We start from the raw sequence: 60948 nt of genomic DNA, 5'->3' as shown, positions 1-60948 counted from the left end.
CCCATTTCTGTATCTGGCAGTTTCCAGTGACCTCAAAATTGCTGTTTACTATAAATCATTAGTTCTAGACCTCAAATTTAATGTAAAACAAACATAAAACAAACGCTGACAAATTAACTGTGGTACTAACTGCAAAACCCTAATCAGCTTTGGAAAATTAATTTGTAATTAGTTAAAAGATATCAGGCAAGTCTTAGGAATTAGAACTTAACCCCTCTTAACAACCCTAGTTACAGAATCATAGAATTTTTGAGTTGGAAGAGACCCCAGTAGCTATGCAGTTCCACTTCACATGAGCAAGAATAACCAGGGTATTGTACCTAAAAAGTAGTCTAGCCACTTAAATGTATACTTTTCCCCTAGAATCTATTACAATTTTCTGTACTAGAGTACTAGACTTAATATTGAATAGATATCCACATTTCCTCCTGTAACTAGGCACTGAGAACAGAGGTTCCTATAAAAAAAATTCAGACCATTTTTAGAGTATTTTCTTCAGTTTCAGGCACCATAACAAGGTTAGTGAAAGGCCTCAGAATCATGCCAGGAGAATCAGTTGAAAGAATCAGATATAATTTGCATTTAAACATGTTTCCAGAAAAAAGTCAAAAAGCACTTAAGAACTAACTATATGCCAGGTACTATGCTAAGCACTGGCAATAGTAAGGGGGCAAGACAGAAGATATATCCATATCCTTTAAAATCCCATGTTGTAGAATTCTAAAGCTGTAGCTTTTGTCAATTCTACAAAGACAGATGGTCCTCCACTCAGCAGGTGTCACTAAATGTAGATATGAGGGTGCACCTTGTGCATACGAAGCAATAGTCTGGGGTCAATGAGCTTTACAGATGAAAGTAGTCTGCCAGATAATTCATTTGGCCTTTAAAAGAATGGTATGCAATTCTTACAAAGCAAGAGTAAATGGTTTATAAAATGTAATTTTATTTTATGTTACTTTGCTGTTACATAGGGCATAACATTTTCACAAGGCTTTTTTGGGACTACAATCAATGATTAGCAACACACAATAGTGGTCCAAACTTTCTAAGTAACGATCACTGGACAAACGTGACACCCTCTCACATGTGCACAAATCTGCATGGAAAAGTACTAAAAATGTTAGGCCTGGACTTGTGTATTTTCAATGGTTTCCCCCATTCTAGTGTATTAATAAATGACATGCACTTTAATTTGCCAAAAAGCAACATTTGTATTCTGGTAGTTACATGCTACTTCTATTACATAGTAAAGTGGACACCAGAACTACAAAGGCAGGAGTGTGAGTGAATTTTTATTGAGACAGGGAAATTGTCAAATGAAACAGCAGCAACTGAAGAGTAAGAAAACTTCGTGCTGTCACAGGACTTATTTTACAGTAGGCATATTTCAGTTTGTGATCCCTAACTCTAAAATGCCAAACTTGTTTCCATTTGACCCAATACTTTCAGATTCCTCCTTAAAAGGAACATATAAGAGCATGTGTAAGTTGTTTGGTGAAAAGAAAACCCTGAAAAATAAGGTGGAAATATGGGGTAAGTGGGGTGGGTGTGGGGGGAGAGCTATGTAAAACACTTGAGTTGTATTTAACTACATTTTCATATCTTCACTGTAATACAAAACACAGTCACTTGCAGAACTGGTTCAGATTTTTAAATACCAGATACACTTTAGTCCTCTACATAAGTGTTTGGAAGTTACTTATGTTTATATGAAATGAAGCTATTAATACTTTTCTACAGCAGTAACCGCACACCAGGAAGGCCAGGACAAACACAAATCAAGGAATGGAGTTTTCCCAAAGCTGCAGTGTGAAAAGACTATAAACGACTGATTTCCATACACATGGATGGGTTCTCTTTGCTATAGGAAATCCAAGTGGAGCTATAAGGAATGGAGACGTGTAAAAAGGTTTCTTGACAGAAAGGAAGATGACACCCTGTATGAATTTTAATTTTCTGCACCTTCCGCAGCATCACATTCTTCTCCTGCACTGTCTGATGTCCATAACTAGAAAGAAAAGAACCACACTGGGTTATTTCCAGATACATTCAATTATCATGACAAATCTCTTAACAAAATAAATATTATAGATTTGGTAATAATTTAAGAACATGTTTAGTGAGGTAACTTATTTCTTATAAATGTCTTTGTACAGTATTATATATGAATATCTCAAAAGTATCAATCTTTTGGCTTAAAAGTTATGCTCAACAATAAAGCATGCAATCACAGAATATGGTATCCTTTGAAACTTAATATTCTTATCCAGGTAACCAACTTGATCCTTTTGTTTTAAAAATAATTATGTGAAGAAAATTTAATTAGGCTATACAGAACATTTTGAAAACTAGCCACTAGTGTTGCAGCTGTGTTCAAACAGTTGAAGGGCTCTTGTGTTATACAGAAGAGGATGTAGCCTTGTTCTCTGTAGTGCCAGAGAGCTAAAATCAGCAATAGATGTTGGGGGCACAGCACAAAAAAATTATTTCTCCTTTATACAAAAATTAATTTATCTTATAAAGTAGTGAGCTCTCTGCCTCTTGGCCTGACCAAGTGAAAACTTAATGACCGTTTATATCAAGGATGATTATACAGAACAGATCCCTTACATGGGAGTGCCAGGAAGATGGATGAGATCATCTGTAAGATGTTTCTAATTAACATTCAATATATTTTTAAAAAATGTAACTTAAGAGTTAATTAATTGCTGAGAAGTAGTGAAAACTTACAGAACTTTACTATAAAATTTACCTAAATATCTCTTGTAAGCTTTGGACGTGTCTTGGGGACATGTTTAACTAGACCACTATGGTAAGTTGGCAGGAATAGAAGAGTTCTTGCTAGTTCATTATAAAATAATTTTCTGTAAAGCAAACTTTCCAACTCTAAGGGCTTCTACCCTTCTACCTTCAAAACATACACAGGAAGGTCCATCTTGCAAACATTTATAAGGCTATATACTATTGTGGTTCTTCTCTCTGAATAGATTCTTCTGTTTCCTGCAACAGTTTCCCTTCTTGTTCTTGTTCCTTTAACCATAGAAATTTTCCAAGGCTCAGTCGTAGGCTGTTTTCTCTTCACACCTTGTAACATAATTTACCATTTAACTATTTCTTTTTTTATGTAACATCATTGTTCCACGTGGTTGTCTGCTCAGAGTAATTAATTAGCCCACTGAAGGAACAACCAAGTCTTATACTCACCTCTGTATTCCCCACAACACCTAGCATTAGGGCAAACACTTAAAGAGTTAATCAGTTTAATAAATAACTTATCAAACAAGACTATTACCATTCAATTCAATTAACATTTATAAAGATTTATGTGTAAAGCACTATATATGTGTATGTGCGCGTGTGCATGTACACACATGCTACAGCCACAAAGTTATTCTTTTTTTCCTGTAGGAAAAAGATTGAAAACGTTTGGTCCAAGGAGGACTTAATGTTGATAAATCCCATCTCTTGGCAGAGAAGTGACGGACTAGAGGTACAGAATGAGACAAGAATTTTCAGAAACAGCCAATGTGTGGGTATATTCTGCTTGATAATACTTATTTGTTACAAGGGAGGGCTTTTTGGGGGGAAGGGGTGCTAGGGAGATGGGGGAATAGTGAAATAAAATATATAGTGAAACAAACAAAAAGAATATCAATGAAAACCATTTTTAAAGAATCAGAAGAAAACAGAAATTAAAAAAGGGACAATCAGGGCAATTTAGTACTACCATATTAAATGTATACTTTAGACTTAAGAATCACAGTTTTTTATACAATTCTCTTTGCTTTTTGTTTATGAAAATGTTTGTTGGTGTTTCAACTTGACACATAAAAAAAGACTAACATTCAAAGCCAGGGCACATTAAGGACATAGCAGTTATGTTTGGTAGGAATAATAATCTTCCCTAACTTCATTTTTATCTTACAACAGCATCCGCTGGCATTCCCTTCCTAAATAATTATAGATATTTTATATCTGGATAATAATGACTACATATCCAATTTCCTTGCTTATCTCCTCCCCACTTTAACAAACTGAGCAGGCTTATTGATGAAGTATGACAAGTGACATTTTACTCAAGTACTCCATTCTTATTAGGCTTTGGGTCACACAAGACAAATTGATTCTATACTTTATTTCTAAGTTATTTTCTAGGTTTTAAATACCACATATCAAGTTAATTTTAAAAGTTAGAAGACGCCAATAAAAGAGTCTTCTACTACTGACGTTAACTAGCTAAATAAAGCTCGAAATGTTATGTCAAATGTTGTAACTGTACAGTCAATTTCATTAAGGCTACAAAATCTACCTGTATTTTATTAGATTGTCCTCTCAAAATCACATCAATATCCTATAATTTATTATTTCTACTTTGACCCAGAACATTGATGTATAAAATTGTACCCTTAATTGTAAAATCCCTTAAAGTCCTCAATTTACACTTTACCTCTCCCAACCCCCCTAATAACTGAATAGTTTTCTGTCTTGCTAACAAATTCCCATTCTCTTTATTTGTTTCAAAGCCAGACTAGAAGAATACAGACAAAATTATATGGGGGATAAAGATCAGACTTATGATTTCACTGGTATAAAGAACTCTCATGAAGGAACTCCCTCTACTGAAACAAGCTAGCATCTTCTCTGCCACTTAAATATATTCTTGAAAGAGTTGTATAGGGTGCTGAAAAGTTAACCAGCTTTCCCCGGGGTCACACAGCCAATATGTACTAGAGGCAGAACTGATGAAACAAGGTCCCAGCTCTCTATGTACCATACACCACACTGTCCTGCAAGTGCTCAATACCATGAAAGTATATAGCCTCTGATAGCAATGTTACAGACACAATACTAAAATAAGTCATAAGTTACTATTTATCATGTTTAGAGGTAGCCCAGAGATTCCATTGAGGAAAGAATTTTAATAATCTTACTCTAGAATAAATTCTTGTAGGATGGGAGATGAAAATCTATAAATTACTTACTTTATCCTAGTACAGGTAAAAGACAACTTTATTGCTATTTACACTGAAGTAAAATATGCAATACTCAGTATTCACTTTTCTCATGCAATACTCAATATTCAATTCACTTTTGCCTCCCAGTTAGTTGCTTATATTCTATTTCTACCATTTTCCCCCAAAGCTAATCCACCTACCTAAATCAGCATAATGCCTCCAAAAACTATGAAAAGGACCAGGTTTTCCTTAATATTTTTATTTTGAATATAGAAAGGTAAGCAATATAAAAAGACAACTTACTGTTAGGTTGTCTCTAAGCAACTGCATGATAAGGGTGCTGTCTTTGTAGGAGTCTTCGTTCAGTGTATCAAGTTCTGCAATAGCCTCATCAAAAGCCTGATGAGAAACATATAGTCAGTGAATATTTGTACTTATGAAGATCCTTTAAGTTGTAAATTTCACAGATGTCTTTATTTTAAAATACTGCCTATGTACATGAAAGTTAAGATTATTCTCTGAGACAAGAGAATGGCCAGTATTGAACTCACTGAGTTTGAGTTATAGTTCTAATATAACTATACTGTTTCTTCTACAGTTAAGGAAAAAGCACTTCTTATTACTTCTAGAGGTTATACTACATTATATCCTTATGAGCCCATTTTGAACCAATGTGAACTCAATGTGAATCAGTCACTAATAGTCTACTTCCTCTTACTCAGGAGACATCTTACTAATAAAACACAGGTATTAGAGAAGGTATGAGAAATTACTTCAAGATTTTAAAATCCAAATATAGAAAAACTATTTCCTTCAGAGCTTCTGAAGGCTTGATTAGGAATTAACTGTTTAATTATTCCTATATTGTCAACCAACCTGCCCAAGCCTTCAGAAATATCCTGATGCTTAGGAATCAAAAGAATAGTTAATAAACAGTTACCAAAAAAATTTAATGGTTTTGTGTCTGTGGGATTTTAGGGGGAGGTGTGTGTATGTTTAGGGGAGATAAAGGAAAGAGAAAATGGAAGGAACTGAAAACCATTAAAGCATTTCTACGAAACATTTGAAATTAACTTTTATGAACATTTCCAAAGGTCTACAATTTCTGGACAAACACCTTACCGTTTTAGCCAATGTGCAGGCAAGCTCCGGGTTATTAAGGATCTCATAGTAAAATACAGAAAAGTTAAGAGCTAGCCCCAGGCGAATTGGATGTGTAGGTTGCATCTCTTTCTTGCTGATGTCAAATGCTTCTTGATAAGCTCCTTGGGAATTATCTATTGTTTCTGTAAAGGGGGAGAAAAAAATAAAAGACTGAAAATTCTTACCCAGGCTATATAGTATCTTCTGACACATGAGCTTAAGTTTTGGTGGAAGGGACCTTTCTCTTAGTAGATGTACTATTCTAGTTTTCATTTAAAACTATAATCTCTATTCAATAATATAGGAGAAATAAAGACTAATCCAACTAACATTTATTATATGTGAAGATCGACTTGGTCCTGTGATTGGTTTAGTTTAATGAAAGGTAGGGAAAAAAATCAGATTTAAATTACAGTGACGCTCTTGGGTCCTATAGCTCCTCAGTTTTAGAAAGGGCCATTTAAAGGTTCATCACAAGGTTGGCTACAGGGGATGAATTCTTCCACACACAGCAATTCTCTGAAACAAACCCCATATGGTGCAAGGAATACCCACAACCTATGATCCTTGAACTTGCAGTATTCAGGAGGAGGAAAGAAAGAGAAGAAAAAGAAAGGTCCTTATTTTTTCTTCACAGACTCCGTAATCTATCACCACATATTTTGTGCCTTGTTTGGGGCATTACAGAGTCTAGATTTTTGCCTAAATATTCCTTACAAGTCCTAGTTCTAGCTAACTGCAAGTTGTTTTAAGAGTATCAGGGACATCATGCTTACGTTTTCGGTCATCACCACACGCTACTTCAGCAAGGTACCGGAAGTAGTCTCCCTTCATTTTCAGATAGAAGACCTTGCTCTCTGGATTAGTCGCATTGGCTATTAAAAACTTATCCAACAATTCCTGAAAGAAAAATGTCATACCAATACAGCTAGACATCACTACAAATTATTTAACTGAACGCAACCATTTACAATGATACATATTTCTGTGTGCTGTATATTTTACTGATTAACCATCACTATATAGCAAATCTTTAGAAGGCAGGGATCAGTTTGCTTTTGCTTTTACTTCATTCTCCTGGCAATCTTTGTACTAATTTGCCTGTGGCAAACATCTTCTGGTTCCAAAGCCAACATTATAATATATTATACTATTTGGAAGTTAGAATTATTGCCTCCTGATGGATCCAGAACAGAGGAAAGTACAGAAAGCTAACATCTCCTAAGTCTTAGCAAACAGGAGATTGCAAGAGATGCCCATATTTGGGGTTTCTTGGGGTGGGGTGGAAGGGGAAGGGTTGGTTAAAAATAATACGTACAAATCCAACTCCAAAGTCTCCAGATAAAGCCTTTTAAAAAAAATTTAACCATCCCTAAAGTCAAAAGCATTTGAAGTAGACTAATGCTCTAGGCAAAAGAGATAGTAAAATGTTATCAGGGCTGGGGTCAGCATAGGATAACCAGAACAAAACTAATGCAAGGTTGCTATTCAAGTGAGTTGCTTTGTACTCTTATCATGAATTCTGATGAGAAAAATAAACTTACAGACGTCTTTGGAGGGACACAGATACTACTCTTGGCTTAAAACTAGGAATTAAAGTTCTACTTTTCATCTTGATCCAGGCTGACAAGCTTTCTAGGCAGATGACTAAAACAATTTAGAGTTACCTCCTAGGTGTTCCATGTGATGATTGAGAAGGTATTCAAATACTCAAGGTATTGTGATGCCTATTCCGATATGTTTAAGATTATGGCAGTTTCATATTTAACTATCACTACTCCCCTGACTTGTTGTAGAATCTAAAAGAGTAGATCTACATTTGAAGTCTTCAATATCTTTTATGTGTCTTCAATATTTAGACCAAAGAGAGGTGCTAACATACAATCAAGCAGAAACAAAGCCTTCTTAACAAGTTCCAGAAATATGCTATTGTAACTTATCCACCACTTCGCAAATTCTAGAAATAGTAAAGAACAGGACAATTTCCATATGATAAGCTTTATAAAAATATTTCTTGGTAAAATTTCAAGGCCCAAGTGATTATCAACTTTTAAGAGAAAGACAAAATAAAATAGCTCCTTGGGACTGTGATAGAATTTGACAGTACATATTTATGGAGTACAACTCAAGTTAAAAACACAGTAAGAACTCGTTATTCCACTTCCATTAATTTGGAATTTGTTTACAAGAGGGCTTATACACATAAAGAAGATATATGTATGAGAGTCAGTGAAAAGGTAGTACTTTAATTACTTAAAAATAGCTCAAACATTCAAAAATCAGAGAAATCATATGCTAATTATAAGTAATCCTCAGTTCAACTTCTACTCCACAAACTCAACACCATAAATTTGTGATAGCTAAAAGTTGTTATACAAATGATGTCAGTTGAGTCTCATTTAAAAAAAAGTGGCAACTTAAGAAAGCAGATAGAATGCTTTCTTTTGAGTAAAAAAGATCTGGGTTCAAATCCTACTTTATACTTACTAGCTAGGTGTCTGGGTAAATCATTTCACTTTTCTGTGCCTCAGGCAGCTCAGATTTATCTACTAAGTTGACTGCTTGTAAAACTTTGGTCTCAGGATCTCTTTACACTCTTGAGGACCCCTCAAAGAGCTTTTGTTTATGTGGATTACATCTACTGATATTTACTATATTAGAAATTAAAAAACTTCTCACTATTATTATGAAAAGTTTTGATCTCATGAATCCCCTGACAGAGGTCCTATGCAGACTTTGAGAACAGACCCACTAAATCAAATACAAGAGTAATTTAAATTGGTAGAGGGAAATTCCATCTCTGAACATCCAATGTCCTAAGCCAGTCAACACAATGAATTTCTTTTATAAGATGAAGAAACTGAGACCGAGGGCTTAAATGATTTTGCCAAAAGGTCTGGCAGGAAGCTCACTGAAAAACCAGGATTAGGCTCTAATTGCCTGAGTCCTAATCTTTCTAAAACAAGATAGAATACTTCAAAATAACAAACCTGTAATTATTTAAGAAACTGGTGTTACCTGTATTCATAATCTGAATTAGTGACACTTCATTATTTCAGTACTAATTGAGAACTATGAAACATTTACTTCTGTGATACCATCAGTACCTTTGGCACCTGTCAAATCAGGAGTTACCTTGGTTCACTAGAGATGCTTTCACCAACATACCAATTAGTGATAAAGCTTTGAGTATTCTCACAATAATGTAACTTTAGTCAATCTGTAACAAATCACTAAAGCAGAAACTTGTGCTGCTGTTTTAAAAATCAGGAATTACAATAAGCACTAAGCATGCACGTATTATTACAAGACCATTTAGCATATACTCTGCATATTCTGGTATTTTCTAGGAAAAAAAGGTTTAAACATACCTAAATTAGCTAGCACACATGAACTAGTAGACCAACATAGCATAACCACCTGAAATTCCTGCTGATCAGGCCAAACTCTGGTCAATGTTTCAATCCAAATGGTAACATAAAAATATATTCTTTTCATTTAAATGCAGAAGATTAAAGGTGACAGCAACCATCAAAGATGTAAATCTAAAGTTGGATTTTGCGATACATGCCTTAATCCATATTACATCTTGAGAATAGTTCAATTAAATACCAATTCTCACAAGGCTCAACAAAATCAATGAATCATTTTGTGTAAATAATAAAAACAAAATCAGAATGAAATTATATATTTACAGTATTTTGTATAAAGCTGATTAAACTTGTTTTTGTATTGCTGCCTTAAAAATATTAGTAGCTAGCAGGCAATATGTTTAAATACTGTTTAAAATGTATATGGCCTGAACATAGACACATTTCTTATCATGTGATTTGGAAACATAACCTTAAAATTATGTCAGATATGACATAAAATAAGCACTTCGGATTCACTGTTAAATCAAATTGCTAAATTATCAAAGAAATTCAATGTTAAAAGTTAAAACTTTTTAAAGTGTTTTTTAACTTTTTTATCATATAGTTTAGTTTATACCATTGTCCTTTGCTTCCTCAAAAAGGATAACATTCAAATTAATTGGAAGAAAATTATCAGAAATATACATGTTTAATGCTTATTTTTAGAACTAATATTTAAATAAAAGAAGTTAATAAAGCATTAGCAGATGTATATACTGAAATGGGAATGTCCCTCTAAAGGTTTCTGCCAGCTGAAACTTAAATAAAAAAATTAAGCTGAAATACCAAATCACCAGTTAACTGGGTGGGCAGGGTTAGATGACATCAGGGATCATGAAAAGCCAAACCCAGCCACTGGGGGGAAATGTCAGCAACTTCATAGTTCTCATTTGGTGGTTACCACACTATAATTACAGCATTAGAACTGTTGCCTTATGATGTATGAGTCTGTTTCATTATAAAACTAACAATGTCTGCTGGACAAAGGTGTTAGGAAATAATTTTTACCATTGTATATCATCAATATAGTCTTAGTTATTTGGAAAATAATTAATCTTTCCCACAATCCAAATTGTTTTCACAAATTCAACTTTTAATTTTTCTTTCCTATAGTCTTACTTTCACTCATCAATGATGACAATTAGACCAGAGTTAGATTAAAATACTTTCAGTTTTATATTTTAGAACTTTTCTTTCATATCCTCATTAGCCAACATGAATGACAACCAGAAAAGATTTTATCAATATCAAGTAGTCTTCCTTGGAAAAATGCTCACCACTACACACACACACACACACACATTTTTAAACAGCTTTTGATTAAGAATGTTTTACAGCTTTGTACTTTTAAGGTACTATTGTGAGGAGTGAGGGAGGTGGTGATTGTGAGGATTAAAAGATGAGAAATAGTATCTTAGACTGGCACAAAAAAAAGGAGATAAAATATTTATTAACTGTTGTTTTCCCTTCCCCTCCCCCACCAATCATTTTATACTTCTGTGGGATCTGTGCTACTCCTTATTCCTCTGCCTTCTGTAGGTTCTAATGATATGTGAAATAGCTACTTCATTAGTAACTACTAGGCCACAAAGTGCCAAATAAAGATTTTCTTTCTAAAAATATTAACTTTCACTACTAGTTTGCATATAGCTGTTACGTACGATTTACAGTGTTGGGCTTTTATAAAGTGACTTGTGCATTACTTCCATCCTGGAGTTTCAGCCAGGTATCATGGTTCTTTGTCAGATGCCACTAGCTCTCTGTGAAGGAAACAACAGGTACAGAATAATTCTTCTGTCTCTCTATATGCTATTAGTAGCAGAGATTCACATACTAGCCCAATTAAAAAAAAAACAACACAAAAACAATTATGGGTTCTACTTAATGGCTCGCCAAAGTGATCAAAGTGTGGTAGTAGATCATAGTAGTTACATAGGATACAGCTACTTCAGATCTATAACCTCAGAATTAAGCTTTTAAAAATTATGAAAAACATTATGTCATATATAAAATGGGCAAGTGATTCCTTGATTAAGGAAAACCTTCCAGATGCTTCGAAGTCACTATTAAACTCTACTAGAAACATTTTACCTTTTTAGAGTTCATTTAGGAAGGAAATAAGTTACACTGATGGTACAAGAACTAGTTGAATTAAAAAAAAATCACAAAATTTCTCAATATTATGAAGCAGTAATACATGTAATGAAAAATTTTCAAATTTAGAAATATGCACAATGCTAAGACTACATATATGTACAATTTAATATACATTTCACTCTAAATCAAAAATTTCCTTTCAAAACAAAGGCAGCAGCATAATTTTGACAGTTCCTCCAGGACACCTACAATAAACATGGTCTTTGCTTACCAGAGAGCAAACCCCTCCAATATTAATTCTATCTACAGAACTAATTTTTTTTTAAACTGACACAAATTCCTTACACTAATGTAAGTGTCAAAAGGACATTATAGTTTCTGAGAAACATTCTGTCAAGTCTTCAATGGAGGCTCAACCATCCATTATTTTGTTTACCAGCTCTACCTCTAAGTGGCTCCCTGTTCTGAGGGCAAATTCTATCCTCCATTTCATAAAGGTTACATTTAGATTTTGCCCATGTGGATGAGGGAATGGGTAATGGAAGAGACTGGGGAATGGAGTTCGGTATAGTGAAAAGAACATTTAGTTTAAAATAGTTAGGAAAGACCAAATTTGAAAACTGCCTCTGACCACTGTATCCATCGATTTACACAAAGGTAGTGGTGTTTAATAAATATTTGTTGGTGAAGTTAAAGAGAGTCAGGTAAATAATATACAAAACAACTACAACAATGTAAAAGAAAGAACAGCTATCACAAAATAATGGAAACTAAATGCAGAAAAATTATGAAGACCATGCTGAGCCCCAAATGTAAATGCACTTTCCCTTGCTCTTTTGCCTACATGGCAGTGATATTTTATGTGTTGATAGATTTTGCTAAAAAACTTTTGCCCTTCCTCTTTTAAAAATTATTCTTTGTTATAAGGGATATAACTTCTTTAGGGAGGGGAGAAAGAGCCAATAAAAATGAAGTTCTCTTGCAAACACTCATGTGGACGCCATATTAAGAGATATGATTTTAGAAAATCACTTTTGAATATCAACGACTTTAGTCCCTGCATGTACAATAAGGTTAACGAAGCAAAGGTTATCTTAGTTATCACAAAAAATTCAACATCTTGTATATTTCTCTTTAAAAAGAAAACTTTATTTTTATTTTAAATGCTCAATTTCTGTGTCAATGGTACTCAATTGAAAAAAAAAACTTCTCTTCCCTTCTATCAAGATATGAAAAAAAAACTGCTACTCTCACTCTTGTATGCAGAATTCCATTTTAATTGTTACTCTACTAATCTAAATCTTGTTAAATGAAAGTTTATTTTATAATGTATAGAAGGTATATGCTACTTACTGACTAGCAGAACATTTTTGAAAAGCAAATGTCTACTGTATATTACATTTGTAAAAACATCAAATTGGGATCGGAGGCTGGTCAGAAGATCTTCTGTTACAAGGAATCCTTTACCTGCTTCAGAGCAGTGGTGGTTCTATAGGATGAACACTGTTTTGATTATATCTTTCCCTACACCAACTCCATGAAGGCAACAATAAAAAGTTCTCAATAAAAGATTTTCTTTTTTCAAAATAGAGTTCTGGAGAATGTGAAATGAAATTGACTATATCGGAATAAATGTTCTAATTTCTGGTACTCAGCTATAGGCTCATACAAATTCATGGCATTTCACTTGGTACTTAAAATTTACTTTACTTGAAGTATCTGGACTGCCTCTAGTGGACCACAGAGCTTGTATGGCATGAGGCATTTTCTAAGCTCCAAATCCTGGAGACAGGTGATACAGGAGACTAAAACTAGGGGGTCCCAGGTTGAATTTCCTGAAAAAATCTGTCAAGAAGTGGGACCACTCTAGTCATTCAAGTCAAATGCCTTGTGATCCCCTTGGTGGACCTACTCTATCTCTATTTTCCTGCAAAATAATTCACAAAAATTAGAAGATCCTGTGGCTGCATACCCAGGAAGGGGATATAGGGAAATAAAAAACACCCCAGGTTATTTATAAAGTCTTCTACACCCAAAACCATTTAAAATCAAAGCTAGAAGTTTAGAGATAATTTAATTTAAACCTCTTATTTTATAGCTGGGAAACCAAAGACAGCCAGTTAATGAGAAAAGTTAAGAGCAGTACCCAAGTTGACTCCCCAGACAAAACCTGTTCTCCACTATACCACAATGACTCCTTACCCCCTTATTATTCAAGCTACCAGAACCAGTAAAGAGGCAAAAACGTTTAAATAGATTCTAAGCCCTGAGGCCCCCAGTTCTCAATGGGTGGTTCCAAAGATAATCCAACAGCCTAATTTTTTTTTTCAAAAAAAATGCCCAATTTCAACATTTAATCCTAACAAGTTGACAGAATATCTTATATTGTATTTAAATTAGGAAGGAATTTAAACTATTTAGTTAATTAGGCATCCATTGAAGAGAAATACTTGAAAGTATAAATCTTAAAGGGGAATCTAGTAAGATTTGACTTTTTTGTCATACCTGTAATTGGTATAATTGCAAACATGTTTTTTTTTGGTGAGTTTTAATTTGATTAAGTTAGTGCTTATTATGATTTGTCATTTGAAGTTATAAAATTACAAATTTGAAGCAGGAAGGGCCCATGAAAATAATTTAATTAGTCAAACTACTTGATTTTCTAGATAAGGAAACTCAGATCCAATACAATGAAGTGACTTGCCTAAAGTTACAGTCAATAAGTAGAAGACCTAAGAGTGCACCCCAAGTCTTTTGACTTCAAAACAAATGATCTTCCCACTTAGTCACTGTATTTAAGTTCTTAAGAGTCTTCAAGTGATAACACATTTTCAACATCCATCAGTTTCTGCAATTATTAAAAACACATATCAATTAAATATGGGTTGTCTTTGTTTATCTAAAGATAGATATTGTGTATGTTCTGGTTCTGTTTTCTTGTCAATCAGTTAACAAGCATTTATTATGTGCTTACAATGTGTTAAGCACTGTGCTAAGCAGTGGGAATGTGGAAGGAATATAAGTAGACAAAGTGTACAGTATCTGGAGAAGCTTATATTCTAATAGAAGAGACAACAGAAAATAACTAACTCCATTCTAGATAGAGCAGATGGAAAATAATCTCAGAGGGAAAGCACTTCTCTTCACTCTCCATCTGCATTTTTAGATATTTCGTTGACTTCTTCCTATCATATTTGCTATTGTCCTTATAGCACAACATTGCATTTACATCTCACAATTTGTTCAGTCATGCCCCAATCATTGGGCACAACTTGTTTAACTTTTTACTAGAAGTGCTGGCATGGTTTTTTTTCCCTCTTAAAAATAAAAATATCGTAGTCTTTTCTTCTTTTCAACAGTCTCTTTGGGTTCTATAGACCCCAGCGGTAGGATTGCTAGATCAAAGAATATAAATTATTTTATAATTTTTGTTGCATAATTCCAACTTTAAGATATCTTATTGAGGCCTTTTGTAATGACACCACAGTTGTTCTTGCAGGGGCAAAATTTCTCTCCTCCAAATTGAATCCTTCCTTGTAACAAAGGAAAACAATTAAGCCAGAACACCAGTGACCACATTTGATGATGCATACAAAATTATGATCTCCTAGATACTTTACCACTCAGGAGTGAGGAGGAAAATAGGTTTCATTACCTGTTTTTCCAGGACCACCACTGGTTTTTCATTTATTCAGACTTTACTTTCCTTTTCAAATATGCTGTTAGAGTCACTGTGAATGATGTCCTGGTTCTGTTTATTTCACTCTACCTAAACTGTCTTCAAAAATAGTTGGACCAATTCACAGTGCCCCCAAGAGTGAATTAATTAGGATGCTGCTTCCCAGTCTTACTAACATTTTGCCATTTTTTAACATCTTTGCCGATGTAATGGCCATGAGGTGTATGATACCTCTAGAGTTTTTCCAAGTCTGAATTTTGGAAACTTTTTTAGATGGTCATTAATAGTATTCAAAGAAGAAATGTAAACTATTTAAATACACTATTATTCACAGAATACATTTTATTTATCCCCAACAGAGCAGCATTAACATGCCATCCCAAGGCGGAAACAAACTAATGAGAACAGAGCACAGAGGTCTACAGTCAAGTGTTAAGGAAAGAAGTTGTAAAAGGCAGTTGGCGGATAGAGCATTGGGCTCAGGAAGCCTTGAGTCCAAATGTAGCCTCAAGACATTTACTAACTGTGACCCAGGGGCAAGTCATTTAACCTTTGTGCCTCAGTTCACTTCTATGTAAAACTGGAATAATAATAGCATCTAGCCCCACCCCCCCAGGATACAATATTTGTAAAGCACTTTATAAATGCCAGCTATTATTATTATTATTATTACTATTACTGGATAGTGCTCCTTCTGGATGTGTTATCACGAATGCTTCCTAAGACCCTTACTAGCTGTGTAACTCTGGGTAAATCACTAACTTCTCTCAGATTCAGTTTCTTCATCTCTAAAGTGGGAATGATAAAAGCACCTACACCTGAAAAGGTTCTTGTGAGAACAGATGAGATAAGACACAGAAACTGTTTTTGCAAACCTCATAAAGCCTTCAATAAAGTCTCAATTTCTTCATCTGCATAATGATTTGTGTTAAAGAACTCAAATAAAACTAACCTCAAAAATAAGATCTTACTTAAAACTCAGCTATCAGTTAGCTAACCCTGAATATGGTCTCTTAATCACTGGCACTGGGTAATAGAGGATTGACAGCTACTTAGAACAAAAGGTCATTAGCCACATATTTATATTACTAAAAGCTACTCTAATGATTTAAATGTTTACAAAATTATTTTCCCTCATTACTGAAGTGGCTCAGAAGAAACTTGCCAAGGATCACACAGCCAGTAAGTGAAACTTGAACACTCCTTTTTTACTACTAGGATTCTGTTATGATGTTTGCATTAAAGAAGTACACATGTATACAAAGGCATTTCAATGAACAAAAAACTCTTAAAAGAGATCAGTTGTCAAGCTCAGTTAAAAATCAAGCTCTTTAGGAAATGGAAAAGTGGGCTGAAAGTGCGAGTTCTGCAGCCAAACCTAAGGGAAACAGACCACAAGCCTAAATGGGACAGAGCTATAAGAACAGGAGGAAAATCTTGGTAAAATAGGAAACTCAAAAAAAGTATCACCTCATCACTACCACTAATAGCAAAGATGGAAAATTCCACAAATGCTAGAAAAAAGCCATGAAAAATATTTAACTACGGAAGATACCTGGAATATGTGTAACTTAGTAACATTTCGAATGTGGAGGTCTGAGTAGCCAAGAGATACCATAAAAGTCCATGTAAAGCTTATCTACTTTTCTCAGGAGAGCCCCGCCTTAGGAATACTTAGTTATTTTATACCCAATTCTTACAAACAGTGATCTTACTTCCAAAATCTCAGCAAATTAAAAGATCAGAGAAATTCTGGTATTTATAGGTACAATGATAGTAAGGAGCAAGAAGAGAACATTTACAGCAAGAAAGAGAACTACAAAAAGCAGGTAAAGTAATATAAAAAGCACAGCAGTGAGGGGCTACAGGGTCAGTAGCTCTAAATCTTAATTACGGCCCTCCCAATCCCACCCAAGCATCTCTGCTCCACAAGGCATAGCAGTAGTAATTATATTAATAATGACTGCCTTGCAACATCTTGGACTTATTTATTTCAACATAATTAGTTTCCTTTGAAATCTTATGTTTTATTTTATGCATTTTAAAAACATCATTAGAAGAGGCCCATAGGCTACACCTAGTCATTGAAGTAAAAGACAAAAAAGATCAAGAATCCCTGATACAACTGATTGCATGTGAAATTTTTTGTGATGCAGTAATGTAGATGGAACACACAAAGTTTGATAATTTAGAGAATATTTTGAGTGTGTGCATGGGATCATAGGACAGGCAAATTAGGTTCAGAATGCACAGGTGGGAGGATCCCAAATCAGCACTGAAGCACAGAAGAACCCCTCTTTTTAGGGAGCTACCACTGTGTGGATTCTTAGCCTTGAGAGGATCACATGGCATAGCCAAATTGGGGGGCATTTAAACATTAGATGAGAAAACTTAGAAGCCACAGTGTGACAATGGTCATATTGATCTCTTACATGCACTAATGAACCATTTCTGAATTTGCAGAATGCATTTGTGATTAAGTATTTGAAAATACATTTTGAGGGGGTAGAAGAGAGGGGAGTGAATGTCAGAATGAAGTAAGTAACTGTCTAGTAGTAGTAACATTAATGGAGAAATATAATTTAGGGATTAGACCACAGATGTCTCTGGAAGAAAGCCAAACAGGTTCAGGGAGCAATAAAGTTCATAGGCTTATTACAGTGTTTCAACTTTGAGTTTAAATCAGTTAAATTTAGAACAGTAGTGAGAAAAATTCCTGTGCCCAAAGACAAAGCACACTCACAGAAGTTGGAATTGTCAGGAAGGAAGCTAACCACAATTAGCAAGGTCCATGGCTCTGCTCCTTCATGGACCCCAAAGCCATCAAGAAACGGTTTTATTTCTAGGGAACATTCTTTTCTTAAGAAAGCAAAAATACCTGTGATATATTTTACAAAGCTTTTGGTCAAAAATGGCTAAAATAAAGCAAATCTACTTGAAGAAAACTATTCCAATAATTCTAATAATATCATCATTAAGCAACAGTTCCCTGAAGAGCACTAAATTCCTGCGGCAGTTGCAATTGCTACGGTGTCTGGTTTCTTCATGTAAAATGGGGTGGCCTCACCTTGGCCATGGTAGGCTCCCTCAACCCCAATTTTTCAACAGGAAACATTTTCTGACAAAAATTTCCCATTTCTTGCCACTCCAGCTATAAGTCATGTCATAAGATGGCTTCCCACCACAAAGTGTGTACACAGGCTGTTGCTATTGTCGGGTAGGGGGTGAGAGGGCAGGAGAAAGAAGGGGCAGTGTAAGAAAACAGCTATAGTATTATACAAGGGGTAGAGCTGCCTCCCATCTTACACAAAACAAATAGGCAATGAATCTGAAGCTGCCACTGACGGAAATAGTGCTTGGCCCTTTATTCTGGTTACCAGCTCACAACCCCTTTCCTGGAAGAACCTCCTCTCTGCTTTATATAATGAATGGGGTGCTAAAAAACAGCTTCAAGCTCTTTTCATATCTGTATCATCTTTGTAGCATTTTTATGAAAATAAGATGGCAGAGTCAGGGTGATGGACCTATACTTTGTGATCCAAGAAATTCAGAATCCAGAGGATAGCTAAATTTAAACAATTATTGGTGTTCCTAATAGTCTTTTTCAAAATTTACTGGTGCACATCAAAAACAATCTTAAGACTCCAAAATTTTGTCTGCCAGTATTAAAAATAAATTAGTTCCAAAGAATAAATGCGATGGCCAAATAATGAAGTAGTTTATCATTAGTACATTAGCATCCAAAAGCTATTTTAGTCATTCAGGAATTCTGAAATGAGTACCTAGTTACTGCAAAGCAAAGGAGAAAAACTGGTGAGGAAATAAAAATGCTCATTTTCCTTAAAAGGAGAAAAAAGCAGCACAGGAAGTCACAATCTTGGTTTAGTCATGAGTAATCTTAAATTGGACAGACATCCTGAAGTCATAGTAAGGATGTTATAAGAATTAAAAATAGGTCAACACTGCTTTGCTAGCCCTAGTATATACGGGTCAAGTTTTGATGTAACCCCCCCCCACCCCGCCAATGACTAAGAATAATTAGTCTGTATTTACTACTGAACAGCTATTACATGCCTGGCACTGGAAAGATAGAGAAAAATGAAACCATCCCTGACCTCAAGTTGCTTACAGCCTATTGAGGAAATAACGTGAACATACAAGTGAATACAAATCTAACGAAGGCAGACACAAAATAATTGTGGGGAAGAAAGTATCAGTAAAGCCTCTCTCAGGAGGAGGTGGCGCTTAGGCTGAGGACTCAAAGATGTGAACTGTGGAAAGATAATAGTCCTATGCTTACAAGGAAAGAAGTGTATCCTAAACTGTGTAATATGATTACCACTTTTTAAGTCCAAAGAAGCACTGCAATTATAGGAAAGACCATTAACATCTAATTATCAGGGTGCTAATTTTCTAAATAATTATTTAAGGAAGAATTCCTCCTGTATCCGCTTAAGAACCTATTTGTTCTATCCAGATGACTAAGAATAGAAGAAAAACAAATAATATTATTATAGAGAAAGACTGAATCAAAAACAGCTATAGAGCGTTTGAGGACTCACCTAGTTTGTGGGTAGTCTCATAGAAGAGGTCAATCCTTAAGGAAAGACAGATTTTTTTTCCCCCTTCTTTCCTCTAGAGCCCAAACTTCTTTTAAATTTATGGCCCTACTTCCCTCAATCACTGAGGACACCTATTAAATAGTATTACCAGTGGTATTGACAGTCAAGCTAAGTATGTGTCAGTAACTGAAATAGGCTTAAGTTGGGTGTTTTTGTTTCTTATTGGTCTACATATGTGATTGACAGAGAGAACCACGGTGTTCTGTAACCTGTAGTCTAAAGAGAGCTCCCTGGGGTGTCAGAATTGTAAAAGTAACTTTCCAGGGTCACATAGCTAGTATTTTTGTCGGAAACTGACTGCCAGGATTTTTTCTAGTTCTCATCAACTAAGGCAGTCCTACCAGGAGAAGCAATGTAGCCTCACTGACAGACACTGGTCTCCAGGTCAGCAAGGCACTGGTACAAATTCTACCTCCGACATATTCTGGCTGTGAGACTAGGCAACTCACTTAACCTCTCAGTGCCCAAGGCAACTCAATAGGATTCTAATTTGCAAACCAGGTAGTTAACTATACCAGTGAAATCACATCAGTTTAAAAAAATATGGGTATGTATATGTGTGTAAATCAAGAGTGAAAAATCCAAATATAATTAGGGAAGGAGTCTACAGGTTGTATTAAGGAACTCCTGAGACTCCTTCCAATTCAAGATTCTAGAGCCAGGCTCATAAAACTGAGTTTGAAAGACGAAATAAAATCCTCCTCTGAGGCATCATCATGATGCGGAAGTGGCCCAAGGTTCACAAAAATGAAGCCAGTCATACAGCTTCTGGCAGGTGCTACAAAGTTTGAAAAGCTTTGTATACCGGCCCTGTGATGACCTGCATGTTTTCTGTCATAGAATCAGCTTACCTAAATCTGAAAGATCTCATCGCTAGGTTACTGGGATGGCAACGGAATACTTACGTCCCTGCAACTTCCGAAGACCTTATACTAAGTAACAGAAGTATTTCAATCTGCATTAATGAAGGAATGCCTGAACAATGAAATCACAGATCCTCAAGGTATTTATTAACTAAACAGGAATTACTAGCTGTGGCTAATCAACTAAAAGAATAAGCTTTAAAAAGATATCTTCCAGAGGTGGTAGCCACATAAGACTGAAGAGAAAAAATTCTAAAAAAATTTAAGTTTCGCTATATTTTTCTGTAAAAAGTGTTTCTCTCAAACTGCTCTTCCGTTTCTTGTTTCTTTAATCATTCCAAGAGTTTGATACATTAATTCCTAAGAGACAAAAAATAAGCCTAAGCAAACCTAAGTTAATAAAGAAGCTTTATTAAATTATGCCAATGGCACAAATATTTTCTAGTTTTAACTTCAGTAATGAGTAGAGGGGAAAGTACTCTCCATTGGGCTTGGAGATTTTTATGCATGGACATACAGTCTTGGGTCCATTAACTGGAATGCTTAATACGTATCTTCTCACAAGTGCTACACTATCTCACCGATTTAACAAATATTTGAATGTCTGTCATGTTGAAAGAACTAGGAAGGAAGCAGAGATGAGTAAGACACAGTCTCTGTACTTAAGGAGTTTACAATACACCAAATGAGAAAATCTCTTTCCTTCCTCTGAACTCATATAGCACCCTGTACTTTTTTGCAATTTCACATTTCAACTAGTTAATTGTGTACATCCTTTAAGTTCTTTATTAGACCCAAAACTCCACAACATTTACTGTAACTCAGGTCTTAACAGTAGTGTCTGATAATACCTAAAAAGGTGTCTTGCAGGGCAATGCCAACAACGGTCAACAGTAGGGCATGCCTATGCTTATAACTTAAGGGAATGAACAGGTGAAGCGGCTTGCTTAGGGACAGAAAAGCTTTAAGTGGCAGAGGCCTTCCTAATCTAACTTATCACGATCTAATTATTAATGATGTACCTTGCATTAAATCTCTGATGAACGAATCTAGTGGGGACGTAAGACAAACAAAGTCGTAATACAATGCAGACCACCAGGAATCATGTGGTTGGATACAGGGGTTAGGAGAAAAAAAATATACAAGTTTTCATAGCTAAGTTGCCATTTGATCCAAACCTTAAAGGGCTAGCAGGATTTGATAGGTGGAGACTGGGGAAGAAAAAGGAATTCCAAATAGTCTGGTTTAGCTAAAGCAACAGGGTTCATGTAGGGAAGTATAGGGAGGTGAAATTCTTGGTTTGTAATAGACCAGAAAAGAATACTACTGTATAGAAAAGTATTCAATTGGTTGAGTACAATTAAAACTTAATAGGTGCTGAAATATTATATAATACTATTAAGCCTGTGGTTTAATCTGAGGTTTACGATCTACTGATAGGGAGGAGGAAGCAGCTCTGACGACTGAAACAAGCTTTTTTCTGGAAAGTCCTCACATACATTCTGATAAGCTACCTACTTCCCAGAAAGATAAATAAGGCACTGGATATCTTCTGGTATTTGTAATTAAGAACATTCATTCCACTTCTTTCAACTTTTAGTCAGAGAAATTCAGGTACTACAAAAAGTAAGAAAAAGGCCTCATTTACTCTTCACTACCATGTCCTGTGAATTATTCAAACTTTCAAAAGATCACCATTCTTTATAATGCACAAATTGGATTAGATTGTGATAGCTAACTCAACATTAAGAATTACTAAGTAACTCTTAATCACAGAATTACAAATGAAAGCATTCTACCAGATGCAAAATACAACAGTTTACTGTAATCAAAGTTTCCTTTTTGGTGATAAGTTATTATGCCACCGCCACCACCACTACTGAACATATTCATCATCTACTTTTCACACTAGTTCCTCCACCTTGAATCTGTTCTTTGTACACAGGGCGGTAAAGCTCTAAAAATATTTTGCTTTGGCCTCAAATAGCCACACTGCAATTCCAATGGTCAATAGTTATTAAAAAAAAATTAGACACTGGAACTGTGTTCCCCTTCTCACCTCTCCCCCCAAAAATCTGTCAGACCACACTCCAGAAGACATTTTTATAACTCTACATAAACCCGGTTTTTCTCTTTCTAATCCTTTGTAACTTTTATATTTGTTCTACAATCCTTTTTAAAATTGTCTCTGTAAAGATCTATCTCCAGAACTCTTCTAACAACTACTAAAGTTAAATTTCCTTGGCATTATCGACAGGCCCATATTAAGTTTATGAACATTTCTGGACTCTTAATCATGCCTAAGCAGAAGGACTAAGCATAGTTTCTGCAACATGACTTCAAATAGTCAAGAGATAAAGGTTAGAGATAATCAGAGAACTTTTCCAACACTAGCCAGCCAGAATCAAGAGAGACACTACACAAGAAAAGTATCTGGAAAGTTTATTCCTACAGAAAAATGTGGAAGCAATACTATGCCAGTAGTTCAGAACATCTGATAAACTAGTTATAATTGGCATTAACTAGGATAGGAGGCTATGATATACAATGGAAAGAACACTGGATTCATGGTCAGGGCACATGGGGCCAAATCATAGTTTTGCTGTGTGACCTTGGGCAAATCACTTAATCTCCCAATCCTCAGTTTCCCTTTCTATAAAGAGCAGTTAAACCAGATAACTTCTAAGTTCCTTCCAGCTCTAAATCCACAAACTTACTTATCAAGTAATATACTTCAGTTTTTCAAGGATCGGTGATTTCATCATTGTGGGTATTCCCTTCATTGATGCAGGCCCCATGAACATATATGCCCAAGTGGATAATCTTCATAAGTTGCTTTGGGCAAAAAACAAAAATATACAAACAAAAAACCCTTCCACCTATAAAACTACTTGAGAAAAACAAATAGAAAGTGAATCAGGTCACCATTCCTAGGTAAGGGATTGAGGTGGAATAGTTTTCCAGATTAAAGAAATTAGACTATTTAAAAATATCCTAAGACTTTAGAATAAAATTATATTAAATACTAAATCAAACTACATAAAATCTTCAATGACATGGTTCTATTGCTTGCAGTATTATTTCCCTATTTTTAGGTGCTAAGTGAGATCTATAGAAAAGCTAATGGAAGGTTATTGGAAAGCTATCGAGAAAAATAGAAACCATCTCTTTCTCTTGAAATGAAAATCAACTAATAAGTGAATCCTAGAAAGTGTTAACCAATATAAGCCACCTTCCCCCAGGAAAATGTAAGCTTCTTGAGGGTAAGGACTTTTATTTTCGTCTTTGTACTACTCTTAGCACGATTACCTTGAACATCGTGGTCAATTAAGAAATGTTTCTGAATTGAACCACACATCCTGAATAAATCCAACTATAGGAAAGGTCCAAAGGTAACAAAGGGAACATGGAAAACTACTTACTTAGATAGAAAAACAGAAATGAATGTAACTAATCTGAGGAAGATATTTTATCTGTGAACATAACCAGAAAAAAAAAAAAAGCCCCTTACACCAGAGCGTGAACCTCTGGGTGGCCCAGATAAAAATATAATTGGAAAATGTTTAATAAAATAAATAAAAATACAATACAACACAGACAATGTTTATTTGTGGTATTCTAAGTCAATACGCAGCCTGCAAGGATTCATTTCTATTTGAGTTTAACATCACTGTCTTACATACTTCAGCATCAAAAGACTGTACACATATACTTTTCTTCCATATTATCAATTAAGTGATGATTCTAGTTCACTGTTCTTAAGATTCAGGAGTAGGAGGGAAACTGGGATAATGCTACACAGTATGAGAAAACAAAAATATTTTTGCCCTTACCAGTTTCCCGAAAAATAGGGTGTAAGAGGGACCTTCATTCACCCATCCCCTTTGGTTAACCCTTTCCCCTCCCCAGCCAAATCATCACAATCCATCACAATCTCCCCACCCTATACATTTTCTTTAACATGGAATGGCATCTGCACAGGAAGGAAAGCGCTTTGTGCTTACCCATTACCATAATAACTCATTAGGAAGGTAGTAGTAATATGTGCCACAAGACAGGAACCTGTAGAACATGACTATCGACAGAAGCAACCTAACACACTGCATCCATACTGACACCACTGGAAAAGTATGAGTTCTCTAAGACGTAGGCTTTTGTCTATGCCTTCAATTAGGTGGTCATTTCTAAGTTGGTACTAACAACTTTCCCCATCAAGTTTTCATATGACTTCAAACTTGGACAATCATTAGTTCACTACATTTTTTCCACAGTATTTGCAGCAGTTCAAGGCATCTATTATGGCATACCCTTCCAGAAGACACTTCCACAAATCTAATTAATGTTACATCATAAATTTCAAAAGATATCCGACAGATCCATGACATTCAGCAGTGGTAGTCTCTTAACAGTAAAGATCGAGATAGCCTTATAGTGATAAAAATAAGCAAATCAAAAAAGCACACACCAAATTGAATGAATAAAATGTGAAGGCACCGTGATAGGCATTGTACCAAGTGCTGGGGACAGGGGGAAATATAAGCAAGAGAATCTTTGTCCTCAAGGAGCAATGTAGCCCCCCCAAACTCTAATAGAAGAAGTGGTAGCAAGGGAGGAGTGTTTCAGAAGGGGAAGTGGTATCTGGGTCTGGTCAAAATAAGGTTAATGCTTGCAAAGCTCACCTGAAGGAAATGAGGAGGGAGGGAAATACAGGACAGAGGAGAAAGAAGGCAGGGAAGGAAAGAGAGAGTGATGAGGGGAGTGAAGGAGAGGAAGGACAGAGCAAATGAAAGAAAATATGAGAGACAGATGAAGACACAAGGATGGAGGGAGAAAGAGTTCTCGAGTGGGGGGTGGGGGTGGGGAGAGGGAAGATTGAAAGAGACAAGTAACAATGCTGTGTGGCGCCCTGATAAGTAAATTGGGCGATGATCCTCAGGTGAAGATTGGTTTTATACTGAAATACTCCTTCTTGGAATCCTGTCTCGGAGGGGTGGATATGCGATTGAAGGAAACAATCTCAAGTCTTCATCTTTTAGTGGTGCCTAAGGCCAAAACTTTCCTCCTACTTCAGATCTGATGGGCTCCAGAAAAGGCATGATTATTCAATTGATATATCAATTATCACTCCGGGGCTTTTCTAGAGCCAGCAGGAGACAGGTGCAGGCAATCTTTTCCCTGATTGGCCACACCCAGTACCCAGTCCCAGGAGTAGGAAACTGAGTTCCCAGATGAAAGAAGGTGCTACAGTACAGGCAGAGTGGTGGCATGGCAATAGGTTGCTAACATTTTGGTGATAAAGCCTTTTAAAATTTATTTAGGCTAACCCTCAAACAGATGTCTGATAGGACCTGCTAGAGCTTGAGCCCTAATAATATAGCCTTTGAAAATCCACGGTCATTTCCACACAGTAAAGGAGGCTCGCCAAGAAACCTTACATCCTATGTTCTTATTAAAGCATTCAGTAGACTGCCAGTATTGAACTTAGCTATAGGAATTCTGATCAAAACAACTGGAGAAACTTCATTTTGTTCTTGAATCTAACCTCTTAAGATCCACAGCTAAGAAAGGAATGCTGTAGAACCACAGACTCATACTTTACCACCTTTTTTATTGCCAAAAGAATTTGGCTCTTTTGGGAAATTAGCACTGGGTACACGTTTGCCATCATGCGATGTTTTTTGGGGGGAGGTGGGGGACATGGGACTGAACCAGTTGGAGACGGGGTGGACCTGATAAAAGTCTGCAGCTCCTCCATAACCCATGATCTGGTTTAGAGATTTGGCAGGATGAAATTGACCAGAACAACAGTAGCAGAGACAGAACTTGAACTCAGTTTTTCCTGACTACTAAGATCCACCCTCAACCCATTATGTCCCACTGATTTTTATGGTAATTTTAAAGAATTAATGTGACCAAGTACACATCTTGACTAAATAATTTTCTCAACAGAAGTACAAGCCACCATCAGTCACAAGTACACGGTACAATCACTATAATACCTTCATAGGAGGGGATCCATGCTTTAGTTCTAGGGTCATCTTCTAGGTGAAACTACACTACAAGGGGGCTTTTCTAGTTCTCATTATAGTTAAACTTCTTTATTTAGGGGTCCAAGACAGACATACAAAGATTTCCACACAATGGAATTGGTTCCAGCATAGCTACATTTTTCACTACTCTGTTTGTGTTCTTCTGTATCTTCATGACCTTCCAGACAATCTACAAATTTAAACTGCTAATGAACTCTTGGTCAGACAAGACACTTGGTCCATTAGTTGTGCTTTTGGTCAACCTGTGACTTTCTGTTTAAAAAACAAACAAAACAAACAAGACAAAGGACAATGTTTGCACCTGTGCTGAAATATGACATTTTAAAAAGTTTGTACAGCAGGGATGTATGACAGAACACAAACAATAGTGATTAAAGAGGTTCTATTAAAAACAATACAAAAGGCTAAAATGCCAGCAAAGATCCAGTAGACAATACAAAAGTTCAGTATAACTGAGTGTCATCCACTTTGATTATACCAACCGACACTTCGCACGCCTGTAAAGTGTAATACCAAGCTATATATTAGGATGACAAAGAATGAAGTCTTGCTCCAAGGAGCTTAAAAATATAAAAAACCAATGGCCAAGTGGCTTTTATTTGCTACTGTTGTGCTTTGCACACAGTGTGAACTATAGTATTAGAATATTGTTGTCAATCCCACTAATTAGTATCCTTTCCCTCCAAAATTCTGGAGGTAAGATTCTTTATTATTTCAGTGTGTTATCCTTAACAAAATATACTTTTGAGATACAAAACCGCCAGATCATACTGAAATCTACCAATCTTCAAGAATGATAGAATGGTTCTATTTCAAGATCATTATTGATTTGGGATTCTGATTGAACCAAATTAACCTTCTTCAAGTATCCTATTACACAGAAGTTATTTTAAGTCAACAAAATCAGATTTTTAAAATCAGAGGTCTGTGAATTATCAAGTTTAACATAACCTTTAAACTGTTTTGTATGGTTGTATTTTAATGTTTGTCTATATGAATTGCTTATTAAACTTGGGCAACATGAATCACATGAACAGTTTATCCTACCTACTGATTTTTCATTAAACCATAATGTATTGAATATACTGAAAATCAGAATGAATTCCAGTTGCAATGAATTCAATCTACTCAGAATGAAAAGGCTTCTCAAAACAGGGTACAGGCAATATATTTCAGAAGACAAAGGCTCTAGGTATTCAGATTCTAAGTCACTGACTTAAAGGAATTTTAGAAGCACCCAACTGCAGGGTTCTGAATTTCCAAAATGTGGATGGTAATCTTGTTCCCAAACCTTTTGATGTTTCTCATTTGTCCTTAGTGAACAAATTCAAGATCCTCTCGTCTCTTTACCACACCCCTCAAACTGACTCCTTTTAATTTAATTCTGGAAATCTTATTTGCCATTTTACCAACTGATCTTATCCAATCAAACAAAAAAAATGCTGGATGGACCATCTCAGACTAAAACCTTAAGTTAAAAAGTACTTATTGTCTATTACCTGTTAGTCAACTGAAGCCTTTAAGGTTTACTTTCAGTGGGAAAAACATGTACACATATAAGAAAAAAAACCCAAAAGAATTAGAGTGATTGGAGGGGGATCAGGAAAGGCATCATGTAGGAGGTGGCACTTGAGCAGAGCTTTGAAAGAAGCTTCCTTCTAAGAATCAAAGGTGAAAAGATGGAATATCATCTGTGAATAACAGCAAATAGGTCAGTATGGCTGGACCACAGAGCAGCAGCCAGAGCGTGAAGGGCTTTAAACGCTAGAGGAATTTATATTTTACTCTAGAGGTAGTGGGGGAGTCACTGGAGCTTTCTGATCCAGGGGAGAGACACATTGAGGTGTGTTTTAAGGACAAAACTTTGTCAGGTGTGGAAGATGGAACAGAAAAAGTAAAAAACTGGATGCAAGGAGACCAATTGGGAAGTTACTGCAATACTTTAAGTGTGGTGATAAGTGTCCGAACTAGGGTGATGGACATGCGACTGGAGATAAGGGAACAGATGAGAGAGATGCTGTGGACACAGAATCAAATGAGACTTGGCAACTGATTTTACATGTGAGATGAGGGAAGAGTGAGGAGTAGAAGTTTACTCTGAGGTTGTAATCTGGGTGACTGGTAAAAGAATGGTGGTACCTTGAAGGGAAGTAGCAAAGCTCTAATAGGCAGTTGGTAATGTAGGATAGAGGGCAGCTAGGTGGCACAGTAGATAGCACACTGGGCTTGGAATCAGTAATATTCATCTTCATGAGTTCAAATCCAGCCTTAGACACTTTACTAGTGACCCTGAGGTTACCTAACCCTATTTGCCTCAGTTCCTCATCTGTAAATGAGCTGGAGAATGAAATGGCAAACCATGCCAGTATCTTTGCCAAGAAAACCCCAAATGGGATCATGCAAAGTTGAATACACTGAAACAACAGAACAACAATGTAGAAAGAGAGTTTAGGAGACTAAGAGCTAGATGCACAGATGTGGGGGCCATTTCAATAGAGATAATTAACCCAGGGGAACCAATGAGATGTTAGAGTGGGATCTAGGACAAAGCCTCAAGGTCTACCCACAGCCAGGAGGCCAAGACAATACTCATCCAACAAGAGACTGAGGAGTGCCCAGGAGAGATTATCCGAGAGGAAAGAGGGTAGTTACTAGGATCAAGAGAAGTCAAGAAGGGTTAGATTTGTCTATTAAGGAATCACTGGTAGTCTTTGAGAGGGTAATTTCATTTGGGTGATGAAGCTGGAAGCTAAAATGCAAGGAGCTAAAAAGGAAGAAGAGAAGAAGTAGGCACTATGAGAATAGAAAGCTTTCTCTAGGAGTTTGGCTTGTCAAAGAGAAGCAAAATAAAGGATCACAGCTTAAGATGTTATGGTCAATTGAAGATTTAAGAAAGGGACCCGGGCATACTGGTAGGCAATCAACAAGCATTTATATTAAGCACCACATTGGTACCAGGTGCTAAGACACTGCTTTAGAGGAGACAGGTGCTTTAGAGGAGCTTATAGCCAGGTAAGAAACCAGAATATATACAAAATAGAGACAAGATAATTTTGGATGAAAGGCACTAAGAACCGGGGACTTTGAAAGGGGGGAGGAGGATAAAGAAGGGCTTCATGCAGAAGGTGTAACTTGAGGAAGGTAGGGATTCTAAGGCATACAAGTGAGAAAGGAGTGCATTCCAGGTACAGGATAGGATGGCCAGTGTAAAGAGAAGAATTCAGATGATTTTGAATATAAAAGAGAGGATAATTTTAAGGGTCTATTTGTAAAGGGAAAGGATGGGACTGGGGAATGAGTAGAGGGGTTGGCCGTGGTGAGAAGAGATATCTTTTCAAAGACTGGAATAAAGGAGCATGTGGTTAATGTCAAGGAGTTTTGAGTTGCACAATAGGATAAAAGAGGGCTGAAAGGAAATAGCTTTTATTTTCTCAATAAAGTATGAGTTTTAGAAGCCTTCTGTTGAGGGGAGAGGAGAGTATGGGAAGTTTGAGGAGAGAAGCTTCTGGAATAGCCAGATTTGTGGAACTGGGATAAAAGTAGATTTAGAAAGGGCTAAAGTGAAGGCCTTATTGAGGTTAGATAGCTTGGTTGTGATCTCCTCCAGCAACAAATGAACAAATCCAAGGCCTTCTCATCACTTCACTCTAAATGGACTCCTTTAATTCCTTAAATTATATATACCATTTTACCAACTGATTTCATCCTAATCTATTCTATATCTATTCATCTTCAACTACTTCACATTGACTACAATCCATTTCAGCAAATCTTTCAATGACCTTGCACTAATTCTAGGAGACACTTCACTAACCTCATGTCAGCTTACTTCTATTCCTCCTTAACCTGGACTATGCTTGCTCAAATGGGAGCATTTTTTGAGCAGTCACAATATTTCGGTTACCATCGGAACCAAGAACCTCAGAAAGGATGTAGAGATTTAACCAGTACAGTCCCTCATTTTTTCAGATGAGGAAACTGTTCTTTAAGATCCTTCCAGTTCTAAATCCTATGATCTAATTCAGTTATCTCATTTTATAGACACTGAAGACTTCCCTCATACTATAATAAACACTATGATCACCTTCTAGATCATACTGAAAGGATCCTCCATTTCACCTTTTTCATGCATAGAATCTTACAACCATCTTAATGTTACTTCTCCCATATCCTTGATGTAAATCTCTCCTAGCCTAACTAACCACTAACATCTTGATTATTAGTCTGCTTCTCATCAATCAGCTTATATATACTACATTTAATAGTTACTTCTAAACTACTGCAATGAAAGATGTCCATGTTCCTCCATAAATATCTTAACCAGTTCCCAATTAAGTCACTAATATCTTTACAAACCCAGCTACTGTAACTCATTATATACTTTTTTGGGTTCTCAGTGTCAATTCTCTAGACTGCCTCTAATCCTTTCCTTCAACTCCAGGCCTTCTCCCCAGGACTGAGTACATAAAACTATTACACTACAAAACTAATTGATTTAAGACTCTTGCCTCTCTTTCAAAGGTTACCTCAAATCACACTAATCCATCAATAAGCATAAATGAGGAACATATGCACAACCCCATTCTAATTACTCATGACCACTCCTCAAAAAAGTTCACACTCAAATATTCGTATTGGATTCAGAGTTTTTCCTCAAAAACAATCCTGTGAGACAAGCCTTCAATTTACAGATAAAGAAACTGAGGCTTACAAAGACAAAATAATGTATCTAAAGTTGGCATTATTAAGTCCGGTACCAATCAAACCCAAGGCTTCTGTCTTCTGATTCCAAGTCCAGTGTCCTTCCCCCCAACTCTTAAGTATCAAAATTTCAAGAGCTACATAGGAGACATAGGCCTACCTCGGAAAATTTCCTCAAGAGCATTGTCTCAACCTTCTGAGTAAGATCATAAGAAAGTGGTAGAAATGTGCTATAACCTCAAAAATAGTGTCTGTAGGTTATTAGCGGTAGAAGGAACCTCAATCAACAATTATTTATAATACCTACCAAGTGCCAGGAATTAATCATTTAGTTCAATGCCTTCATTTTATAGATTAGGAACTGGAGGCCCAGCAAGGTAAAGTGATTTGATGAAGTTCATATAGCTTAGCAAACAGAAGAGCTAAGACCAATCTTCTAAGTCCAAAACCAGTGCTACTGTCACACATCAGAGCAGACACAGTTCTTAAAGTACTCAGTTGATGCCCGCACCTAGTTTTAACAAGCATTAGTGGATGCACTTGATGTCCACTCTCATCTTTGCTTAGAAAAAGTACATGTATTAAACACTGGTTAAGGTAATGAAAAAACAAACCAAAAGCATTAAACACAAAATCAAATGTGTAAAAAATAAAGCTAAATAGCTTATTGATTTAGCCTCACAAATTAGCAGACATCTTAGGGGAAAAACACCATTTTTCTTTTCTACTCCTGAAATAAGAATTGCCATGCACAAATGCTTTAAGAGAACTAATACAATAGATGACCTAGGCTAGAAGCTAAGAACTTTCTAATATGTAATATTATATTAACTTAAAAACATACCTTACAGATCAAGAGTAAAATTCTATACATGCAATGACAAAGCTAAAAATGTTATCTGTCAGTAACAAGGCTGAATCACAGTAGTCACCCACTCCACCCAACATATCCACCCTTACTAAGGCAGAACAGTTTAAAAGCTTGGAAAACTTCCCTTACCTACTGCTTGCCAGAAATGATTCCATTTTAGCAGATCACAGTTAAACTAAGGCAAATGCAGGAAAATGTTAGTAAACTCTCAGAACTGATACTACTCAAAATGAAATTAGTTGCTTTGCTTCCTTGCCATTAATTGTGCTTTTTCCAGGTTTGCTGAACCTTAAAATTAAGTTTTTATAATTCCTAAAATGCATCAATAGCAAAACTTTAGATTCCTTTAATAAAGTGTACAGTTTGAAAGTAGAAAATTCTATATCACAATTGTGTCTTTTTGTGCTGTACAAGTCAACTTCTCCCCCATCAAAAAAGCTAGTGTTCGTATTCTGCATTTGCAAATTGTGCTGAAATGTATTTTAGAATTTGCAAATTGTGCCAAAGTTATTCCTTCTCCTCAAGACATATAAGAACCTAAAACTGTGAACCTTCTGTATCTGAAAGGTCTCTACTTCAGAGGAAAATCTTCAAGCCCCACTTGGAGACTTTTAGATTAAATTGGAAAACTCGTAAGTATCAGGCTTGGGTGGTGGGCTTTTATATTTATTTTTACATTATTTTAATAAAAATCCTGCTTATTTGTTTTAATGGGCATGTATTTGGTTTAGATTCTACCAAACCAGCGAGTCATTTAGACACGTGATGATTCCTGACGGTTTTAAAATCTTTTCCACTAAGGAAAAGTATATTGTAAAAAGATTTGCTCATTAAAAAGCAATTTGAGTCTTAGGTAGGGAAATATACTGGGGAACCAGAAATGAGCCACTCAGCAAAAATTCCAAATTCACCAGCAAAAGTACTTTGTTAAGGGTCAAATGATGCAGGATTCCACCTTCCCTTAAGAAGGTGGTACCTATATTTCTCATTTTGGGAATGGGCATCGGGCAAGATGATCAGACCTGGCTTATAACCATCCCTCTTCTCCCCTACCCCCCAACCCCCTTTTAACTAGGGGAGCCAGGACTCACCAGGACAGTGGTGCAAATGGATCTTAGCTCACATTCCACTTTCTCCCGGTAGTCCTTGACCAGCTGCATCTTCTTGTCAGTGGTGTCAGTTTTCTGCTCGATGCTGGAAATGACCCTCCAGGCTGACCTTCGCCCGCCGACCACGTTCTTGTAGGCCACCGAGAGCAGGTTGCGCTCCTCGTTGGAGAGCTCGGCCCCCTGCTCGGTCACCGCCTTCATGCAGGTGGCCATGTCGTCATAGCGCTCGGCCTGCTCGGCCAACTTGGCCTTCTGGATCATCTCGGTCTTCTCCATAGTGGAAAGGTTTCGGGTGGGAGTGGGGGCAGTGGCAGAGGCGGCGGAAACAACAGGGCTCCGGAGAGAGGGAGAAGCAGGACCGAGGGTGGGGGCAGGAGACAATCAACTCCGATCAGGCAGAGTCCTCGAAAGCCTAAAAGGTGGAGGGGCCGGGGAGACAAGGGACGGGAAAGGACGAAGGAGATAGGAGAGAGGCAAAAGGAGGAGCGGGAGATGAGGGAAGGGAAGGAGGCGACCGAGTAAGACGCTACGTCCTCCACCCCGCCCAGCACCTCGGGCACCCAACCTGGGGCTGCTCCGGCCGCCTTTTGTCTCCGCAGCGCCTTCCCAGCCCCCTCCTCGGGCCGGTAACCGAAGCACCGCCCACCCCAGCCCACCCCGGCCACACCCACCGCCCGAGCACCTAGGGAGGAGGGGCCGGAGGGAAGGGCGGGGGGTGACCCAGACCGCTCCGAGCTACTGGGGGGCCCAGCGACGGGAAACCCCCGACATCTCCCGGGCTCCGGCCCCACCCTTCTCGGGCGTAAGAAGGGGGCGAGCTCCCCGGACCTACCCGACGGGCTGCCCCGAAAAGCAGACGCGAGGAGAACGAGGCCGGGGGAAGGAGGGACGTGAGGATGGGCGGAAGGGGGGCTCCCCGAAGGCAGGGGCCGCCTTTGTATCCCCCTAGCCGAGCTCGGGGCCCGAACTAATGCTTTAGGGGTTGAATTGAAGACTAGGGAGGAGGGCAGAAGGCGGCAACGGGAGGATGGAAGGGCGGGCCGAGGGAGGGGGCGGGGAACAACACGCGTGCAGGCGGGCGAGCGGACCGGGACGGGTCGGGTCCGGGGCGGCGGCCACTCTCCCTGACACCGAGGCTGGGCCGGGACGCCCCGCCCGCGGGGAGGCGGGAAAAGAACGGTCACGCTGCTACCTCGGGGGGCCCCCCCGAGTCCCGGCCCCAAGCTCGTCTCGGTCTCAGCTCCCTTCCAGGAAGCACAAAATGGATGCGGTGGCGGTTAGTGCCGCACCCCACCCCCACTCGCCACCTCCCCTCCCCTCCCGAGGAGACCCAGAGGATACTCCCTGACCTCCCCTCCGGCCTCGGCCACCCCTCCCCACGGAGGGAGACCCGGAGGAGGGTCCGGGCCGTGGGCGACCACTCCCGCCCCCCAGCTCTCACCTTCACCTTCACCGCCTCCGATCGCCCCTACTTTGATCCGCTTTAGGCTTTGGCGAAGGAGCCTCCCCGTCTCACCCTACCCCCAAGCGCTGAGAGGCGGGCGGCGGCGGAGGCAAGCCCACTGCCCGCGGCAGCCCAATGCGGCGCGACCATTCCGCTGCCCGTTCCGCCTCCCCTCCAGCTGCTGACCAATGGAGCTAGAGCGCGCGGAAGGAGGAGGGGGGGTGGAAGGGGGAGTGGGCGGGGTGGGGTAGGGTGGGGAAGGAGTGGAGGGAAGGAGGGTGGGTCAGGCCCCGCAAGTTTGGTTGGCGGGTAGGCTGCGGCTTCGGCCACGGGGTTTCCTCCAATTAGATCCAGGGTAAAATCACGTCACCGTTGCCATAGCAATGCAGTTACAACCCTCCCCCCCCTTCTCTCAGCCGACCTGGGTGCGGCACGAGACCGAGTTAGGCTCTCGGGACTTCTACCCGGGGAGGCTAACGTGTGCTTTTGCTGCTGCTGCCATTGCTGCATTGGATCGTGTGGCTCCACTGCAGCAACAGCAGGCCCCGGGGCAGCTACGGCTGGACTTCTGCTGTGCAGCTTTGGGATGAGATGACATAATCGGTGGCTTTGTCGCCAAAGCTCCTTTCCGCCCACCCTTCCTTAATCTTGACAAAGGCTACCCGAGCTCAGTGCTGCTAAATCCACCCTGCCCCTAGCCCATCCGCCCCACATAAGAATGCGATTAGGGCTGCGAATTAGAAATAATCACATCGGTGTTATAAAGGCAATTAGTTACCGGAAAACCGGAGCAAAATGGCTTGAGAGGGTTTTATAGGATAAACTCTAGCTTTGAAAAGTTCAACACCCCCTACCCAAGCTAGAGGAGAATCCCGGTCTTTGCTCCCTCAAACATTCTCATCTCAAAAGATAGGATAATAAAAATCATCGGGCCTCAGACACTTACTGGTTGCGTGACCCTGGACTAGTCACTTAACCCTGTTTCCCTCAGTTCCTCATCTGTAAAATGAGCTGAAGAAGGAAATGACAAACCACCCCAGTATCTTTGCCAGGAAAACCCCAAACGGGGTCAGAAGAGTCAAACACGACTGAAATGACTGAACAACCACCATCTGTGTTGCCTTTGCCCAGCCACTTGTCTCCTTGAGCCTTGGTTTCTTCACTGGTAAATATACAGCAGGATGGAATAGCTGATCCTCAAGGTCCCTTCAGTCAATCGATAAGCATCTTTTAAACGCCTGCTACTATGTGCCAGGCACTCGCTGGATACCAGGGATACAAAAGATGCAATCTCTCCTCCCAGGGCATTTACATTCTAATAGGGAGACGAGTACATTTGCCAGCATAAAGAAAATAAATACAGGTCAGTTTGAAAGGAAAGGTACTAGCAGTTGGAGATGTAGAATGGTTTCAAATCGAAGAGCATCCCAGCTCGAAATCTTATGACCTGGTGTTACACCTGAGCAGGACTCTGCCAATCATAGAATTTTGAGTTAGAAAGGATCTTAGAGATTATTTTATCCTCCCTTCATTTTGCAAAGGAGGAAAGGTTACCCACTTTATTCTCCCGTCATTGTTTTTGAGATGGAATTTCAGAGACTACGCCACTATTCTCCCCTTCCTTCCTCTCTGCCCTCTCTGCGTTTCCACCTCTGATCACCTCCTATGGATAGTGGAAAGAGGACTAGACCTAGAATCAAAGAACTTGGATTTAAATTCTCACTCTGCTTTTAACCACCTATATGTGACCTTGGACAAGTCATTTCCCCCAAACCTCAGCATCTTCATCTATCTAAAAGGAGAGGGTTGGGATGGATGACCTTTAAGGTTCCTTCCAGTTTTGTCATATAGACCTCTCTCTCCATCTCACAACTTGCCCCTCAAAAAAAAAAAAGAGGACCAGCAAGACTCTCTTAGGGTTACTTTACTCTTCTAATTCAATCCAATAAACATTTATTAAGCACCAGCTATATTCCAGGCAGTTTGCTTGAGTGCTGAGGTCACAAATAATAAAAAGAGAGACAGTTCCTGCCCTCCATGAGGTTACAATCTAATGGGGCAAGACAATACACAAAAGTGTATTTCCTTCCCCTCCTGTATAAGGAACGTTACATAGCAAGGTGGCTTTGCAAGTTGCTTGGGCTGGAAAATGCCTTTGTTAGATAGCTGGAATTCCCTAATGAGTGGGTTATTAAAGGCCAAGGAATAGGAAAGAACTTTAAATTCCCAATCCAGAATGGCCCAAATATTTGGAGAATCTCTAGAATGGAAGGGCTGAATCCAGGAACAGATGGGAATATGTTGAAAGGCCTTTGAATAAGCACAACACACTACTTCCCTGACCCCTTTAAAGGCACACAGTTCCTTGCCTATAGTAAGTGCTGAAAAATGTTGCAAGAATTTAATTTAGGATAGAGCTCATTCTATTTTGACAAGCCATAGAGACAGAGTTTGGGGGGAGAGAGAGAGAAAGAGAGAGAGAGAGCATGTCTTTGTGTAAAAATGTCCTGACCTTCCTAGCATAAGGCCCCTGGTGTTATTCCTGGAATCCCTGGGGCAGGGCTTCAGACACAAGTGTTTATGGTTGTAGGGACAAGGCAAGAACAGGACCCTGAGAAATCCCAGTGGAAAGAATTTGCATGTGGAAGGGGATATGATAGGTCAGATAAAATGCTTTCTGTATAACCAATGCATTTCAACAAGGCTGACATAAGAGCCAGAGTGGACTAGGAAAAACATTGAAAGACTGGGCTTGTGTCAGAGGTTGTTAAGCAAGTGTTAGGAGGCTGAACCAGAGGCAGTCAGAGTGGGTGTGCTGGCTCCATAGGATCACAGAGGTATTTATGTGATGGAGGGCCTACTGCTCGAGCAGAGGGAGGCAGTATATTATAGTGGAAAGGGCATAAGACTGAGGCCTTTCTGTGGAAAATTAGAAAGTAGTATGGAAAGAACAGAGGATTTGGTGGCAGAGACCCTGGGCTCAGGTCCCACCTCTGTTGCATGATTATGCAGTTTGGGATCTAATTTAAGCCTAAAATGTGCTTCAAAAAAAAATATTCACAAACATATGAGCAGAATATCCATATATTATTATCAATATCTCTACTTGTCAGTCAATAAGCATTTGTTAATCACATTTATTAATGTGCCAGGCCCTTAGTATCAAAAGAAAGACAAAACAAGAGAAGACTTGGTCCTTGCACTCGAGGAGCTTATATTTGAATGGGGGAGACAACATGCAAACAGGTTTTACCTACAGCCCCTTCCTTCCTTCCCAGTATTCTTATACTTTATGCCTTCCATATACTCTGTGATCTCACTAGATCACTGACCTCCCTGTTTTTTGCATTTAATACTCGTCATCCTTGCTCTGTTCTTTTTCATGGACTCCCCCCAGTGGGAGGAATACTCTCCTTCCTCACTTCTGCCTCTTGATTTTTGAACATACAGGTTTTACACACACACACACACACACACACACACACACACACAGAGCTAACATTTATATATTGCTTATTATTTACCAGACACTGTGCTAAGTGTTTTACAATTATTATCTCATTTGACACTCACAACAACCCTGGAAGGTAGGTACTATTCTTATCCCTGTTATACAGATGAGGAAATTGAGTCAAACAGAGGCTGAGTAACTTGCTGTACGCACACATGTGTCCATATGCAGTCTGGACGGGAGATGATTTCAAACAGAAGGCCCTGAGAGGTTGGAGGGGGATAGGGAATTGGGAAAGGCTTCTAGCAGAAGGTGGCTTCTAAGTTGAGTCTTGAAAAAAATCAAGATGCAGAAGTGAGGACAGAGAGTGTTCCTCACATTGGGAGCAGTCCATGAAAAAGAACTGAATGAGGACAAGGAATATCATGCAAAGAACAGGGAGAAGGTCAAGTGATATCACTGGGGTGGGTTACCTGTGGTCTTAAGGCCACATGTGTCCTCCTAATTCCTTATGCTCGGCCTTCTGACCAAACGTTTGGATTCAATCAAAAGGCCATTTAAGGATTTAGAAGGCTACAGATTCCTCATCCCTGGATTATAGTATAAGAATACTGGGAGGGAAGGAAAGGGCCAGCTTGTGAAGGGCTTTAAAAGCAAAAGAGAAGATTTTGTATTTGCTCTCGGTGGTAATAGGAAGACTACTGGAGCTTATTGGGGATGTTGTTGATGGGAACAACGAAAAGAGGAAGCAATAAGCATTTATTAAATGCCAGACATTGTGCCCAGCACTTTACAAATATCTCTTTTGGTAGTCAGACCTGCATTATCATTTAACCTCTGTTTCAGTGTTCTTATCTGTAAGATGGATATAATAACTGCTCCATTTATCCCACAGATGTAAGGAGCAAATGAAATTTTTTTCAAAATACTTTGTAAATGATAAAGCACTATATATTCAGCTGTTATTATTAGTTCTGCCTCTGCTAACTTGTTATGACCTTAGGCCAGTCCATGGGCCTCCCTGTACCTCAGTTTCTCCACTTGTATAATTGAGATACCTTTTATCACCCATTCTTTAACTGGGTTGTGAAGATGCAAAACAGTAGTGGAAAAGGTGAATATGAGGGTATTTTTATGAGGGTCCAGGAGAAGTATTTGGGCAAGTTCCTTTATCCGCTATCCTTCAAGACATGATTTTTTTTTTAGTTCATTCATTTATTCAATGTTTATTATGTACCATTTTGGTATAGAGCACAGTGATAGACACTGGAAAAGCCCTGAAGGTTAGATAAAGCATGGGTTTACAGTCTAACAAAAAGGATAAGACTCAATCATAGATAAATATACACAATATGACATAACAAATGCATTAGAGTAGGGGATCTTTACCTTTTTTTTGGGTCATGGACTCTTGGTAACCTATTGAAACCCTTTTCAGGACAATATTTTTAAGTGCATGAAATAAAATAGATAGGATTGCAAAGCAATTTTGTTGAAATAGTTATCAAAATTTTTCTTAAACAAAGAAGTTCATGGACCCCAGGTTAAGAACTCTTTGAGGTCATTGTTCAGCTGTGTCCAAATCTTTGTGAGCCCACTTGGGGTTTTCTTGACAGAGATGCTAGAGTGGTTTGCCATTTCTTTCTCCAACTCATTTTACAGATGAGGAAACAGAGGCAAACAGGGTTAAGAGACTTGCCCAGGGTTACACAGCTAGTAAGTGTCTGAGGCACTGAGGATAAAGATATCTTTAATGGCACATAACCGATCGATCTGAAAATACTTATTGTTCCCTTATTGTATGCCTGGGGTCCCTGCCTTCAAGAAGCATACAGTCCAGTAGGGTAATATTGACTACGAGCATGCTCAAAGTCCACATTCATAATTTGGAGGAAGATTACTGGATATATGCAACAAAGAAAGGAAAGAGGAATTTTCTAATCCCTGCCAGTGTTCTTGTTATATCTTTGTGAGTTCCTTCCTACCCCCTACTCCTTGGAGGTAATTTAAGGGCGTGGTGTGTGAAAATGTGGGTGAGAGAGAAAGGCTGGCCCACGTGGTTATTGTGATTGGTGGAGTTCATAATCGGCAGAGTAGCTACACTAAATCTACATTGCAGAAAAGAATGAGTTCTGCTCACTGTGAGATTACTAGCACATATTCTTACACGTGATTCATCTTCTACCACGGGGATCAAGTTAGGAAACATTCTCCCTCTCCTCACATCTGGCATTTAATTCACAGACATCTGAGGAGAGTTGTCATTCAGAATCCTAATATACTTATCATCAACATCTTTATTTGATCATTTCCTATGATTAAAGATCATTTTTCTCAAGGAGTTAAGTACATACACACATGCTCACAAACATACATCACAGAACCAAAAGTAGAATGGTAGACACACAAGTCTCCTGTGCAGAAATATAATCAAAGGACTCAGAATCAGGATTAGGCGTGGCTGCTTGGGAAAAGTACACTCGATTAGGAATAAAGGGAGCCGGGTTCAAGTTTTGGCTTCCCAACTTACCTGCGTTTGTGACCTTAGGGAAATCCCTTACCCTCTCTGGGCCTACTTCCTCCTCTGAAAAATAAAAGGGAATGGATTGGATAACCTCTAAGATATCTTCCCGCTCCTAATTCATCTTAGTCCTTAATTAATTTAGCCTTAAATACAATTATGAAAAAAGCCAGGATTCATTATTTAACCTTCTCTTTTGCCCCCTTCTGAGGTCTTTCCCAGGCTCTCTCTTCCTGCATTCTCCCCATGCCACTCCACTGTCCTATTTCAAAATCTGCTCCCTGTAAGGAAACTGATAGAAGCAGTTGCTTATTTCTATACTTAGATGGACTTCATCACTGGACTCCTTCCACTTGTGCAGACTATAATTCTCCCCCCACCCCACACCTTCTTGTCTTGTATGATTCTTGTTAAAGGCTCCCTTATAAACCCATAATAAAGGTTTGTCATCATGGCTAACATTTACATAGCACTTATTATGTACCAGGCACTGTACTAAGCGCTTTACAATTATTACTTTAAGAAACATTTATTAAACACCAACTACGTAGCAGGCTCTGTGCTAAGTGGTGCTTTACAAAAATTACTTCATTTGATAGGTAGCTAGGTGACACAGTGGATAGAGCACCAGGTCTGAAGTCAGGCAGATGAGTTCAGATCTGGCTTCAGACACTTACTATCTGTGTGACCCTGGGCGAGTCACTGGCCCTCTGTGGGGATAATATTAGTACTTACCGCACAGGGTTATTGTGAGGACCAAATGAAGTCTACAAGTAAAGTTGTCCCTGCTTTTGGCTAGACAGATGGCTATAAGAGGACTTAGCACCTGATACACCTCAGGGTCAACATCTTATAATTAAAGGATTTTAGACCTGGAAAGCATCATCTAATCCAATTCTCTCATTCTATAAATAAGGAAACTGAGGCCCAAAGACAGTGACTTGTTCAAGGTCACATAGCTTGTTAGTAGCGGAGCTAGGACATCACGAAAGAGTGTAAATACCAATGAGCTTGGAGGCAGAAGATGTGTTGGAGATCTACTTCATTTAAACTGTTTATCTACAAACTAGGATGATGATGCCTACTCTACTTGCCTCCTTGTGAGGAGCAAATGAGAATGCACATGAACATGCTTCCTAAACTATTAAATGCTACACATTATAATGTATCCTTTATAGGTATTATAATTAACCCAGGTCATCTTTGCTCTTCCCAAACCACTAAATTGCTATTCCTTATTGTCTCCTTGACTTAATGAATCATAGGATTCAGCACTGGGGGTGGGAAGGGGTCTTTAGAGAGCTTCTTGACTAATTCCTTCATTTTCTAGATCAAGAGGAAAATAAGGACCCGGAAGGTTACATGACTTTCCCAATACAGTAAGTGGCAAAGCCAAAACTTGGTAACAAGTCTTTTCATCGCACATACAGTGCTTTTTCAACTAAATCAAATTGTTGACTCTAGTTTGAATTAGTCCAGATACCACAGACATATCAAATTTGCCAGGAGCCAGGAGAGTTCAGCAGGCCAGGTTCCAGATCATCTTCCATATCTGTATTATGCATCTGTATAGTGCAAATATAATGTAATGTTGTGCATTACAATTAGCTATGTTTGTATTGTATCTGTTGGTATGCTTTGTGAGGACAGGGACATGTCTTATGTAAATGCTATGTCTCCCTTAGCAGCTGTCTTTGCATATAGTCAACACGTAAGTGTCTATGTCTATTTAACCTGAATGAATCTGAGGACTCATGATGAATTGTATTTTTAAAGCTATAGATTGTAATAAATATACATAAGTAAATATTATGACTTAATCAGTACAAACCCTCACAAAATGACATGAGGTAAATTGCTGAAGAATATATAATATTCAGAGGATCATAGATTCAGAACGGAAGGGACCTCAAAGGTCATCTATTTCACTTACCCCATTTTATAGGTGAAGAAAATGAGGCCTGGAAAATTAGAGACCTTACAACTATACCCACTGGTCTTTAATCAGAAAGTATCTGTTGACTTCTTTTTTTTTAATTAAGATTTTTTTAGTTTACAACACTCACTTCTGCATGATTTTGAATTCCAGATTTTCTTCCCCCCACTCCAGACAGCATGGAATCCAATGTATCTTCTACATATAACTTCGCATTAAACTTATTTACACAATAGTCAAGTTGTAAAGAAGAATTATGACCAATGGAATGAATCATGAGAAAGAAGAAACAAAAACAAAAGAGAAAAAAAACCCAAAAGAAATAAAAAAGGAGAGCAAATAGTTTGCCTCGATCTGCATTCAGACTCCATAGTTCTTTCTCTGGATGTACATATGTTGACTTCTTCTTATTCTGTGTAAAGCACAGCGTAAGGAACTGTGATGGTCAGAAATGAAGTACTTCTGGATAAGTCACAGGAACTAACCTTGAGTAGCTTAAGATGTGGTACCTGGCATAGTAGAAAGATGGTCAGGAAAACCTGGGTTGCTGTCAAGCCTCTGACTTTTATTAGCCAGCTCTTGTCAAGTCACTTAATCTTTTGATTAACCAGTTGGGTTGCAATGTAGTGAACTCACATATCCTTAACATATTGATCTGTCAGACCTTTTGCTCTACTCACATAGCCTCAGAGAACCCAGGGTCATCGTTGGAGGATTGTAGCAGAGGAAAAAGGTAATTTAGTGTGGAGGAATTTCATAGTGGAGGAGGAGCAGAGACAAAAAACCCAAAGTTTAACTCATAGGATTTAAAATTAAGAACAGGGAATTTATAACCTAATCCAGTACATAAAACAACAGTGATGACAACAAGGTTAAAACCTTCTATTATATATTTGGGCCGGATGAGAAAGAGGAAAAATAATCCAGAAGCAAGTGGTAGAGAGAGAGACATTGGACACCTAGAAGCAAAAAAATAAAAATAAATAGAAAAACGCCCAGGCCAATGAGAGACAGAGGGAAGGACAGACATCTAGGACAGAGGAACGCAGTATAGTGTGATGGAAAAAAAATATTGATGATCTGGAATTAAAAGGTCTAGATTCAAATCCCAACTCTCAGTTGTGACATTGAACAAGTACTCCTTTCTGAGTCTTAGAGGTTATGTAGGGTCATAGATTTAAAACTGGAAAGGACATTAGAAAACATCAAGTATTGAGTAGCTAGATGAACGTAGTGGATAGAGCATTGGTCCTGGAATGAGGAGGACCTGAGTTCAAATTTGGCCTCAGACATTTACTAGCTGTGTGACCTTGGGCTAGTCACTTAACCCGAGTTGCCTCAAAAAAAAACCAAACCCAACACAACAAACCACCAAGTACGACTTTCTCATTTCACAGATGGGTTAAGTAACTAGCCCATAGTCACACAAGTAGCAAGCATCAGAGAAAGCATTTGAACCCAGGCCTTCCTGACTCCAAGATCCAGCATTTGAGTCACAACTTCTAGCTCAAGTCCTGCAATTTTTAGATGCTAAAACCAAGACTCCCTTCTAATTTAAGTCCTCTGCTCCTCAAAGAAAGGATCATGAGTGAATGGACAGTAAGAAAGTCAAAGAGAATGTTTCCACCTTCTTCCCCTCCTCCTACAATGTAAGCTACTTGACAGCAGAGATTTTTTTGTTTTGTTTTGTTTTCCTACCCTACATATCCCCAGCATCTAACCCAGTGCACACATTTTGTTGTTCAGTTGTGTCTGACTCTTCCTGACCCCATCTGGCGTTTTCTTGGCCAAGATACTGGAGTGGTTTGCCATTTCCTTCTTCTTTTCCTTTTACGGATGAGGAAACTGAGGCAAAGAGGGTGAAGTGACTAGCCCAGGGTCATACAACTAGGAAGTATCTGAGGCCAGATTTGAATTCAGGAAGATGAGTCTTCCTGACTTTAGGCCTGGTACTCTATCCCTGCAACACCTAGCTCTTCCAACACATACTAAATAATAGTCGATTGATGAGAGAAAAGTAAAACCACTGGATAGGCTCACAGGAATATAGAACATGGCTATTATCTAGTTCAACCCTACCATTTGACTCTTCCTTTTTTTTTTTCTCCATACTGAATTCCTATGTTGAAGATAGAGAAAATGCATATAAATATCAAAGTTATTATTAAGCAATATTCCATGGGCATCTTGGCTCACAAATATTTTAGTAGTGACACTGTGATGAAGGCCATGAGGTCTCCCTGCTTTAGTGGTGATTAGAGTAATATCTTTGGGTCATTTTTGTTCATTACTAGCTTTTGATCAGCTTCGTTAAAAAAAAAGAGCATTCACTCAGAGCAGTTTGTGATCATGACTGGGAGAAATCAGAGATCTTACCACGATCTTCAAAGCAGTTTCCGTGTTAGGTAAAGTTACTGGAATGTCAAGGCTGAGCTGGCCGGACATGCCTTTGTGCTCTTGCCAGTTGTTGACAGAACTTGACAAATAGTGAACCTGCCTTTATTTTTCTTTTTTGATTTGCTTTTTAAAAGATTTGCTTTGAGGTTCTTACAATATTGGGTCCATTGCACTCCCATGAGGAAAATCAGAGCTGACAATCTCAGGTTAAGGGTTCATGAGAGACCCGAAAGTTCTCCTTTCCCTCTTCAAAACCTTCCACAGTCCCTTTCTCCTCTCTCACTGCACCAGCTGGCCTACCATTTCTCATTCCCTCGTAGCTCCGTTAAAGTCCAGAACTGATATCTATGAAGTACTAGTTTTAATTTTATTTTATTTTTCACAAATTCTTCACTCTATGAAGGAATGCTATGTTATGGTCACAAAATGACCATAGCAAATCACTTTATTTATCTGAGCCTCAGTTTCCTCGTATGTACACTGAAAGGCTTGGAACAGATGATCTCTAAGATTCCTTCCAGCTAATCGCATATTCTAGGAAGAAACCACAGGGCAAAAAGCAGCAGATGTTGTATTTATTGAGCTTTTACATAAAAAATTAGGGATAGAAGAAATCCTGAGATAATGCAGCTAGTTTTCTGTCACTGTTTAATACTCCAATCAGATAATAATGTATTCTTTTTGTTTCTTTTAAAGTAGATTTTAAGTGCTATATTTTGTTTTCACATTACTTATATTTTATTTTTAAAGCTTTTTGGAGAAGATTCCATAAATCCTCTTCTATTCCACTCCTGAAATTATGAGCTCCTCTGCCTGACTTCTCCATATTTTTTTTTTTGCTGATGACACTGTTGTCCTCCCAGTCACTCAGGCTCATAACCTTAGATTCATCTTAGATCCTTTCTTCTCCCTTACCACCCACATCCAATTAGTTGCCAACTCCTGTAGTTTCTGCCTCCACAATAATATCTCTGGTATCCAACACCTCCTTTTTTTCTGTCACTACTCAGTTCAAGCCCTCACCACCTCTCATTAACCCCCTAATTGGTCTTACCATTTCTTCAATCCAATTTTCAAAACCCTGTCTGAGTAGTCTTTGCATTAAACACTACGAGCCTGTCATACCTGGCCTCAAAACTGTGAGCCTTTTCCTATCAGCTACTGGAAGAAATGATCAATTCCTGGCTTTGACATTTGAGACCCTCCCTCTATAATATGTATCCCACCCGGATATTCAGCTTTATGTCATACTTATTCCCCTGTACACATTCTACATCCCAGCCAAATTGAACTACTTTTTATATACTTTGTCCTTGTCTTGTCTTTCCCCATTTGTACACTTGTGTTCATACCATCCCTCATGTCGAGACTGGACTTCTTCTTTCCCCCATTTCTACTTGTTGAAATCTCACCTGTTATTCAAGACTCAATCTAAAGCCACCTTATTCATGAAGCCTCCCCTCCCTGCCCCACCCATTCCTCATCCTACAGGTGACAGTAATCACTTCATTCTCAAATATCTTCCTTTTTTTTTTAAAGGTAAATAGTCCCATTTTGAATTTTTTTAATTTTTTGGTTTTTTGGGGGGCAATTGGGGTTAAGTGACTTGCCCAAGGTCCCACAGCTACTAAGTGTCTGAGGCCAGATTTGAACTAAGGTCCTCCTGTCTTCAGGGCCAGTTGCTCTATCCATTGTGTCACCTAGCTGTCCCCATCCTCAAATTTCTAGTAGCAGTTTGCCTAAATCTCTACTTTGTATTTATCTCACTTTCCCTTGCACCACTTTAAATTCTACTTGCTTCCCAACGGCCCTCTGCAGTTTATTTCTTATACATTAGAAACTGAAGTAGGGCTTGAAGTACTTCACAGGGCAAAGAAATCAAGACTGTCTTTTAAGAGTCAGAAGATCAATAGAACCTGCGATTAGTCGGTCAGACCTTTACACATGCACAAACTTAATTCTGTTTAAAAAAAAAACACAAAACTGACACTTATAAGACTCGATGCATTTATAAATGTTCCCATAGAAACCTCTCCTTGTTAGTATATCAATAGTCTGATAGCTGTTTATTCCAGCTTTGAAAAGACCACTTTGAAGCATCCTGATTACTTTCCAGATGTTCGCACAGCATTAAATTTTCTATGCTTGGTTCCCCAGGAGTCACCCCTGTGCATTTTCACTGACCTTGTTGATGCAATTAATTTGCTTAGCATTCTATGCAGGATACATTTAATTAATTTGTTTAAACTGCAAATGAAGTGCCTGATAAATAGGGAAATCAATGACTATTAATTATTGCTTTTTTATGAGGAGAGCAAAAAAAATGGAGATGAATTTAAGCAGGCATTCAAAATACTTCCAGAAACATGGACATGAATGTTGCCCATTTTCTATTTGGGAAGTGTGAATTTACATATTCAGACACAATAATGTAATAGTGAATGGAAAAATATAATAAAATACAATATATTCTATATAACAAAGAAATATATAAGAATATAATATGTAATAAAATAAAAAATAAAGAAAGAATAATAATAATTCACCTTAGCGATACTGTCAGGATCCTGAGGATCCCCTAAATCCCTCTAGCTCTGGTACAGACCCACCCAAAAAGAAAAGGAACAAATGGCTCAGAAAGTGCTATCGAGGGCACAGTTTTTGCTGACCTTGTTACACACACTTGTCAGAGTCAAAACCCTTTGTCATGCTCTGAGCCGAAGACCTTGGGCAGTTTGGCAGCCCTCCAGGGAACTATTCACAGTATGAAGCAAAACATTCCCATAGAAACAAAGGGAAAGACACCCAGGAATACGTGATTATTCCATTGGCACTGCTATGCTGCAATCAGGTCCTACCTGTCTCCTTCTCTCTCCCTACTATAAACCTGTAAGGTTCTGCAGAGGCAGTGTGTTAAACACCAGCAGTGAAAACCCTAGTTCTTGCTTCTGTATACAGGATGGGACAGAAAATGGTGCACACCTTGGAGCTACTGGCTGCAGCTACTGCTTCTCACTTCACAGCTCGGCAACACTGTCTTCTTTGCTGTGCTAGCCTTCTGCTTTGAGAAAGTATTTAGTCTCTTTGCTATGATGACTTATGAACAGCACAGTGCCATGGGCTTTTGAGCTGAAAGAGACTTTAGTCTAATCATCTCCCTTTACAAATGAGGGAAGTAAGCCATACACTCCTAGTTCATTTCTAGTTCATTAGAGCTAGAAAGGTTATTAGGCATAACTGGAGCTATCCCCCTGATTTTACAGATGAGGAATTTAAGAGAAGTAAGTGCGTTGCTCAGAAGGGATGTGGGTGTGTGATGAGCTATTCACAATTCCCATACTATTGCAAAGGGGTACAACTGGAAGAGTATTGAATTTGGAGTTAGAGGACCTGGCCTCAAATCCTAGCTTAGCTGTTTACTATCTATGTGATAGCCTTTGGCCTATGTGACTTCTGAGGTCCCCCCAGGTCTAAATCTCTGATCTCTTTGTAACCACATAGGCTTTAAACACCATCTGGTATCCTGACACAGTTTGGGTCTACAGTATAGGTGAGAGTGGTAGGATTTTAGAGAAACTGCAAAGGTATCCCTTTTCCTCCCACTAAAGCCTTCCTTAACATGTGAAATTTTACCATTATGGATTCATTCTTTTGACTTAAGATTTCATGACCTTTTAAAATTTACTCCACCCCTGCCTTCTCAGCTTAGACTTAACACTGTTGTTATTATCAGGCATGTGTGACTATGTAAATTATCATAGGATCACAATTCAATTCATTTCAATAAGCAGCTATTAAGCACCTACTAAGTGCAAGATACTGTGTTAATTAGGTATAGGAGAACCAAACCAAAACCATACCTGCCCTCAAGAAGCTTAGAGTCTGCTTGAGGATTACAACTTGTACATAAATAAGTCTATACAAAATAATTTCAAGAATGAGAAAGCATTGTAAATTCGGGGTTTGGGAGAGGCTTCTTAGAAGGTGTGGCACCAGAGCAGAGCTTTGAAAGAAGCTAAGGAGTCTAGGAGATAAGGAGGGAGAGAGTTCCAGACAGGCATACCACCTATGATAAGGAAAAGACTAGAAGTGACCTTAGAGATCAAGTCCAGTGTCCTCATTTTACAAATGAGGAAACAAGCCCAGAGAAGTTAAATGACTTGCTCAAGGTCACACTGGTGTCACAGAATCCTGGAGCCAAAAGGGTCCTGAGAAGACATCAATAGCTATACTGATCCCCATGCAAGTCATTCTCCCTCCTTTCCCAAGGAGTTCAGAACCTGGCTCACTATGTTCGACTCCTTTCCCACTCTTACCCTTATACCAGGAGACGTCCATGTTATTTATATCAATGCTCCCTTAAACTCTATTAACTTCCCAGTTCTTTTGTCTTCTTAAATCTCATAACCTACTTCTTCATTCTACCTCAACCACACATTAGATTGGCATACATTAGATCTTGACATTGCCCATCAATATTTCATTTCCCTGAGAAAACACTCTTGACATTCCTTTATTGGACCACAACCTCCTATCATTCCACTTCTTCCGATGCCTTACTCTTCCTAAACCTATTCTTCATTTTCATCTAGATTCTAATCTCTTTACCCCTTAATACTTTCTCAGGCCTGCCCTAATATCACTTTCCTCCTTTTCCAATCTCAACCCTAAAGTTAGCAATTTCAGCTTTACACTGTCCTCCATTTTTGAATCCTTTTCCTTTTTCCTCTGTTCTCAAATCCCTTGACCCCTTGTTGATGATGAGGTTAGAAGCCACATTGCAAAAATGTTGAGGAGTGAATGAGAAGTGGAGTGGAGGCAAGAAATATAGATAGCTTCTTTAAGAAGTCAGGCTAAGAAAGAGAGGAAAGAAACAAGATAATAGCTTGAGGGGAAAGTGGGGTCTAGGGAAGATTTTTTTCAGGATGGGAGAGATATGAGCATATTTGAATACAGTAGAGAAGGAACCAGTAAATAGAGAGAAGTTGAAAATTTTGGCAGGGGTAGGGGAGAGAAATGATGATTAAGAATACGATCTGTTTGAGGAGGCAAGGAATGCTCATTGTTATTGAGTTGTGTCTGGCTTTTCATGACCCTATTTGGGGTTTTCTTGGCAAAGATACTGGAGTGATTTGCCATTTCTTTCTTCAGCTCATTTTAAAGATGAGGAAACCAAGGCAATATGGTTAAGTGACTTGCCCAGGGTCACATACCTAGGAAGTGTGTGAGGTCAGATTTGAACTCAGGTCTGTTCTGACTCCAGGCCAGGTGCTCTATCCACTGCACCACCTAGTTGCCCTAAGGAATGCTCCTCTCTTGTCAAATTTCAGCCCTATATTAAGCCTATCGTCTGCTTCCTCTGCTTCTCCTCACATGCTTCTGAATGAAGTTGGAGGAAATCTCAGAACTGTGGTGACTAGCTATGTTATATATTCATGTATTCCAAGTTCAAATGGATTGTCACTGCAATAAGGCTGTTCATTTATTCCTCCCTAATTTATTCCCCATTTTCATTCCCCACAGAAGCAATTTTAGCTCTTTTCTTCTCTCTTCAGTCCTCCCATAGCTCCCCTTACTCCTTTTCTCTCATCTGAGGACTGAGAAAATTGAGTCTGTTCAACATAGCCTCTTCTCCTTCCTTCTCTTCATCTCACAATCCCTTGGCACGATGATCTCCCCTTCTCTTCTCTTTTCCTTAGATTTCTGACAGAGATAGCCCTTCTTGTCAAGGACAGCTGTTCTTTATGTGAGCTTGGGACTATTTACTCCTACCTTCTGTAGCAGATTATAACCTTAATCACCATCCATTACCCTAAATCCTCAACCTCTCCCTATTTACTGGTCCCTTCCTTACAATCTTCAAATATTCTCATGTCTCCCCCATCCTTAAAAAGTTTTCACTAGACCTTACCATCCCCTCAAGCTATTGTCCTGCACCTTTCCTCTCTTTCTTAGCCCAACTTCTTAAAGAAGCTTGTCTACATTTGCTGCCTCTCCTCTCATTCAGTCCTAAACCTTTTGCAATATGGCTTCTAACCTCATCACTCAACAGAAACTGCACTCTCTAATGTTATAACAATCCCGTAATTGCCAAATCTGGCCTTTTTCAAACTTCATCCTTCTTTGATCTCTCTGCTGCATTTGACAACATCTACCATTTTTATTTTTCTCTCTTGGATATTCTTTTCTCTTTGGGATTTTGCAAAACTTAGTATCTCCTGATTCTCCTCCTACCTTTCTAACTACTCCTTGATCTCTTTTTCTGGCTCATCATCCATATCACACACAATAATTGTAGATGTTCTCCAAAGTTCTTTCCTAGTCCCTCTTTCTGTATAACCCTATCAGGTCTCATTGGTTTAACTGTCATTTCTATATAGATGACTCATCAGTCTCTATACAAGGCCCAGTCTTTAGCCTGAGCTTCAGTCCTGATTTAGCCTGTCTGAAGTGATAGTTTTACCAGGGTGTGGCCACTGAGCATGCTACAGCTTCTTAGAGCCTCAGGTGAGAGTTGAGCACCAGGTAGACACCAAAGGTGGATGAGCAGCCCTGAAAAGAGCTCACACCAGAAGTGCCAGTCCTTCCCAAAAACCTATATATCCACTGATCAATACCAATCCATGCCTGATCAAAGATCTCCTCTGCAATATCCTTAAGGAGTGGTCATCCAGACTTAGCTGGGGGAGGGGGAGGAGGAATAGGGGAGAGTAAGACTGGGGAACCACTAAGGTCTCTTTTCACTTTGGGATAATTGTTAGAAAGTTGTTCTTTCCATCAAAGTTTAAATCTGCCTCTTAGCAACTTCCACCCATTAGTTCTAGTTCTGCCTTCTTGGGCCAAGCAGGACAAGGCTAGTTCCTCTAACAAATGACAGCAAGTAGTGGATTTGGAATTCAAACCCATACTTGCAAATTCCAAATTCAGAATTCTTTGTAGAAAGAGTTTACTGATCTTTTCCTGAGAACAAGCTTTGATAGTAGAGAGGAGAAATATCTTCAAAGAGCTATCTGAGCAGGGGCTGGAAAGGGGGAAAGGAAAGGTAGCACAATGGGGAGATTGAGGATTCTGGGGAAGTCTGGGGTATTTCAGTTTGGGCATTAGACTCTGAAGACATAACTGCTATGCATAAGAGTTCTTGAACCCAGCCCCTGAGTCCTTTTCCCTTTGCTTGCCTTGATGTTGGTTCCACCCTGATTGCTATGAACTACTCTGCCTGAATTCCCAGGAAAGAATAATTGCACAGAAGGGTAATTCATAAACTTGTTATAATGCATTAGCAGGGGCTCTGGATGTATTTGTTTAAGTCATGCTCCATGCCTGGGCTTCCTAGTGTGAAATGAAAGTCTTGAGAAATTTATACAAATGATAAAACCCCAAATGTTGACAAGCAAAAGTGATTGATAAGCTTCAGATAGGGATTTATAGGATTAAGGGTTTGAAAGGACCGTAGAACTGATCTAGCCCATGACCATTTAATGGAATTGGAAACTGAGCCCCAGAGAAGGGAAGTGACTATTATTCTTTCTTTTATATTTGCATCACCCCATCTGAGGCTGCTTCCTTAACTTGCACTCACACTTATGCCGTTGGGATCCCCAGAGAGTCAGTTGTCTATTATTCTCTTTAGTGTTCTTGGTTGTTGTCCTTCATTCTCTGAGGACCAAAGTGACATCACTATGTTGGAGTCAAAGTACAGCATATCTGACTGTGGCTGATCAGACCAATACAGTCTCTACCACAGTTTGGGCACAAATAGTCCATATGAACATTAGGACTGGAGATGTCTCAGGGTTCTAGGCATAACCGGAAAAGATCATCTGGCATAGGGCATAGAAGGCTGGCCTTGGAGTTGGGAAAACCTTGGTTCAATCTCCTCTCTGACGATCTACTGTATGACCAGAGCCAAATCACTTAACCTTTCAGCTCCCATAGGTAACTCCCTAAGAGCACAAGTTACCAAAAAGTTATCCATCTGCATTTGTGGAAAGAGTTTCTACATTTAGAATGTCTTAGTTCCTTACACTGACCAAACCATAGGTTTCTCTCCCCTTTCTCCCCATGAATATTTCAAGGATCTGTAATTTCACCGGTGTGATTACTTTCTCTACTGACTCAGAGGCAAGGTAAGCCACCATGGCAGAAAAATTCGTTATTCTTGGGTCATGTAGTGTTGGGTCTCTCTGAACTTAGGCTGTGCCTCAAAATGGACAGTTTAGTATATTGTCAGACTAATTTATGAACCCTTCTAAGCTCGGTAGAACTTTTCAGTTCTTGCTTTCCACTCATACAATTATAGAATTTGAGAGTCGGAAGGGACCTCAGTGGCTATCTGATCTAACCCATACTGGCAAGGAGCACCCACCATTACATATTAGACAAGTGGTTGTCCCAGCCTCTACGTGAAAACCTCCAAGGAGGAGGAACCTACCATTTCCCAGGGCAGCCGTTCAGCTTTGTGACAGGTCTAATTAGTAGCAAGTTTTTCCTTACATTGAGTTTAAATTTGCTTCTTTTCAACTACCACCCATTGCCCCTAGTTCTGTCCTTGGGGGATAAACAGAACAAATCTAATCCTTCTTTCACATGACAGAGCTTCAGATACTTAAGACAGCTATCATGTGACCCCTCAGTCTTTTTCATGCTAAATGTCTCTAGTCCTAAAGTGTATGGGGTGTTCAGGAGGACTAGCACCTCTGGTGTGAGGGTTTGCCAAATCCTTTTCAGGGCTCCTCATCCACATTTGGTGTCTACCTGGTACTCAACTCTCACCTGTGGCTCCAAGAACCTATAGCATGTGCAGTAAAACTATCGAGGTAGAGAGACTAAACCAGGTTGAGGGTAACTGACAGGCCTCAAGGCTGTCAGTGAGTTAAGGGGATGCATGTGCCAAGCATGTGAAAACTTTCCCTGGGGTAATGGGTGAATGAGAACAATTTGTTCCAACAGTCATGAGGGTGAATGAAGCAGGAGATGAGGAGCACTTACAGTTTGGTCAGACATCAAAGATGCCAAGGTCAGCCACTGCATCCCAGGCCATCACTAGTTGCCTTGACTTTTGTCTCGTCACTGGATTTCAATGACTCAGGAAGAGAGTATAAGGTTGACAACTTTGTACAACTCTGCCTCACTTAAATCCAATTTACCTGCAAGTCAAGACATCACCTGTAATGTCGTTGGTCCTCTTTGAAAATGAAGGATAAACAAGTCCTTCAACTGATTTTTACATGACATGAGGTCAAGGCCCATTACCATCCTGTTTGCCTTTATCCTTCAGATACTCGCACTTAACCTTTGAGATCCTAGGATTACCTTCACCCCAAAGTGAGACATCAGAAGAGGACTTTAGTAGAGGAATTTGTTAATAAGAGGGGACCTAAGAGATAGTCCAATCCTACCATTTTACATATGAGGAAACAGAAGGCCAGAGAGAGGAAAAGACTCTGGGTCTTAATTGCTTCTGGAAAATGAGGGAGTTAGGTCAAATGATTTCTTAGGTTCTTCTAGGGCTAACATTTTGTGCTTCTAATTGACTTGTTGAAATCAAAACCACAAAATTAATGGTAGAGAAAGAATTATACCTGGGAGTCTTCTGACTCCCAGTTCAGAGCTCTTTCTTCTCAACAGCATATATATTTTTTCTTCAATAGTATTTTTAGGGTTATCGATCTTCTTCTATTTTTTGTGGAATGATCTTAGGTCATTCAGGGATTTTGATTTGTGAAATATAAACCCATTTTGTTTTAATTAATTACTAGTAATAGACTGCAATCAAGAAATAATTTGTTAGGTAAATTAATAAATAGTTGTTTGCAGAGGCTACCTTAAGAATTTGCTAATTATTTTTTCTAGATATTAGCAAGTTTATCTATCAATCAATAAACATTTATTAAGCCTAAATAGGCAAGGCACTGTGTTAAGTTGATATTTATCAGTAAATATCCTTTCTCTTCTGCTCTCCTGGTTCTATTTTTTTGTTTGTTTGTTTTTTGGGGACAGGCAATTGAGGTTAAGTGACTTGCCCAGGGTCACACAGCTAGTAAATGTCTGAGCCTGGATTTGAATTTAGGTCCTCCTGACTCTAGGACCAATGCTGTAGATCCATTGTGCCACCTAGCTGCCCCAGGGTTATGGTTTTAAAAATAATTTTTATTGATGTCTTTTGTTTTTGCATCATCTTTGCCCTTTCACTCAGAGGGATAACTATTCCATATAAAAAAGAATAAAAAATAGAAGGGAAAAAAGCAGTTCAACAAAAGTAATCAACATGATAACCAAATCTGTCTTAACACTTCCCTTTATGTAGTGTTCCACATTTATAGTCTCCACCTCTGCAAATAAGGGAGGGAGATGGATTTTTTTCTTTAAGGCCAAACTTGGTCCATATAGTTACACAGCATGAAGTTTCTGGATTTTATTGTTCTTTCCATTATATTTGTAGCATCCCATCTGAGGCTAGTTCCTTAACTTGTATTCACACTCACACTGTTGTGGTCCCCAGTGGGTTGATTGTCTTACTATTATCTTCAGTATTTTAGGCATAACCTGGAGGCAATGGAACTTAGAGTATTGGGGTGAAGGAACCTCCACCAATGTGCTTCCTGTTGACATCAACCAGTCATACAATTAGCCTTTAGAAAAGCTATTTACTGAGAAGGCATTCTGAGAGCAGTAGTTATAAAAACATTCCCCTCCAAACTAGGAGCACATTCTACCTTTGCTCACACAAGGTCCCTGGGGAGAGTGGGTTCAAACTTAAGAGTAAAATGGTAGTGAGATGAGGATAGAAAACATGTATAGTAAAGGTGAATCTCACTTGTCCTGGTTACTGCAAGTCCTTTTCTCCCTTCATAGAGACCTCATGAAGTTCCCCTTAGGAATAATTGTCTGTTGTGTTCTGAGAGGCTGTATTTTTGTAGAGGTCATAGTAGATACTTCTCTGATCCAAGGAGTCATACTCCTTCATGCTGGCTCCTCTATCAGATGGTTCTTTTTCTGTGGCTACTCTGTTCATATTTGTCCATGTTTGCATGTGTTTGTCCTTAGTAAGTTTCCCTCTGCTCCCTGCTAGATGAGTTGTCTCCCTATGGTCCAGTGCCGCCAGTAACACACAGTCAATGGGGAGGGGGAAGGGAGCAGGACAGGTAGATACAGAAAGTGTAGCAACTTCTACTTGCTGCAAAAATAGTTCTTATGTTTCTATTCCTTCTCAGTCTCTCCTCAGTTTCTCCTTTTCATTTTTTGTCTGTCAGTTTGTTGCTGATTCTTTCCAGTGGGATTTGAAGCTCAGAAGGTACCAAGTACTTTTGTAAATAATAATACATAATCATTGGCCAGGTTTCTACCCCACTACCCCGCATCCTCTCCTTCAGCTCTTGAGGTCTTGTTAATTGGTGCTTTTGCAGATATGTGTGTAGCGACATTGGCAAGTAGAAATGCTATTTTAATTTGTGGAAAGCATTTAACTTTTCAAAGAGCTTTCGTTTGTATAATTTCATTTGCTCTAGACAAACTCCCTGTAAGGCAGGGGTATTAAGCTTCATGTGGGAGATGGCACCTGAAATGAGCTTTGAGGGAAGCTAAGAGTTCTAAGAAGAAGAAATAAAAAGGGAGCATACTCTACATATGGTGGAACCATCTATGACCATAAGAGTTAGACCTGGAAAGGACTTTAAAGGTCATCTATTGATTTGAAAGATGAAGAAACTGAGTCCCAGAGAGGTTAAAGAACTTGCCAGAGGCCTCACGGTTATCATGGAATTGTAAAATCTTTGAGTTGGAAAGGACCTTAGATAGCATCTATTCAAACTCCTCCCCTCCCCCCAAAAATCTCCCACCAACAACCAAACAAACCCCCCAAAACCAAAAACACAAAACCAAGTGAAACATTTAAATATGAAAAACCAACAGGTATGTTAGGAGAGGTTGGATTCCTCTCAAGAATCCCCACTACAACTTAGCAAATCTTATCCCTGCAAAATTCTTTTTTTACAGATGAGAAAACTGAGGCCACATTGCAATTTATATTTTCCAGATTAGGTTGCTTGGCAAACTTGACAATGAAATCTTCTTAGATTTCTCCAGGTCCCAGGAGGCTTTAACTCCTCTTAAGGTCTTGACATTAGATTAGGAGTAAAACATTGTATTCATACCTCTATCTTCTTGGCTCAATCATCTTTACAGCTAAGTACTACTTTTTATGTGCAAAAACCCCCAAACCAAGCCAAACCAAATAGCCATCTGACTCTTTACTGCTTAGTGTTGAACCAATTCACAGTTTTAAGAGAAATGAAAGAGAGAGAGAGAGAGAGAGAGACAGAGAGACAGAGAGACACAGAGAGAGGGAGACAGAGAGAAGGAAAAAGGACTCCAATTCCCTTCCTGAATATTGGAAATTTCATTTCTAGGATAGACTGATTTAAGAAAACAAAGAAAATGAAAAATAGTGCCACCAACCTACAGTTCAGCAGTTCAGGAGTCATAAGAACATAATACATTATGGGAATAAAAGAAAAAACTTGCTGCCTCTATGTTTGTTTATTCCTTAACCCTGTCTGAAATTCCTTCTTCCCCAACCCCTTCTCTCATCCAAATCCTATCCATCCTTTAAGGCCTGTTTCAGCTCACATCCTCCAGGAAGGCCTGACTGACACTCTTTTGGGAGCCTGAGAAGGCCCTTTGGCATCACCCCTGTTGGCAGCCCATCAGGAAGATCAGGAGGACAGGACCAGCTCTGGGTACCCTAGTATAAAATCTCAAAGAATTTGCTTCACCAATTGAGAATAACACATTGTCTTTGTACCATTGCTCTAGTCTCCTGGTTAGTTTTCTGTCTTGCTCATTGGATGCTTAATGGATTTCCGTCTCCACCACTGCATCCCCATTGCTTTCCTGCTCTCTAACCCATTATTATATCATACAGACATGTCCATTTGCCTCCGGTCCTTTTGACTTGGGTTCAAATCCCACTTCTGCCACATGACTCTCTGTGCGACCCTGGGTAAGTCCTTCTTGGATTTAGGTTCTTTGTAAAGAAGACAGGGTGGACTAAGGCCCCTTTCACTGAAACAACTAATAGCAACTCAAATGAAGACTTTCCTTCATCGTTTCCCCTTCACCAGCTCTGTAATACTCTCCTAGGTTGTCTTCCTCAGCGTGCTGTTTCACTCCTCTCATGTAATGCTCCACTTAAACCGTGTAATATGTGCTGTATGTGTATTTGTTTCTAATCTTCCTACTGGACTGTAAAATCCATGAGGGCAGGAACGGCCATGTGTAAACTAGAGTCCTGGTCTTGGAATCAGAAAGACCTAGGTTCAAATACTGCCTCAGACACCAACTTTGGCTAAATCACTTAATCTCTGTTTATGTCCTCATAAGTGAAATGGGAATAATGATAACACCTACACTCAGGGTTGTTGTGAGTATTAAATAAGATGATATAAAGCTATATATATATATATATATATATGTATATATATATGCATATGTGTGTGTGTGTGTATAAGCTAACCATTATTAGTAGTATATAAATTTTAGCTATCATTATTATTGCCCTTCTAGGATCCAGCATACAGTAGGCAGTTAATAAGTGTTTGACTCGATCTGTGCTTTGGGCTTTTGCAGTCAGTAACTGAATCAGGAATACATAATAACAGGAAGTATTTATGTAGTCCCTGTTAACGCGCCAGGCCCTCTGCTAAGTGCTTTATAGATATTATCACATTTTGTCCTTACAATAACTCTAGGGAAAAGGTGCTATTTTTATCCCTATTTTAAACTAGAGGAAACTGAGGCAAACAGATGTTAAGTGGTTTGCTCAAGGTTACCTGGCTACTAAATGTTTGAGGCTGGATTTGAATTCAGGTCTTCGTGACTCCAGGCCCAGCATACTATCCTCTGTAACCACCTAGATGCCTGTGAGGGTGTTGTTCTTAGAATATGGGTGATGAAGGACAGGGAAGATGTAACACCCTTCCCTGCTACCAGTCACTGCCCGGTCAAAAGCAATGTTGTCAAGCATGGGTGGGATCAGAAATAAAGTGAAATGTCTTGGGCCAGTTACCCAGATTCACTAGAGTATCCCAGGAAGGCCCTTCCAAGTCAACTAGCTTATAGGACCAGGGTCAATCTAACATTCCAGATACCCTTTCTATTCCAGCTTTTCCATTTGAACTTGTAAATAATTTTCTCCTTTAGCATACAGCTCTAGGATTTTCCAAGTTAGCCACCTAGGTGGCTGCATCCATACCCTCAGACTTTTTCTTGCAACTCTAACAGAAAATACTGATTTAAAAAGGAAGACAAAAAAGGAAGGATGCTTTCCTCTTCCTTAGATAAAACCCTTTCTTTTCCCTTATTTTTCCTTTTCAGAGAATCATAGGATCTTAGATTGGGAAGAAACCTCAGAGGGTCAATTAATTCTTTACCCCACACTTGACATATGAATCATCATTTTTCTCCCCATCCACTTCCTCTCCTGCCAATTATTCCTTTATCCCCTCATACTACTCCGTATTCTTATGTTTCACAGGCAAATACCACTTGGATGATGTCACTCATTCTTTTCTCTGAGACAATATAGTACAAGCACTGAGCTGCCGATGGAAAGGGATACAATATTAGCATGTGTACCCACTGTGGCAAGATCCAGTGTTCAGTTCTGGGAGCGTACAGATGAAAATTACTGCCTCTGCCTTCAGGGAACTTAAATCTAATGAAGGGGGCACCAGAAGGCCTTCTTCTTTACATTTCAATATTTCTGTCTTTAAGCCCTCCGGGCTATCTGCTTTTGCTGGGGCCCTGCCCACCCCTCCATGGCACCCCCCCACCCCCACCCTTTACACACTGCTTTGTATTTACTCTGTCTATGTTTTGTATTAGGTATTGTGCCTGGCCTGGAGTCAGGAAGATGAATCTTTCTGAGTTAAAATCTGGCCTCAGACACTAGCTGTGTGACCCGGGGCAAGTCACTTCACCCTGTTTGCCTCAGTTTCCTCATCTGTAAATGAGCTAGAGAAGGAAATGGCAAACCACTCCAGTATCTTTGCCAAGAAAATCCCAAATGGAGTCACAAAGAGTTGGATGTGACTGCACAAGAAAAATGTTTTGTATTTGCCCTATTTTGTACATGTCATACACACATACACACACACACACACAAACACACATCTCATATTGTTTACTTATATACATGCCTTAACCTTTCAATAGACTGTGACCTTGGGTAAGTTACTTGAGCTTAAATTTCCATAAATATAAAATGAGCCCTTCTAGGTCATAAATCTATGCTCCTAAAGAATGAAAGAATTCTGAAAGGAGATGTTAGGGAGATGGCAGGAAATGTGGGATGCCCTTTGGATTGAGAATGTATTGTGTAGAAGATGGTTAAGACAACATTAGTCCAATTTGGCTAGCATATGGAATTGTTGAAGGGGATTAGAGAGAAGAAAATCTGAAAAAATAGGCTGGTACTAGATTGTAGACTGCTTACCTTGCAATAAATGGGGAGCCACTTAGAACTTTGGAGCAGAGAAGTTTTTAGTCAGATTTGTGTTTCAGGAGGATAATTTAGTAGCAGTATGACATATATTAGGAAGGGAGAGATTGGATACAGAGAGACTATTTGGGAAATCATTATAGTAATAGCCAATATTTATGAAGACTTGAATGCTTATAAAACACTTTATATATATT

The 60948-nt window shown here is 38.8% G+C and overlaps 1 protein-coding gene across 1 annotated transcript; it reads right to left on the bottom strand.

Annotated features, from left to right (window-relative positions):
• Positions 1-923: 923 nt before the first annotated feature.
• YWHAQ (tyrosine 3-monooxygenase/tryptophan 5-monooxygenase activation protein theta) lies at positions 924-35277 on the bottom strand. The gene is made up of 6 exons (XM_036750204.1): positions 34945-35277; positions 33486-33915; positions 6875-6998; positions 6078-6241; positions 5259-5354; positions 924-2008 (listed from the first exon to the last, which is right to left on the bottom strand). The coding sequence occupies exons 2-6, from the start codon at positions 33777-33779 to the stop codon at positions 1949-1951; spliced, it is 738 nt and encodes a 245-aa protein (XP_036606099.1). The 5' UTR covers positions 33780-33915; positions 34945-35277; the 3' UTR covers positions 924-1948.
• Positions 35278-60948: the final 25671 nt, after the last annotated feature.

This window comes from Trichosurus vulpecula, chromosome 3 (genome assembly GCF_011100635.1).
Source record: "Trichosurus vulpecula isolate mTriVul1 chromosome 3, mTriVul1.pri, whole genome shotgun sequence".
Lineage (NCBI taxonomy): Eukaryota > Metazoa > Chordata > Mammalia > Diprotodontia > Phalangeridae > Trichosurus > Trichosurus vulpecula.
The sequence above is the reverse complement of the archived record's forward strand: the minus strand, read 5'-3'. Positions and strand labels throughout refer to the sequence as shown.

Coding starts and splice junctions, on each gene's coding strand:
- YWHAQ (XM_036750204.1), bottom strand. CDS start 33,779: ATGGAGAAGACCGAGATGATCCAGAAGGCCAAGTTGGCCGAGCAGGCC. Junction 6,242..6,874: donor GTGTGGTGATGACCGAAAAC/GTAAGCATGATG, acceptor CCCCCTTTACAG/AAACAATAGATAATTCCCAA. Junction 5,355..6,077: donor CCTGCACATTGGCTAAAACG/GTAAGGTGTTTG, acceptor GTTTCTCATCAG/GCTTTTGATGAGGCTATTGC.